Genomic DNA, 67,467 nt, shown 5'->3' on the forward strand with positions numbered 1-67,467 from the left:
CAGGTGAATGGTGGTACCCTGTACAAGTCCTTTGACCTTTTCTTTATGTTTAAAATTCTTACCAAGAAATGTGTGTGAAGTAATTGACCAGAAACAATAATAATAATTAAAAAAAAAAGAGTGAAAACAAATAAATACAAAATGGTCATCAGGGTCAATGCAACAAAGAGACTTCAAGGAATTTAGAAATTAGGAAGAGAACTTGCAAAGCCAACTCAGTGCACAGAATTCATGCTGCCAGTGAGGACTGGGCAGGGGAGAAGTTGGAGATACTGAGCTAGGCTGCTGGACTTGGCCTAGAGCCTTGCTAGTATCTTAACTGTGTTTTATCCCTGCAAATGTCACATATTTTAATTATTTGTATATGTGTCTTTCACTCCTAAAAGACTGAGATCCTCAAGGGCTGCTGTCATTTCCACTGTGCATTTGCCCCTCCAGGTCTAGTCTTGCTTCTCCCACTTTGTTGGTACTAAAAATAATCAGTGTTTGAGGATAAAGCTAAGAGGAGCCATTCAACTGTGTAACAACAGTGAATCAAAATTAATTTAAAGTGCAGAATCGGGGGCACCGGGGTGGCTCAATGGGTTAAGCCTCTGCCTTTGGTTCAGGTCATGATCTCAGGGTCTTGAGCCCCGCATCGGGCTCTCTGCTCAGCAGGGAGCCTGCTTCCCCCTCTCTCTCTGCCTGCCTCTCTGTCTACTTGTGATCTCTCTCTCTCTCTGACAAATAAATAAATAAAATCTTTTTAAAAGATAATAAAATGCAGAATTGGGAAAATTATAAAATGTACTTTTAAAAATGGCAGTAATAATATGGCCAACAATAACATTAATAACATTTTTGTTGAAATACAAACTGTCTAGAGACAAGTGGAAAAAATAATTTATTGCAGATTCTCTTACACATGAACATGGAACATTTATACATATATAGATGTGCTGATATGAAATGCTAAATTTCAAGACAAACATTTTTACACAAAAGTAGTTGCACTATATTTTATAAAGGTAGATATTAATAAATTATCAGAGATACTTAAGAACAATAGGCCAATTATCCCAACAGGAATGCATTTGATGCCAAAATTAAAGTAAATTTTCTGAACATGATGGCTTGGATATAATCACATTCTTCCAAGCTAAGAAAAGGAAGCTCATTTCTGGAAATAAAAGGCCAGAAATGGCTCTTTCAGGAGTATTCCAGTGGTGTCTCCAATTTTATTCTTGGATGTGTTTAGAGAGCCTAACATTTATCCCAAGCTAAGGTAATTGTTCAGTGTGAAACAGTACAGCTTTTTGTAACAGCTGAAAGTGGTTAACGAGATTTAATATAAGGGATATACTACAAACATAGAATTTTAGAGTAATTATAATGCCACATTATATATGATTTGAGTGAGCAACCAAATATTTTGGAATAGGAATGTGTGCCCTCTATTTTTGAAGAAAAATGAGCACAATTCAAAATAATCACTATTTTCTTAGTATGGTATAATACTTCTTATTTTGGGAATCTGAAAATAAGTGGCATTTTTTTCCTAAAACTTAGAACTCACTCCTTTAGAAAATGATTTCTATAATGATGTACACTGGCACAATATAAACTTTGTTTTATGTTATTATAGTCATTAAAACATACATAGACATATACATGGAACACTAAACAGATTTGGTAAGCCATGATATGATATATACACATGACCAAATACTGTTCAGTGTCATTTAATTAAATTCAACAAATATTTATTGGGTGCCTACCACTTGCAAATTACCATGTTCAGTGGTAGATCTTAAGACACAGGAAGCTCACATCATTCACATCTAAAGCCAAACTTCAGGTAATACACTAAACCTTGAAAATAATCAAAAGCAGAGCTAAGGTTGAGTAGTGAATCATGAAAGCTATACCAAGGAGAAAGGCTTGGGATAACTGCAAAGGACAAAGCGAAATCTGTATCCACAGGAATAATGGCTCCTAGGCGAGGCATGTGACTGGGGACCATGGGAGCCCATTCTGCGGTCCTCTTCATCCCATGGTCCAACATTCAGTCGTCATCCCGAGTTGTTTCCTTTCAAGAGTGGAATAAACAGGGATTCATTTTCGGTGATAATAAAGCTGGTAGTATCCCCCCCAATTTTTTTTTCGTCATACAAAAATGTGATCTGCATTCAGATCTGTTTTGCTGCCTCCTATCCTCATTCTGGGGGAAACAGGGCCACCCACCTCAAATGAGCAACACTTGAGGTAGAATTTAATTTATCAGAAGAACATCCGTAAACATGCCAACACCACAAGTAAACTATTTAAGGTAAAAAGACCAGAAAGAAGATGAAGATAAATATTTTAAAATTTGGCATTCCATTCCTTTTAGGACTTACACTCTACCAGCACTTTTCGGGGATGCACGCCTACGGAAAAAAGAAATATACTCAGTGAGTCTCCCCCTCCCCCTCTAAAGAACCAGTACATCAACAGGGGAACCAAGTATCCAACTCGCTTCTGAGGCAGCACTCTGTGCTTGGCAACAGAGTGGGCATGACCTTGTTGTGCGCAGGCCTGGTGGGAGCCGGGGCGGAGGGCCAGTGTCTGAGGACGGCTTAGGGGGCCTTCCAGCTGGAGTGCAACCCTAGCACGAGCACCAACCTGAGGCTGCCCTACACAGTCATTCAGGTTCGAGAAGGTTACAAATCGCTCTTCTTTCTAGGAAAAACGCCAGGGGACTAGGACGTCTAAAGATCGCCAGACCTTCCACAGGGAGACAGCTTGGCCCTCAGAAGGATCCGAAGCTTCGTGATGAAGGAACCACCTACAAATTGCGGTCCTGACTCTGCCCAGACGGTGATCTCAGAATGGTTTAGGAAGCTAAGGGAAGAGGACGGGGACCTCCCCACAGCCCTCTCACCTCAGCCGTGTTTAAACCAGATTGTGGCGAAGAACAAAAACAAACAAACAAAGAAACAAAAACAGGTCTTCCCCTTCTGGTGCTTTTGGTTTTCATTTCATTAGAGGACAAAAGCTGGCAACGTTGCATAAAGTATCCCCTAAGTTTTTATTGTTCTAACTGGCTCATTAATGTTTCTGTATTTCCGCTGCTTCACTGGAGAGTTCATTTCTGTAAGCAAGAGTTCTTTTCAAATGAAACCTATTCCCAGTGATTATAATCTAGCTCTCTCTCTATTTTATTTATTTATTTACTTATTCACTTATTTTTAGCGCTCTGTATTTATATTCTGTCTTTAAAAAAAGGAATTGCATGCTGATTAGTCATACCTCTGTTCCTGTATTTTTTCTGGAAAGAAACCAAACTTGCATTGGCTCTTTTTTGCCCTTCATAGACACGGGGCCTCGGTGCTCCAAATGGAACTGTGGATCTGAGTTTTCCGGTGTCATAAGACATCTAAAAGACAGGGGACAGGGAAGAGAGAGAGTCGTGTGGAATATGGTTGTATAGAGAAAGTGGTATGAACCGAAATTAAAAATCGAGACAATAATGACCCACGCTACAGTTGTATTTAAAGGCAACACAAGGTTTTAGTGACAATGATCATACAGGGAATTCCTAAGGTGGTGTGGAACCATTAAAAGTGGGAGTAATGACCCAATTTTCTCAAATAAGAAAAAGAAATCCTAAGAACATAAGCAATGACTGTTTAAAAATAATAAAACCACTGAGAGTTAAGCCACATGTTAAGAGACTTTTTTCTTGCAAATCAGTCAATACTAAGACATGTTTTCTTACCTGTAGGTATATTCAGACACATTTATTTTTCCTTTTTCGCCAGTGGTTTCTGTTCTGCTTGTGAGGTTAACGGTGTTTCCAAAAAGGCAGTACCGCGGCATCCTCTGTCCTATCACACCGGTAACAACCTCTCCAGTGTGTATCCCTATTGTTATCTGCAGAAATCCAAACTTTGTTTCCATAAGTTCAATCATCAAAACACTAATTTTTTATTACTTTACATTACAGAATGTAGAATCATCATATAAAAATCTTAAGAATTCTCTAGAAGAACACCAAGTGTACTGTAGCATATTTATAAAATAAAAGAATTCCAAGTGTATTTATAAAAACAAAAAACCCTCACAGAAATCTGTCTTCCAAGAAGATCATTCATTTTCTAAAGTCTGAAGATTTCAAAGATATGACTCTGGCAACTCAGATGAGACACAAGAAAGAGGTATTTAAAAATAAGCCAGAAAAGACAGGAAGTTTTATCTCACCCTCATGATTTTACTACATGGAATAGACTAGGTAATTTAAAATAGGTGGACAGATTTCCCATCTTTATGGGAAAATAAAATGGGATATAAGAAAAGATTATAATCTATACATAATTAATAACTGCCTGGTAAAGAATGGGTCAGTTGTCCACAAAGGTCTCCTACTACTATTATATGCGTTTTATTCACTAACCTGAACAGATTCGCCGTCCACTTGAACCTGACCAGCAATTTCCATCATGTCCAAGGCCAGATGGCAAATGGACCGTGCATGGTGGATGCATGGCTCTGGTAAACCACTCACTGTCATATACTTGTCACCAACTGTTTCCACCTAACACAGCACATATAATTCACATGTTCCTTGGTTAGAATAAACATTACCATTTCATTTGCTACCCTTATATATAAACAATGTTTTTTCAAGGCTACCGGTAACTTTAAACTCCCTTCTCTGAATTTTTTTAAAATTCTAATGCATTCAACTCCAACAAGATGAAACCTTGTAATTATTTCAGATTTACACACATGGCACTTTGATTACAGGCAGGTCCAGACACAGCATTATTCTCTCCCTAGTAATTCCAGGTTTCTCACCCCAGATACCCTTACAATTCAATGGACAACGAATTACCATTAACTCCCTAAAATAATGATGGTTTATGGCACCAGGGCCACTACCCAAAGCCCAGTGATTTATCATGTTCATTAACTATTTATATTTTGATGTGCTCACAAAGTGCTACATTGTACCTCAGAAAACCACTATAAAATCACTATAAAATCAATAGTCTTTGTGGCACTCCTATTACTCCAGATGCCTGGAGAGGGTTTAGCTAACATTTTTACTTTTATGAAGCAATAATCTCCTGATTATAACAAATTATATTTGTTTCAATTGAAACAAAGAGCAGAAATATCTTATAAATGTTTATCTTCAAGTCAGTGTTATCTAAAAGCAGATCTGCATCCCCAGTACCCTTCTCCTGGTCTCCAACTTCTTTCCCATGCTAAGCATTTACATATTTCAGTAAAAATGTCTCCTGCAGAGCATACAACAAATGTTATATTTATATTATGTGTCATAAACAACCTGCACAGATTCATTAACGTAAGTGCCAATGAGCTGCTGAACATTTCATTTTCACTAGGGGATCATCAGCACTATTCCTTTTGTTTGCTAGGAAGAGAAAGTTTTGTAACAAGAGGGAATTATTTAAGAAAATGGTAAACAGTAAATACACGGAGGCTGGCTGCTGCATGGCTATACGGCTAGCGTCAGAGAAGGTGCTTGTGATGCCTCTGAGCATAGGGCCTCGGAATTCAGACTCCGAAGAGTCCCACATTAGGATATGACCTGGACTTGCCTTATAAACAAATGGATTTTTCCGAGAGTCAGTCAATGTGTCAAATCTGGTGTAGAGGTCATTAAGGAGGTTAACAATCTTCATGGCCCCTTCTCCAGATGCGTGCTTGCTACAGAAAGCATTGAAGCCCACTATGCCGCTGAAGAGGATGGTCACGTTGTCGTATCTTTTGGCAGGCACCGGACGCTTGTGTCTCAGCTCATTGGCAACAGACGGAGGGAGGACAGAATATAGCAACCTGTTCAGTTCAGTGGGGTGGGGGAAAAGCCACAGTAAGAAATGATGGGAAGAGCTTTAGTGCTTCTACCGTCTACCTCCTAGAGCTTTGATGTCGTGTGTACTGTAAAATTCTGGACTGGTAATAGGACACCCATTACTGGCCATATATGTAAGGGAGGTATCAAAGATACCGTAATTTATTTGTTTTTATCACATACAACATCTGCAAATCCAAATCAGTTCACATCAAATGAAAATAAGCCAAACAAATAAACAGGCAAAGTGGAAGACTGGTAATAGGACAAAGTTTTCATCTGTGGTACTGAATTCTGACCTGCCATTATGGTTCACAGTTTGAAAGCTGTCATCACTAGCACTTAAAACACTGTCTGAGTAGCAAAATACAGGGCCACATTTATCTCTTAGGAATAAGAAATCTACCTGAATTTGTGTAAATAATATTAAAAGAAGTAGATTTCTGGGCACGTGGGTGGCTCAGTCTGTTAAGCACCTGCCTTCCACTCAGGTCATGATCCCAGGGTCCTGGGATCGAGTTCCACATTGGGATCCCTGCTCAGCGGGGAGTCTGCTTCTCCCTCTCCCTCTGCCCCTACCCCTGCTTGTGCTCTCACTCTCTCTCTGTCTCCTTTACTCTCTCTCTCTGTGTCAAATAAATAAATAAAAATCTTAAAAAAAAAAAAAAAACAGTAGATTTCTCCCCAGTGTCTAATGGAAGAGTGATAAAACAGATGAAGACTGAACTAGGCAAGAAAGGATTGTATTTCTACAGGCAATGTGGAGATTACTTTGATGACTTCAGGGATTATGCTGAGGGGCAAGTGTGGTAAACACACAGGAAGGGGATGAGGGCCGAGGGATGACAGGAGAGAAGCAGAAACTAGGGCGATCAATGTCTCTTGGCATGAGGACCCAGCAGAACAAATGAGGCTTCTCTGCCTTTTTCTTCCCTAGAGCCAGAGGGCATACCATGTTACGTTTAACCGTATAGGCTTCATAAAATATGTTATTTTCAGGGATGAAGTTGTACCACTCACCAGTAAAAGATGCAGTTTGAATTGGTTTGCAAGCAGCAGGAGGAATTTGAGCTGCCTGCCCTAGGGACTTCCTGAAATTTGCAAAATACCTGGTAGACTAAGGAGTTCACTTAGGGTCACAAGGAAAGTGAAGAGGTCTCAAAGAAACTACACATAGCTTTCAGTTTCCTCATACAAGGGTCAAGACAAGTGAATTAAGCAGCTAAGGATAAAGATGGAGTTTGAATGGCATTCTCTATGTCATCCATGCTATCAATAAATAGTTAACTGGTGTGTTTATATATGGGCACAGCATTCATCCAAGGACAGCTACACATGTATCAATGGAAAGAAAAGTACAGAAAATGATGCTGTTATCTATATATATGGGTGTTCGAGAATGAAATAGCTCTTATGGGAAGTAAGACAGATCAGTTCAACTTTCCAACAAGACAGTTGCCAATTATATCGCATTAAAAATGAACACACAAGACCCTGGGTAAAATCGATTATGAAACTCCAGTGATTTAGTGCCTTTAACTAAAATATGCAAATGAGACCAAGTAGTATGCACACTGCATATTCAAATGAATTTCTTGAAAATGAAGTATTACCTTTTTTTTTTTTTAAGGTTTTTCTTTTCCCCCATGACAGGGAAAACTATTGGCATGAAATGATCAGATCACAAAATTTGTGGGTTTTTATATATTCATTTTGAGTCTAAAAGTTCCTATAAAGATGCCAATATAGCATTTTATTTTATTTTTATTTCTTTTAAAGATTTTATTTATTTATTTGACAGACAGAGATCACAAGTAGGCAGAGAGGCAGGCAGAGAGAGAGGAGGAAGCAGGCTCCCCGCGGAGCAGAGATCCTGATGTGGGGCTCGATCCCAGGACCCTGAGATCATGACCTGAGCCTAAGACAGAGGCTTTAACCCACTGAGCCACCCAGGCACCCCCAATATATCATTTTAATTTATTAAAATTCTATTTATTTTATTCAGAAGCACACACAAAAGGCACAATTTTATTCCTTAAGTTTTAATTATATCATATATTTTTTGAAGTTATTGACACTTAAGGAAGTATTACCTTTAATACTATTTGTCCAATATTTCACAGTTTAATACACCATTCATAGAAAAATAGGAGTTTTAGATTTTGTCTTTTTTTTAAAAGATTTATTTATTTGAGAGAGAGAGAGAGAACATGTGGCGGGTGAGGAGCAAAAGGAAAGAGAATCTTACAAGCAGACTCCCCACTGACCACAAAGCCCGAAACGGGACTCAATCTCACAACCCTGAGATCATGGCCTGAGCCAAAACCAAGAGTCTGACGCTAAACTGACTGAATCATCCAGGCACCCCAGATTTTGTTATTTTTGTTAACATATCTCATTACAGAAGTAATTGTTGTGATTACAGATGACATCACAATCTGTCAAATTCCTATCTGCCAAGCCCTAAAATAACCTAGACTCCGAGAACCTTTAAAAGACAAAGGCCTATTCTAAGTAGTGTTCCTTGTAACCCTCAGAACCCAGCCAGCCTCTGGCACACAGAGGTTGCTCAGCACATAGCTCTCACATGAAGGAATGAATGAGTAGAGAGTTCTACTTTAAAGACGCATTTGAATTGTTGTACTGATTTTCCAAGAGAGATATTTTGGCATCTGTTCTTTCAATGTAAAAACTGAAGACATATTCCCACTACCATTAAGACTGACTTATTTCTGTAGGTATAATTTCTTTTTAAGTGACACAGAAGATTTTATTTACTACTCGGGAGCTACAGCAGGTTCCATGCCTCTTTGGTGTGCTCATCAGACTTAACTGTAGTGGAGTCACACTATACAAAGCCCTTCCTTCACCCCGAGGCTCCGTTCTTACGTGTCTGTTTTTTTCTTTTCATCTTCCAAGGCTCTTAATGTGAGCTGCAGCCGGTCTGTGAGGATTTCCAGTTCCTGGGTCAGTTTGTATTCCTCCCTGAATTGTTCTCCCAAAAGAACGAGGTCGCGTGTGGCGTCATGCAAAGGGATGTCACTCAGATACAGACCTCTCCGTGTCAGATCGTCCAGATTCATCACACTGTTATACAGGGAAATGAGGCAAAATCAGTGCCAACTTGTCTACATGATAATCCTGAGCCTGGTAACTGTCAAGGAGTATAATCCTGTAACCTCCGACCATTCAATTCCTCCTACCCATTCAACAGAACAGGCTACAGACAAGAAAATTTGGGGAGTCACATGAAGGTTATGACTTCATTCTTTTATATACTAAAAATCTATCAAAAAGCAGTGATGAACTTGACATACATTTTCCCAAATCACACTTTTGGTGCCATCGGCTTAAACGGCAAGATAAGGTAGAAATCCGTCCCGTGCGACCTGATCAGGTATTTAACACAAGACTGTTACTCACTGCTATTGCATTTCCCCCTCATGATAAAGAGATGAAGAAAAATGTCCTTTTACCCTCTGGAACAGGGATAATAGTGCCTCTCTTGAGAAACCAGTTCATTTTGGCCTTATGTAACTGGTTACTTTTCCCTCTTAGACGCAATGATTAAAAGTTTATAATCAAATTTATGACCTATCTTCTGCATGTATTTTATGTATTTATAACTTTTTGATATGTATTTTATGTGCTACTCTCCCTTCTGGTTCTAATTTCTTCTATTACTCTTGTTTCCTTTGAAAATTTTTCTCATTTTTGAAACATTATTTAATCCTGCTAGATTTTATGGATCTCTCTAACCTAAGTTTTTTTTTTACCTAAGTTATTTTTAGAATAGCATACTAATATTTACTGATTCATCTATGATCTGGTAAGCGACTGCTTTTTAAAACCTTATTTTTTGGTTAAAATGTCTTAAGGTTACGTTATTGGTTTGAATTCTTTAAATATAAAGTAATTACTTCTGGGCATTCCCAATAATAATTTCTCTAAAATGATATAACAACTTATGACTTCACTGAAGAATTTTTGGACTGATAAAATGTCTCCTTCTTACATATTCTCAGCAGAAATGTCCACAAATGAAAGCAAAAATTAGCATGTCAATATAGAGAAATAAAATGATCAAAAAGTTTACTAATGATCTCTTTAGATTGTGTTAAAATGCATATGTATTTTAAAGCTCACTTTCAGAATAGACCCATCTGAAAAGAGGCCAGATCATCTGACAAATGGTAGACAAGACCATGAGCAGAGAAAAAAAAAAGATTTTAAGCTTAAAATGAAAATGGCTGAAAATGTACATATTGAGTTAGAAAACAATCAAATTATGTCTCACTTTTCTACAAATTTACTTATTATTTTAATGAACTATTAACATATTTTTTCTAAAGTTAAACTAATTCTCATGAAATTACTTACTTTACAAGTAAAACTGCTTTTAGGTGATCTCACTTAATGTGAAAACAAACCTTTCTATACACATGGACAGGTACCACATGACAAACCATGAATGTGTCACTATGCGTATTTCTGCATATGGCAATTAACAAAAAGACTCCAAATTGTCTGCTTCTGTTTCCCAAGAGAACTTTATCTCCATGAATAGAAACTGTCCCTACTGAAAAGCTGTCATTCTACTAAAGCTCAACTGGAAAAGAGGCAGAAGAAACAAACTTAGGGACAGCCAATGAAATATAGTAGATCAATGTGGGTGACTAAAAAATCTAAAGAATTTATGTTCTCTAATTTTGCCTCTTTTATTTTCATGATACATATTCTCAGGAAAAAAAGTCACTAGTCTTATGTAGTCTTTAATAGCTTATCGAAGTTGTACAAAGTTCCTTATGTTTTTCAGAGATTTTAAGGCAGTATATTTAAATGAAAAGTGACCAAGGTGGACTTTAAATCTTTAGCCAATAGCTCACTAAAACATACTTAACTGAATTTATTAACTAAATAACGTGCATAGCTTTCAGTTATGCAAAGCTACAAATACACAAACTATCACCTAACAAGTCTGTTACCTTTTTCTATTTTTCTAAGTAAATGTAGATATAGTTTTCTTATTGTGAGTTCCCATGCATCTTTTAGTAAAATGGTTTGTCAAATTGGAAACACAGCATCCTATACTTTTACTTTCCTCAGATGGTTATTATAAATGACATAATTTACATAAGTTTCAGTGTAATAATATATTTTGAATAGTGAATCCTGATTAAAGTTGCTATATATTTTTGATATAAAATTGTTCAAATCCAGAAATATTTTTAAAAAGTAATTTCTCGGTGCCAAACATATCCATGTATTCACACCATCATATCAGATGCTCTACAGAATTGTTTTTCTATGTGACACTCCTTTGGAAGGTATAAAGCTATAGAATTAGCTACCTGCAGATTAGATTTTTCCATGATCCAATGGCATAAACGCTCAGCAAGCTGATTAAGACAGGGCAAATAAAAAAGAATACATGATTTCTTCTGAGCTTATTACAAGTGTTAAATGAAATTATCCTTGTTATAGAGAGGTATATAAACAAGGGTTGTAAAATCTAATTACACTTCGATCACATATACATGATTAGATAAAATATTACCAAATTCCTGTTAGCTAAAGATAGGTACTTATATCCATTATAACTAATAAAAAAAAATGATTACCTTGGTGAACACAGAAAAAGTATGCTATCTGCTTCAGGTAAGTAGATCATTTGACCCTTAAGACGTAAGCAGCTGATCTCAGTCCCAGTCAGCTCATCCTCACATTCTAATTTCTCGACATCCAACAATCCTTCCTTGAAAAGGCAAGACATAACCATTAACTAGTACCTTTTTCCTAACAATTCAGGAAGAAAAGGACAGGCATGCTTCACTTTCCACCAAACCATAAGGGAGAATAAATGCACCATGTAGATGAGGAAGGACATTTCACCAAAATGGTACCAGGTCTTAAGCAAAGTTGGCTACCGGGCAAACAGGGCAGAAAAGCGAGCTGACTGGCTCCTTTGAACCCAAAAAGACAACAGCTATACTACTGTTGGCATACTTGTTTAAAGCTTCCATGAGCCATACTTCTGATTCTCCAGGATGGCTACAACATATAACACTAAGTTCTAGCAAAGAACGACCCAAGAGCCTCCATTCCCTATGCCTTCCTTCACAGAGTAACAAAGACTAGTTCCAAATACGTCAAGCATGTGTGGGTAAGGCCTTTGCGAGGGCCACAGGAAGGACAGGATGTTTACTCCAAGACACTTTGGCCGCACTAGTCTGAAGAACAGAAACTATGAAATCTGGGTGCTACCGAAATAATGAACTGGATGAATATGTTATCACTTTTATTTTCCCACAAAAGGGGCATGAAGAATAGTAGACAATTTAAGGAAGAATTAAATCAGGGCTTTGATTGAAGTTTAAAAGAACGTTCTTTATCAGTTTTGATTTCTAAAATAGCACATGGTAGTTTAAGGAAGATGTTTGTTTTATTACGTGAAACTGAATTGTCCCAATGAGACAGTCTCAAAACTTATTTTTGTTAATTCTGATCCATTGGTAAGAGTTCCACTGCCCCTCGGGCAAACCAAGAATCAGTAACGTTGCCTTTGAAATAGTACTCCCTTTGACATTTTGTTTGGGATCTGTCTATAGTTCCTCCATACCACAGAATGGTAGAGTCGCTAACTTTCCCTCGGGGCCACTTCTAATTTGAAACATCCCTTACTCACTCACATTGAAAGAAATATGTTGATTACCTTACTTCTCAGCACGAAAACCGTATTGATGTGTGAAAGGATCCCATGGAAACTAATGTCAATATGAGGACGAACGAGAGAGAAAACAGACAACAGGCTGCAGTTCCCAGGCTGGAGCTAAGATGTAGATGAAAGGGAAAGAACGTGTGATTAGCTGAAATAATTCTTATGATTTGAGATTAGATTAAGCCAGGTCAATAAGACTTAAAAATAAAAAACCATAATCATTTGGTAGGGGAATTGCCTCAATCATGGGCTCCTGTCTTGACCTATGTCACTCAGCAATCAAACAGGCATCATATCGTTGCGTGAACGCAAAACCGAATATGGCTTCAGAGTACTCATATCTCAATATAGGCTTATATAAGTAAGGGAAGCATTTTGGAAGAAGAAAGAATAGAAACGTGACTTTTAAAAAGGTAGTGTGAGGTATCAAATGCCTGTGGCTTAAGATGAAATTTAAGTAGAAAAACCACCAGGAAACACTCATGGTTTATTAAGAGACGGCTGATAATAGTAATGGGTAACAGTGAATAATTGCTTAGACACTGGACCAAATGTTTATGCACTCTGCCTCCTCACACCATAACGAAGGGGAAATAGGCAGAGAAAGGTGAGGTAATGGGCTCACATTCATACAGTGAAAGGGAGGCCGGCCCAGCACAGGAGCCCACGCCGCGTACTACCCTGCTTCTGGATGGATAGGTCTACAACAGAGCCCATCTGGGCTAATCTGCCATTAGTAAGGCTCTTTAACTACAAGTGGGAAGTATCTCCAACGTGTTGGATACAACTTCAAAGTTAGTTAGGTGAGAGAGAAAAATAGAAAGGGTTTTTCAAACGGTCTGAATAACCCAAGTTAAATGCAGACTCTTATCATCACCCCAACTGTTTTCCTTTGAGGCTCTGTCTGCTCAACCCCAGGAGAATCTATCACTTTCCTCTTTAGTGTTTGTACAATTTCTTTCTCTTCCCTGGAAATGTCAGTGATTGACTTTGAAAGGTATTTTCAGTCACTCAATGAATAAATAAGTGAAAGATGCTTGTTACCAGAAAATCACCCATTTTCTCATTAAAAAAACAAACAAAAAAAAGCATTCCCATGTAATTTTCCCACTGTCCCTGTAAGTGACTGAAACAGAAAAATAAGTAAGTAGTTCTCCTAGGGAAAGTTGCATATGCTGAAATATACTTAACTCACATTTGACAAATTTATGATGTATGATGTGCTGCACATTACATGTAATACACTCAGTGTGTTGAATGAATAAATGGCCGTGTGGAACAACGGCGCCTTCATGGCCTTTTGTCTCAGGCCTCAGGGCAGTGTGGGGTCCTTTTACCTGGGGAAGCACTCTGTAGATGGCATTGCCACACTGAGTAACCACTAGGTCCCGGTCAAATATTATGTGAAAAGGAAAAGCTTTGCAGAAGGTATAGGGGCTGATGCGTGATTCCTGGGTACCATTTTCTTCAAATCTATCAAGATCTTCGTAGAAATCTTCTTCTTTTGACTCTTTTTCTTCAATTAAAAACTGAGTATGATCACATTCTTCATTTCTTTGCTGAATAACCTGGATTCCAAAGGGGGGAGATGGTATTGACTATCTGCATTACAGTTTGGCGAAAATATCTAAACACTTAAGACACTGGTTATAAGAATTGCGTTTAGAGGGTTAATTAGAAAATATGAATATACGGAAATACTATGTATGTCTTAAATAGGAAACTATTTATGGACATTGTTTTGTGCAATGTGAATTGAAGACTGAATAATTATTTATAATAAAACTGCAAATCTGGTATAGGTCCTTTAAGTAGCCCAGACAGCCTCCTGGATAGAATTAGCAGAAAAGCACCACCTTTGTCTTGTAGGCTCAGCCCACTCAGCCAGGTACACTTGGTTCAGTTCGGGCGCCTGGGTGGCTCAGTGGGTTAAAGCCTCTGCCTTTGGCTCAGGTCATGATCTCAGGGTCCTGGGATCGAGTCCCACATTGGACTCTCTGCTCAGCAGGGGGCCCATTTCCCCCTCTCTCTCTCTGCCTCTCTGCCTACTTGTGATCTCTGTCTGTCAAATAAATAAATAAAATCTTTTAAAAAAAATTAAAAAAAAAAAAACCAAAGTGGCTCTATCTACTATGATAAAAAATTATATTCACAGAGAGAAATGAAACAATGGAGATACATAGTTTAAAATACATGCAATGTCTGGGCGCCTGGGTGGATCAGTTGGTTAAGCACCTGACTTGCTTTCGGCTCAGGTCATGATCTCTGGATCATGAAATCGAGCCCCATGTTGGGCTCTGAACTCAGCGAGGAGTCTGCTTGAGATTCTCTCTCCCTCTGCCCCTCCCCCTGCTCCCACTAAATAAATAAATAAATAAAATCTTAAAAAAAATACATGCAATGTCATTTTCATCCATCAGTTGGCAATTATACAAAATACTAAATTGGGTAAGACAAGAAGAAGAGTCATCTCAAATACCACTAGTGGGAGGGGATCTTGATTAAACTTTCTGAAGGGTAGATTGATAATATATAAATAATCCCCAAAAAGTTATATATTCTCTGATATAATTACAAACCTAGGAACTCATTCTAAGGAACTAATCATAACAGTGAGTAAAGCTCTATAATTTAAAGAAATAACTACATTTCTACAATATTTGGATGTCTGGCTGGCTCAGTCGGTTAAATGTCTGCCTTCAGCTCAGGTCATGATCCCATATTGGGCTCCCTGCTCAGCAGGGAGCCTGCTTCTCCTTATTCTGTGCCCTCTCCCTCTCTCTCCCTCTCTCTCTCTGACAAATGGATAAGTAAAATCATATAAATAGATAAATAAATAAGATATTGTTCATAGGCAAATACATTATTAAGGTATAGAGGGTTTTTTGATTTTGTCTTGTTTTGCATCCCCTTAGAAAGGGAAATACTATATCTCAACTGTGGCCAGATCCAAATGGGAAGTAGCTGGGGCAACAGTTTTTCATTTATAGCTAAATGAAGGCAGAATCTTGCCCCTTTTCACTTTTTGTTCAGGAGTTCACCGCAGCACACTCTGAGACTACAGAACCAATCACAGTTAACATGGACGCCATTGTATATATTCTCTCAAATACAGTTTCCTGCTGGAATCAGAACATTCCTACTATCAGTGTCATACTAATCTACTACACTGGCTAAATATTAGTCTTATTTATGATTTCAACATTCTGCCCCACTAAGGTTGATTTCTCTAAAGTTCCATAAACAAAATAAGAGTCAGTCTTAAAATTCAAGCCTAACTTTGATGTTCTGCTCTGATTCCATTTTAGCTACAGGAACTGAAGTATATACAACTTAAATTTACTAATTAATTCCTCAATTCTGCTCTTTTGCTTTGATTAAATTGCCAAAACGAGTTGCTCTCTGATCATGTTTTTAACATGTCCTTGGTATATTACTTCTCGACATGGTATAATATTCCTTAAGTAGTTAAATTGTCTGGTAGCTCCAGACCTGTTAAGCTTACAGATTTGACATGAGAATACTTCGGGAAATTAAAACAGTGCCTTTGACAAAAATTAAATATACAAAACATAACTAAAAATGAAAATATTTCAGAGTTCTGTGATGGAGTACTTGAATCAATAAAGGCCATAAGGCTACCTAAATAATGTATAAAGCTATGTAATTAAACCATGTAACTAAGCAAAAACTTGAATTTTATATAGAGTATGCTAATGGCTGTCCACCTTCCATAACAGACTTGCTAATAACCATAGCAACTGTAGTATCCAAGTATGTTTTGTATTTATTTCCTGAAGTTTCTATGTGCTTGTCTCCTGTTCACCTTGCCTAAATAAAAAAAAAAACAAAACCAAGAGCAGTTAGACACAGTGGGAGTAAAGCCCCTGATGAAGGCTCACTTAGTACAGAGGCAATGTTAGGTTGGTGCCAGGATTAGAAATGAAGGGCATAATCTAATATTTTGACTAAATTCCAGTGAGACTCCTAATCATGGATAAATTTTGATTCTTTGCCCAAGGTTTTAATTTCACTTTTAAATGTCTCTGGATTTGATAGTGTCACATTACACTGAGTCCCCCTCTCTGGTTATAGAAAAACTAAGACTGCACCTGGGAGTCACCAACAAGTGCCCCATGAAGCATCGACACCAACTTCTAAAGAAAGAAAAACACAAAGCCTAACATGACATCACTAAATGAACTACATGGGACACCTTTCCAATATCATCAATTTAAATGCTACAATTTTTATTTGGCCTAATACACTACTTAAAGTTTGAGCTTCACATCTGTGCTAGAACATAACTCTGGCATCTAGGAAATATCCATAAAGAAAAAGAGCAGAAATAGGATATCCCCCTCCCGAATTTTCTCAAACTTGGGGCAACTGAAAGATGGCGCTCAAGGCTGAAGGTGCTGAGCGCACAAAAAACAGCCGACTAAGAGAGACTGTGTGGGTTACAAAGAGCCAAACAATGGTTCTCTTTATTGCATGGCGCTAAGAGCATGTATTATCCAGAGCAATACAATTTCCAAAGTAGAAGACCTGGTTTCTTTCACCCTATAATCTAATTTAAAAAAAAAAAAAAAGGCAAATTTTTTAGATTACAAAATGAGAAGTTCCAACTCTGTTTGGGGAACAGACCCCCCCAAAAATACAAAGAAATATTAAACAGCAAAACAGTATCTAATTTTATATTCTTTTAGAATCTGACTATCCACATTATGGGTTTTGTGGGGTTTTTTGTATGCCAAAGGCTACAGCTTAGCCAGTCGCATAGCCTTCTGCTGCCCAGCTGGTACGCGCTCACAAGAGATGCAAACTAGGTTTCATATTGCCTTAAGCAATGTATAATTGGGAAGAGCTATCTGCCACCACAAGGAAAAAATATCCTGTAGAATGATTTCTAAGACCAAATATAGAATATTGCTGGTGCGGCACTGGTAGGGCTCAAAGATACCCTGATGAGGTCCATCAGCAGTGATAACTAAAGGTAAATTCATGGACTATCATGTTTAATATCCCATATGTCATGTGTGTTCAGAAGAGTCTCCCTCACTGACCATTACCTTCATGTCTATTTCGGTTCCATGTATCTGCTGAGCTACTGTTTTGATGATTCCAATGACAATATCCTGAAGACCTTCTCTCTCTGAGTAGTAGTGCAGAATGAGTCCTTTGCCCTTTTCTGCATCGGTGCACCTAAAGGAAGGGGCACGCATACCTGGGTAGATAGTAGCGAGGTGGTCATGCAGAGCATCAAGGTTCTGCAATAAAGAGGAAATACAATGAATAAATGATGCCTCCACAATGGCAGCTGACATTGAGAAAACAAGATAAGGAAACAGGGCTTGAGTCTGAGGTTGGTTGGCAGAATGACTGTTTGAACATTCACATAGCACAACCTTCCCCTGTGCACCGAAAAAACTGTCAAGTAAGAGCCATAGAGAACTTAAAGCTAAAGTGGTATGATTAAGACAAATATCTATGGCTATTAACAGTTAATACACTTCAAAGAAGGATAAATAAGTGGTATGTAAAAAGAATGCCTGAAGCAAGAAAAACATAATTATGGGCTAAAACAAAGATATGCAAATTTATAGGAGCTTGGGAACGTTGTATATTCATGTTATGATAAACAATATGGATGCCCAAAGTGATCACATATTACCCTCTGTTTACACCACAATCCTAAAAAGTATTAATGCAAAAACCTGTATCAGTGATAAGCATATGAAACAAGCATATTATTTTGTGAAGTAATATTTTAGAATTAAAAGCATTTTATAAATTAAAATAGCAGGATTGTTTCATATTCATTAGTAGCCTCCAATCAAGATAGAGTGTCACAGCTGACCTGTAGAATAATTATCTTTTGGAACGGAATCTTGGAAAACAATACACTTACCAATAAATATTTTCTGTACTTAGAGCTTTGCCATTAGCATAGAACCTAACAAATTTTCCAGCATCCTGTATTACTCACTAATACACAAAAGTTATTTATATAAAGATCACCAGGGGAAATGGTGCAAACTGTATGTTTCATTTGGTCCAACATGGTTTTTCAAATAAACAGTTCATAATGTGTTACCGTGTGTGTGTTACATATATGTAGTAGGATATGCACAGCACAGCAGGTTATAAGAATTAAGAGTGAGGTAGTTTTAGAATTAAGCAGACTTTGATTTAAAACATGACATTGCCCTCAGCCCAATAACAGCAGGGAATTGAACTGTCAACACCTGAATGAACAAGGAAACAATTACGCCCTAGAGACTACATAGAGGAACATGGTCCTGCTGGCACCTTCATTATAGTCTAGTGAGACCTGAATGGACTTTGACTTAAAAAAAAAAAGCCATATGCCTGACAATTCACAGACTTGTACCCCTGGGGCAAATAATACATTATATGTTAGTAAAAATAATTAATAAATTTAAAAAATAGAATACATTTGTTTTGTTTGGGGCACTTATATTTGTGGTAATTTGGTATGGCAGCAATAAAAACTAATACACCAAGCAAATAGTAATCTATCAATAACTGGTCATTATCCCTAAAAACAAATGGGTAAAATAAATTAGTTTCAGAATCCCATGAGCATAAAAGAATGCATCAAAAAAGAAGGTGCTGGAGATAGGCCAAAATTGAACTATGGTTCAGGTTCCAAATGTCTCAAAGAAGCCAATTTAGGGAAACAGAAGAATCCAGTAAGATATAGGATGTGAGTACAAGATGGCTCCACGGGTGCTCAAATCTGAGAAATACTCCACCAGGGCACCGATGGCACTGTGGTTTATAGTGTTCTGTCCCTTCCATTCAAAGATTCAGTCATTCCATAGCTATTCCATATGCATTATATATTATTAACTGTATGAGAGACAAGCTGGGGCCAGGGTAGAGGGTCAGATATAAACCTGCATGACATGGACCTTGATGTTAAGCCCCTCATGGTTCATATCACAAACCAAAGTGCAGAGTGGCTTTTGAGGCACAAATATCGGAGGCAATAGCTCAGACTGGGGCCCAAAGACTTCAACGTGAAGAGAAGCCCTGAGCTAGGTCATGAAAGGCTGACATTCTGACTCAGAGAAATGTTTCAACAGTCTGGTTTCTTTTTCAATTGCCTTCATGCCTAGCGATTTTTGTTTTCTTCCTGAAAATGACACCTGTTATAATTAAATCAGGTCTGTGCTTAAAAATTTCAGTTCATCCTGGTTGCCTCTAGAGGTTGCTACTACCATATAAAAACAGTCCAATATGGAGGACACTCAGTATTGGCTCGTTCCTAGAAACTGCAAACCACTGAAGGCCTAAAACTATTTTACTTGGTTGAGTCATAGGAAGTTAGTTCTTCCTGTAAGCTTTCCTCGTGAAAATTCTTCCCTGGAAAGGGAAGAAGTGAAGACTGTTCCTTTATAACTCTTTCAGATCCCTTCTACCACTACCAGGATTGCAGGAAAATGTGAGAGAAAATCTGGTGAGAAGAAACATCACGAAAAAAGTGTGATACTAATTTCCATTTCTCACAAAGTAAAAACTGAGCTTATTGTGGCATTTAGGAAACGTCCCAATGTAGTCAGTCCCGAGTACTATGCTGTGGCTGATTTCAAAGAAAAAAAGGAGTCTAAGGAGAACTTGACATATGTATCTTAATTTCTTTACATTTTTCCTCTGCAAAATGTTCAAATATATCATAAATCAATATGCCAACCTCACTTCCATACTCACATATTTTCCTCTCATGTCATATTGTATCATTAGCATATTGCTATAGGCAACTACACAGATGGCATGAGACAGTAACAACTGGCACCATTTACATTAGCAGCACCACTGATGCCCACGAAGGCCAGAGATTGGCCAGGATAGCCCAAGACCACTTTCCACGAGTCACACTAGTCACACAAAGGTAAATTTAAAGGTAAAGGTCCCTTAAATGTGGACCCATTTTAATTTAAATAAAAATACTGATAATACTAAGGCATTGAAATTGATAATTAAATATTGTTTATATTTATCACTTTAAAGCAGTGGAATACAAAACACACCAGGTCAGAAGGCACATCTTTTAAGTTTTTGCAGTAACCAACTCTCCAGAGCTTTACATAAACCTCTTTGTTGAATTTGCTATTAATTAAATGGACAAGTAAAGTGCTTTCCTGGAGCCTAAAAGATTTAACACCACTTAATCTAAGATTGATTTTCTTTAGATAGTATCTAACATACAAAATTCTCTCGGGATTTCTTTAGTTACAGCTTTCCTTACTTGGCTTTATTCTTTCAAAATTCAAGTGATGACCACAGCTTGTCTACTATTAAAAATGGACTTCATGACTAAAAATTAAGTTGATTTCATTTGAGTACATTTCTGTTGCTAAAAATGAGCCTTCTTCATGGTTAGGTTGCATGTGTTTACAGTAACCAGAAAGACCACAAAAAAGATTCTCAAAAAAGCCAAGGGACAACTCTGTCCACCTTTTATAATATGATCTCTATACAGTTAATTCTTCATCTACATGACGGTAACAATGTATTCTGGAGAACAAGAATTTCATTTTAAAACTGGGATTCTGTCTTATTTCTAAATATACCATGGGAATAGGTATTCAAAAAAAGACATGAATGACCAGTTACAAAGAAGTATACGTACATAAGAGAGACATAAAAAAATGTAAACACATGTATTTCAGCACAGTAGATTTCCAGCAAACAATAAAGCAAAGCTTAAGTCTGCTCTGACTTCATTCTTCTGCGCTTTATAAAGTCAGAGAACAAGAAAGGGATAGAGAGCAGGTCCATTTATCTATTTTCTCTCAAGATGCCAAAAAGAGTAGTCAGATTTTCATGTCACCTCTTGTGTTCTGGTATCATTTTACTGCATTTTCTACAAGCAAAACAAATATACTTTTTCTCCTCGAGAATTCTGCTAATCCATAAGTCCAATTCATCTTGTGACCTAGCATTTATTAGTTACAGAAGAAAAATGAGTGCTGGCATCCTGGGAAACTGTGCTGGGATTCTGGATTTAGCACAATCCACAGATTTAGGAAACAAACGAGAATTTATTATTCCTCTGAGAAATACTTTGAAGTTCCATATTTTCTAAGATCTTGGAATGGTTCGAAATAAATGCAAGTTGTCTCTGTAATATGCACAGTAAAAATAAATTCATACATAATTACAGAGGCAGAGTTTCCAGGAATTAACTACCTCATTTCCCTGCTTCCTCGGCACCTAATGAAAAATCTCTAAATGATCCACATGTTAAGTGGGTGGAGTAAGTCCTCATCTTGAACATTTTAAGAGAGATTTTTCAGTTGCCAAGTAGCCTTATCCTAGAGAACAAGGAGAAGGGAGTTGCCTGTGTTACTGGAGAACATAACCAAGGTTTCGAATGGAAAGAAATCCTTAAAAACCAGTCATTTCCAACCTCTCTTTTTGTTTTTTTGTTTGTTTGTTTTTTTAAGATTTTATTTATTTATTTGACAGAGATCACAAGTTGGCAGAGAGGCAGGCAGAGAGAGTGAGGGGGAAGCAGGCTCCCTGCTGAGCAGAGAGCCAGATGTGGGACTCGATCCCAGGACCCTGGGATCATGACGTGAGCTGAAGGCAGAGGCTTAACCCACTGAGCCACCCAGGCGCCCCTCCAACCTCTCTTTTTTAAGGAGGGAAGATGAGATGAAGCATTTCTTATCTTTTTACTTCTTATACTTGTGGAAAAACATGACGAACACCAACATTTGTGTATAAGCAGCATGATATTCGAAACATATTTTGTCAAGTTTTATAAGAAATAAGTCATTTTAGAATTTGAACGTCAAAAATGAAACAATCAGGACCTAAATAAAGATGGAAAACCCAACCCATGTAACAGGAAGTGTTGGAGTGTGAATAGCATGAGATCAGAACAAGTAAGAAGTTAGAAGTAAGTAGTGGAAGATCAGAACAAAAAAGAAGAAGCTTTCATGACACTCCTCCTGCCTTTTCCTCTTGAAACTACCATGGGAAATAGCCTTCCAACTGAAAAGATACAGAGAATCTTTTTAAGAAGAAATAATGCAAGGCTCTATTTAAAAAGAAACTGTATCAGAATCACTAAAATTATTTCACTGGTAATACTATTAAAACTACATATAGTTATTGTTACCATCCTCTCAAGAAAAATATGTTAATTAAAGAAAAAAAAGGCAAATAGTCGTAGAATTACCTGTGTAAAATATTTTACTTATTATATTGCTTTTAAATTCATGTTTAAAAAATAATCCCATTGGCATACTGCAATCAGCAATATTTTGTAAAACTATGAAAATATATGTCAGTTATTCCAAGAGAAAAAACAGTCTTACAATTCTAAAATACTCATCTTCCCTCATAAGGCCATACTTGTCCATTTTAAAACTGCAGGTTATAGAAACTGCCATTTTGGATGTTGAGAGAAACAGGTCCCTTTGAAATTCAAAAGTTAAAAATAAAATGAATAGTGCATTTTTGCCCAAGAAATATTATAAATAATTTAGGGAAGTATTAGAAATTCACAGCTGTTCAGGAAAATCCTCATATTTCCCAAAATAACACTTCACACAAACATTTAAGAATTTTAGATCCATCATCAATCCCAGACTGCTCCTGATGGACTGGCCAAATCACCACCATGTGTTAAAAGCCAAAACCTTGAGTCAACCTGAATTTGAAGGAAATTTCACTGCAGGCTGCACAGAGGAGCTGGTAGAGGAACATCATGAATGAATGAGTGAAGTTGCCACCACACCAAAATTAGTGCAAGGAACCAGTGTTTCCAACAAATGGTAACAGAATATTTGCTTGCTATTCAACTGAGATTCCAATGCGTATATAAGCAGACTCATAATTTAAATCCTTACTAATCTCTAAGATTGCTCAGTGCTCATCTAGTTTTCATTAGGCAACCTGGCAGCTTTCCATGCTCATTTGAATTTCATTTTACCTCTGTAAAAGTATTGGGACGTAAAGAATATACAATGTAACAGTAATATAACACCAGTGAGAATGAATGGGTGGTCCTGTTGTGGATTGACTTGGGTTTCATTCCCTGAGGCTGTATATCATTCTAATCTGATCAAACATGGTAGCTCAAAACTCTTGACTCATCCGTACATGTGTGTATAAGTGTACAAGTTCATACTAACACAGACATAAAAAATGAAGAAGACAACAATACTCAGGCTACTGTTCCAATTATGCATTACTGTGTGTCAAAGCACCCCAAATTTATTGGCTTAAAACAGTAAGATATTATTATCCCTAGTGATTCTGTGAATTTTCTGGACTCGGGAAATTCCTGGGTTGCTGTACATGAAGCCGGGGATGGTGTCATCATAATGTTCTACCAGGCTGTTTCCCCAGAACAGGTCACCCAAAGGGCTGGTGGTAGTTGTCAGCCCTTTGCTGGGAGTTCAGCAAGCACCATTGTCTGAGAGCCCACATGTGACCTCCGCATGTGGCTTGGGCTTCTCACTTCGAGACCCTGGGTTCCTGGAGTGAGCATCCCAAGAGTAACTATTCTAAGATACTCAGATGGAAACTTTAAGACTTCTTATTATCAAGCCTAGGTAGTATCAAAATGTTACTTCTGCCATGTTCTATTGGTCAAATAATCACTAAAGTCAACCAAGATTCAAGGGAAGGCAAATTCTGCTTTGTGATGGGAGGGGCAAAATCATATTTCAGGGGAGCATGTGAAATGGGACATATTAATGCAGTAATTTTTGGAAAACTCAATAAGCAATAATGCAAATAGGACACTGGAAGTAAGATGAGTGTGGATTAAGATGGAAATACTGTCAAATCGGACATTCCTTTCTCTCTTTTTTTCTTTCTTATTTTTTTTAAAGATTTTATTTATTTTTCTTTTTTTAAATGAAGGTTTCAAACCCTACACAGTTTTGCACTATTTTAATCAATACACTAGAACCTTCAAATAGAAATCTACTACAATAGCAGCATGAGGGGCGCCTGGGTGGCTCAGTGGGTTAAACCTCTGCCTTCAGTTCAGGTCATGATCCCAGGGTGCTGGAATCGAGCCCCACATCAGGCTCTCTGCTCAGCAGGAAGCCTGCTTCTCCCTCTCTCTCTCTGCCTGCCTCTCTGCCTACTTGTGATCTCTCTCTGTCAAATAAATAAATAAAATCTTAAAAAAAAATAGCAGCATGAAACTGCACATTTTATTCCTATTTACAATTAAGAAAATGGCAGAATAGAAGAAAAATTCTTGCTGAAACATGGTCTTATCTGTAAGACAATATATCCAAGTACAATGTATGAAATTTAAAAATCAGAATGTCCTCCTGTTTTTCTTTATCTCTTTGATAAATCATATTTCCATTTGCTAAATCAATTAAAGGATAGTAATAAATTTGAAGGTTTATCTACTTTTTTTTTTAAGAGAGCAAGAGAAAGGGGAGTGGGAAGGGACAGAGGGAGAGGGAGAGAATCTTAAGCAGTCCCTACATCCAGAGCCGAGCTGACATAGGGCTTGATCTCAGGACGGTGAGATCATGACCTGAGCCAAAATCAAGAGTTGGATGCTTAACCTACTGAGCCACCCGCATGCCCTAAGAACCATTCTTAATAACATATCCAACTGAGAAGCTGAGGAAAGACAACTTCCAAGGAATTCCTCCTTGGAATTATGATGAGTGGTCATAGCTGTCCAACCTAAAGCATAGTCAAATGGTTCTCCATGTTGTAATTCCAGTAACTATTTTATTGTTGCCTGGGAACACCAAGTGGAGATATTAGAATGATTATTTTAAAAGTTTCTAGATACAAATAATGTAACTTATAAATTAATTAATAAATAGCAATTTGCCACATCCACACGAGGTGGAAATTGGTCTACTGTGTGTCTATTATTATACATTTCAAACTCTAATTCATTTCTAAAAAAGCTATATAGTCTCATTAACAGAATAATAATAATAAAATAAAAATAAGTTGTCATCTCTAGTAAAAGAATTAATCTTGAGCTGTTGATGTATTTTCTTCCTCTTTTTATACAAACCGCAAATCTTCATTCCTCAATCTTCAAAAATGATATTTATTCATTCCCAGATACAGATCTTATCTGTGGAGATACCATCATTAGGAGATTATACATGGTCTCCGGCTCCATGAAGTTTACATTCCAGCCCAAGAAACAGGAAATGATAATAGAGTGTGAGAAATACGAGGGCTGGGGAAATATGTGTACTGTGAAAACACGGGAAGTGCCAATTACCCTGACTCAGAAAGGGCAGCGATTGGAGAGGAGTGGTGTCCTCCTGGAAGAAGTAATTTGACCAATGGGATAAACAGGATTTACTTAGGTGAAAGTATCAGTAACAGTGTATCAGACAAAGGGAAGAACAAAATAAAAACAAAGATTCTAAAAGTTCTGTTTGGCCAGGCTGGAGGAGAGGAAGAGGAAGGATGGATAGGGGATGTAAGTAGTTTCAATCATTTTAATTACTTTCTACATTTTCTAGTGAATAATTGGGAATCATTGAAGGATTTAAGCAAGAAAATGATATAATGAAATAGATTTGCATTTCAGGAAAAACAGTAGAGTTATAGAATGGAGAAGAGATTAGAAGAGGCGCAAAGAGAGGCTGGGAAACCATCCAATCTCTAAAGAATAATTGCTCACGCAAAAGTGTAGAGGAAACAAAAAAAAGTGATAGAATTCTCAAAATACAGTATTTAGGAAATAGATTTTAAGGCTTTGATGATTTTTTAAAATCAGGGGGTGAAAAAGAAAGGTTTTTAAACTCTTTAAAATGAGACCCAGTTTATCTTACTCTTTAGTGAAGGATTAAAGTCTATGAAAAAGAATATTTTATTAATTTATATAATGAAAAATGTAAATTTGTATATGGAAATGAGGATCTTAAGACAATTTATGAAAATCAGTTGCTTTATTCTGTCATCACTTATACAGAAAAAATATTCATTTAATTTCTATGTAAATAGACTAATCATAAGATAAATACCTAAGTATTTTAATTCATTCAATTTGTCGGTAAGATATGCAATTTGAAAAACAGGGGAAAAAAGAGATTAAAAATATCCACTATTGGCAAAAACTTCACAGTATTCTAACTTTCTGGTTTCTTCATCATTCGCACTCACAGCGAAAGAAACCCAAAATCATATGTCATTTAAAGATATATTAACTTGGAGGAAAAAGGACTTAGGGCTACTTAGAGTAATGCCATCCAGTGGAAACAGAAGGTGATAAAAGTCACCAGAGCAAAGCACAGATATTAGCCACGTAAGTAATGTAATAAGTAATGTTTAAGTTTCTAGCATGGTTAAAAAAGAAAAAAAGAAATAGGTGAAATTAATGTTCATGATATATTTTTATAAAACTCAGCATATCCAAAATATTATCATCTCAACACAGAATTTATATGAAATATTTATCAGCAATTTCGTATCCTTTTTGTACTTCCTTTGAAGTCTGTTCTGTATTTTACCCAGAGCCTATCACCTTTCAAATACTTAGTAGCCATATACTTAGTGGCTAGTGGCTATCCTACAGGACGGTGCAGCTTTACAATCTAGGGAAACCCACCAAGAAGGCTGCTTACTCTCCTATTGTGCCCTTACAAATTGAGCGGGATGATCACAATGAGTAGAACTTAAAACAAATCTTTGTAAACTCCTTTGGATAGCTGTTCTGCCATGGAGATGTGGCCACTGAGAACAAACGTCAAAGTTAAGACAGAGGAACTGCAAATTGCAACTTTGCCAATAAAGTGACAGCAGCCAACCAAAGTATTAAAGAACAGAATATGTATTTAAAAATCCAAAATCCCAATAAACTTTAAATATCAAACTTTGATCCATTTAAAATAACTCATTTAAATACAGCCTGTTAAAGCTTAATTTAATAATCTCCTGGCAGCGACTTCTCTTGGAATTGGCAGCTTTTTTTTTTTTTTTTCTTTTGACACCAGTAGTTCTATAAATCCATGGCAGGGCATTGCAAACCAGTTTGCATCTTGATTTAATGCTGTCTTAAGTTTATAAGAAAAATGTCACTATGTAAACAACAGATATTTTGATTAAACACTACAGTTCTTATTTTGGCTGTTAAATCAATAATGCAGCTGGACTGAAAGTAGTTTACATTCCCTCAAAACTGGGCTTGGGTTCAGCTAGTATTGCACTGACATCATTTTCCAGCAAGATCTGGCCGCTTTCAGCGGCTGGTTTAGAAATAATCCTTTACAAACAACCACATAATTTTCAACCTTAGCAGATTTCAAGAAGAGGGGCTTACAAATGCCTGTGCTTAAAATAGGGCAGGCAATCCAAAAATAGTCTCTCATCTAATGGGTAATTTACTAGTACCAACTTTTAAGGTAACTTAAACAAGCGCAGGAGACAAAGGCAGTTGGGTACATTATTTCTTTCACTTCACCTGAAACTGACTTTGAGAGTGTTCTCCTATTCTTGTTGCTACAGTAGCTTAATTAATATGTAACTGGAAGCAATCCTTCTCAAACTTGTTTTGGTGGCCAAGCACCTGAAAGACATGTTGCTTTCTCCTAAACTTTGAGCCCAACAGAGAACATCATGGACACTGTCATAGTATTTAATTATACTATACAAACTAAGAATACCTTCAAAGAGAAAATAAAACCAGATTATATATCTAAAACATAAAACCACAACTACTAGCACATATAAGCCATGGAAAGGGGGACAGTTAAACAGATTACAATAGGCCATGTTGAGATTTTCAAAGAACGTTAATTTACAACCTGAATATTCAAGGTCAGCAACTAAAAGTTCAAGAAAAAAATATGAAACAAAAATGCTAAAATGTATTCAATACCACCCAATTACTTGATGGGATTCACTGTGATTCCATTTCAGCAGCAAGACACTGTCATCCAGCTGACAGAGGAAAAAGTATTAAAGAGCCTCTGTTTGAGAATCACTAACTCAGAGCTTTTAACTATGGGATTTCAAATTGCTTACCTGTAGAAATTCTCTGACATTAGATCCCAGGACACGCAAGATTGTATCATAACCAGACTCTTGACAAAAGACAAAAAACATCTTCCCGAACATTTGGAGGATTTCCCCAGCATTGAGATCTGTTTATAGGTTTGGGAGAACAACAACAATAAAATATATTACAGCTAGAATATTGTTAATGGGAAGAATGAAAACAGGTGCAAAATTAAAAAATTAAACTATCCTCAATTTTTGTGCAAGTAGTCATTGATCACAAGAAAAACTTCTGGCCTAAACAATACAATGAAACCTGCGAAGAGAAAATATTGACATGTCAAGAGCACAGATGTGTACCTACATGCAAAACAATCAGTTTCTTGGCTATCACAACAAATTCTGAACTTTTTAAAACAGATTTAATGTAATTAACTTATTTTTTCTGAAAAACACAGAAAAAAATAATCAAGAATGCACCTGACAGCATTTTGGTGAAAAATGGTTTTCTTCACATCAATATGCATATTTAGTAAGTTCGTTATATATAACATGTACCCCAATATCCTGCTTTGTTTCTTAATGTTCAATCATTAATATTTCCTAAAATCTTTATATTTTTTCTGTAACATCGATTTTAATTGCCATCTCATTAACACAACAATTTATTTAACAATCCACTTGTATCAAAAATATAGACTTTTCTAGTTTTTGATAATGTAAGTTATCCCAAAATGAAAACATACATCAATCTTAATGCAAATAGATCTAACAATTCTTTGAGGAAAAATTCCTAAAGTGTTTGTACAGGTTTGTACATTTTTTTAAGAGACTTGACTAATGATGCAAAATTATTCTTTACAATGTTGTCTTAATTTACCATTAGATTAACAATGTGTGTGACTTCCTCTTTGACTCTACTTTTGAATACACTAGATGCTTAATTTTAAAAATTACCAAATCTGTGAATAAAATTTCATATTTGTTTCAGTTTTGATTACTAATGAGACAAGATATTTTTATTATTAGCAATTTTCCATTCTTTCTTTGTAATTCTTGTGTCCTGTAATAGATATTTGCTCTTCTAGTTATTAGTGGCAAAGCTAAAAACTTCTTTCTATTCTACCCAAATAGGAGCCTAATTGTAAATTAAGCACGTGAGAATAACTCTGAAACAACTTTTTTTTTTTTTTTTTCCCCACAAAGCTGTTTTTAAACTTTGCCTACTTTGCAGGAACTTTCATGTAGACCTCAGTTTCTTGTTTCTTTTACCAATAGTAAATGGAATGCAAGATTACAAGAGAGATTCAGGGACAGTATTTTCTGCATACTACACTTTTGTAATTACTGTGTTGTTGATACCATAACTGAAGTTATTATTACATGAAGCGTCAATAATTTTTTTTTCCACCCCAACACATGGTTTTCCGTGAGGGGCTACAGGGAGCTTCTCCACTCTTTAAAGAGCTTATGAAGGAAAACTAGGACTCAGGAAAGCCTGAGCCTTCCCTCCACCATTGTGCAGTGTACAACCTACCTAACAATATAATGGGATCTCAGTTCATGTATTCCTTTGGGCTTCTATGTGTAACTTAGCCAAAGAAGGAAAGACACATTCAACTTACTGAGGACTTTGCTTGCAGCAGCAACCAAATCATAAGTTTTAGAATCATCATATATTATCCTGACAAGAAATTGTCCTTCTTCATCTAACTGTGCCTCTTTTCTGGAAAACAAAAACAAGAGACAGCTTAATTTATATGCTGAAATAAATAATAAACTTATTTATATACTCATATGTTTATAAATAATAAATTTAATTTATATGCTGAAATAAAAGAATAGCTATTATAGATAAAAGTACTGTATACATTGTGTATAAACTGTATAAACACTGGTTTTATGCCTAAAATGGGACATTTCTGGCAAATTTGTTTTAATCAATGCCACGTGCCTAAAAAGCTAATGATTAAGAAGAAATCATTTCACATTCCCAATTAAAATTCCCCTAATTAAAATGATATATTTAAGCACAGTTTAGCAAGACTAACATTTATATAGTACTCTAATGCTCAATACAATGCCTGGTATTAACTATAACCAAAAAATAACTTTTAGTTAAACAAATAGTCAGCAAATATTTGTTGAGTTCCTATATGTGCCAGGCACAGTTCCAGGCATTAGGGATCGAGCCTTTAGCAAAATAAACAAAAATACCTGACTTCTTGCAACATACACTTCCTAGGAGGGGAGACAGACCAGGCATAAAACTAATAAGTAACATATAATGGTGAGTAGTTTGAAGAAAAATAAAGACAGGTATTCAGGTAGGGAGCTTGAGTACAAAAGCCAAGACGTCTCACTGGGATACTGGCAATTGAGTAGAACCTGAAGGAAGCTCTAGAAGTGAGCCTTGAGCCATCTGGGGAAAAGGGCTGGGCAGGAGCGGCCCAGGGCACTGGAGGAGCAGCAGAGGCCAGCGTGGCTGGAACAGGGTTGGGGCCAGAGTAGCTGTAAGGGAAAGGGTCAGAGTGGTAACAAGGCCTGGGAGGACATTAGAATGACTATGGCATTTACTTGAATGTGATGGATGGTTTGAGCCTTTGTGACATGAGAGTGAGAGGAACTGACCTAGGTTAAAGGCATCAATCCTGCTGTTGCACTGAGACTGCCCCAGAAGGGGTTAGGACAGAGCAAGGAGACCAGTGAGGAGGCTACCGCCAACGCTCAGGTGAGACGGGCTGGTAACTTGATTTAGAGTGGAAGCAACCCAAGGAGGGAGAAGTGGTCCAAACCGAATATGTTCTGAAGGCGAATTCAACAAGATTTGCCGATGGATTGGATACAGGTTGTGAAGAGAGGATTGGACACACAGTTGACACTGAGGTTTTAGCCTGAGCAACTGGAAGGATATTGTCACCAAAGACTGAACTGGGAAAGGCTGTTAGAAGTGGACTGGAGCAGGGGTGGGTTAGATCAAGGCTTATGGTTTAGGGGTGCCTGGGTGACTCAATTGGGTAAGCGTCCAACTCATGATTTCAGCTCAGGTCTTGATCTCAGGGTCTAAGTTCAAACCCCACATTGGGTTCCACACCCAGCATGGAGCCTAGTTTAAAAAAAAAAAACAAAACAAAACAAAACTATAGACATATCAGGTTTGAGGTGCCAAATAGACTGATAACATCTCTTAACATATCTTAGCTTATTAAACACAGTAGCTCAAAATATATACAGTATTCATGAAAGGAAATGATACTTAGCATTTTAATAGCTGTCATGATCATAAAAATATTTTTATTTTGATAAGATTTGGATTATTTTTCTCAAACAAATGTCCAAAGGAAAAATCTATTATTCAAAATATTGCCAGCCGTAGAAGAGAACTGACAAGTTGGCAGATATCTTTTCCAATGTTAAATTCACAAAAACAGGTCCAGCTTGGAAATCAATCTGACTCTCAATCCGATTCATCTAAATCCCTGTGGGCTGCCAGGAGAATGCAAGACAAATGAGCCACTATCATCAGGTGAACTTGCAACATAGTAGCAGCTCAAACAGCTACTGATGAAATGCTGCAGGCCACAATCCCTTTCTTTCTCTCTCTCTGTCTGTAGCAGAAGCTGTGTTTCACAGCTACTGTCTGTAGCTGGAATACTGGCATCTGCTCAAGGAGAAAATTCCAAATGATGGCATGTATTAGGTCCAGGGGGGATGGAGATATTCTTAAAAAGTACCCTGTGTTCTTAAGAGCATACCATTTAGTTGCTTGCAGTTGTGCATATCATTGCATGTAAAAAATTTTTTAAAAAGCCTGATTTTGGTAGGCACAGGGATCTGAATTTCAGAGGCCAGAATTTACCAGCTGAATGAACTTGGACAATTCATACAAAGCACATGAGCTTTAAACCCCCACTTTTTAAAAACAAGAGCCATAATATAACCTTTAAATATAAATTAATTATAATTTAATTTATATTTATAAATGTAAATTGATATGTTTATTAATTTATCAATCATTACTAATATTCAATAATATAATTATTAAATGTATTTTATTATATCATAAATTAAATTGATAATTATTTTAAGTTTTTGAATTATGTTTATTTATATATTGATTATATACTTATATATTTATTATTTATATATGTATCAATTGCTATAGTTAAATTATTTATTATATTTATTAATTATATATTTTACCAATGATATATTATTATATTTATTAATTATCTATTAATTAGTATTTGTATTTATAATTTATAAGTTGTGGATTTACAATTATAGTTTAATTTATATTAAATATAAAAATGTTTAAATAGAACTTTTTAAAAACAAGAGCCATAATATAACCCAGCTTCCTCGCTGTAAGAGACACAGTGTGCGAAAGTATGTTCTAAGCTGTTGAGGAGTGAATGTGTGTGTGTGTGTGTGTGTGTGTTTAGTACTAATGATCATAGTGCTTCCCATGTGCAGGTATTCAAAAAATTAAAGAGTTGTATATAAGATGTGGAAGTCTTCCATTTGCTGAACATACACAGCTATTAAATTGAAGAGAACACATCTTCCAAACCTCAAGTCTTTTTAACACCAGATGTCAGTGAAATACCCCCAAATTATGAAGGTACAGTACAAACACTGATTTACTTTTTGATAAATGCTATTATGTATCTTGTACATTCCAATTTCTAATTGTATAAAAATATGAATATGAAATATAAAATACAGGCGGGGAAACCTTTTAAAGAACCCACCACTATCACAATAACCACTGCTATTATATTTGAGTTGTTCATACTTGAATATACTTGTATGTATGACACACACCACAATTATACTGCCTTAAAATCTCCTTTTTTGACTTAGTACTTGATGGATATCTCATTTTATTAAATTCATTTCTGTACTTTGCATAAAATTGCATTGTATAGACATTGAAGTTTCAGTAGCTATTTAGATTGCTTTTATTTTTTTAGCAAGTATAAACAATGTTGTGATGAGTAACTTTGTAGTTAATAATCGCATTTCTATATAAAAATGTAATTAATTCTTAGGGGACTGATGATTTGAGGGATATGGATAGCCTAATTCTTCTCATTTTGCCACTAACATTTTATTACAAAATAGCACTGGTCAACAGATCAGCATTTTGAAGCCTCTAATTTAGGGCATTCTAATAAAATATAGATACATTTTAATTAAATATATAATAAAGTATATATAAATTAATTTATATTCTCACTCTGTGGTATTCTCTCTCTTCCAATTGGGACAAATCAGCTAACATAAATTTCTATAATAAACTTAACTGCTCAGAAACACTCACCAATCCATAACAATAGGTAAATAAATGAGGTACAAATAGAATACGCCATCCCTCTGCATAAAATAGAAGAATGGCTGTTTCCCTAGAAATCCCCTAACCATGAGTCAATGCATTCCCTCTTTCCTCTCTCTTGTTTTAGTAAAATAAGCTCCCTTATCTTTTAAGCTTTACTTCCTGAAATGATCAGCCCAACATGCTCCCTGGAGGAAGGCTGAAATATAAATTAAACAGCAGTACATGAAAAGAAATAACCGTCTTCTTTGAAAAATGCCAAAAATAATTCTAATGAATTATTTAAAATACTTAGGATTCCTTATTTACATTTATCTTAGAAATCTTTCAAAATTTTGGGTGGCTCTTTAATTACTCTCTCCCCATCACCCGGAAAAAAGGGTATTTGCCACAAATATTTGAGCACCTATTATGCCCCCGGGCACTTTACTAAGTACTTTCAATATATCAATGAAGGAAATAAAGATCCCTGCCTTCAAAGAGCTTACATTTTAACTGGTAGAAACAATGAGCAATGAATATCTGCTCAAATTTTATAACCTACCATTAGGTGCTGAATGCTATAAAACAAAGTAGATGAGGATAAAGGGATGAGAGTAGGGATGTAGGAAGAAGAGGAAGGATGCAATATTAAAGATAGGGATTATGAGAGGCTTCCTTGAGAAGTTAATTTCCCAGCCAAGATTTTAGGAGGTAAATTGATCTCCATGACCTAATCTTTCTGTACCCATTTTCCTTTCTTCTGTAAATCATTCATCTTTTTCCATCTTCAGGGGAAAGGAGAATTTACAGTGTAAAGGAGTAGCATGCAAAAGACTTAATTTCAGACAATATGGTCAATGAAGCTATTAGAAAGGCTTTCTCAATGTGTCTCAATTCTCAATACTACTGTTCTTCTAGCTTCTGGACAAATTTATATTTGCTCAGGCTTTATGCTATCAAATGGTTTAGCCTCTGGAAGGTGCAGAGATTATGGTAATAGCCATCTCTCAGATACATCTTGAAAATATATATTTTTCGAGGGAAGCTTCCACAGGCACCCTTCTGACATCACACTCTTCCTTCACTCCTCTTGGAGGTGTTTGTTTTGTTTTGTTTTGTTATGTTTTGTTTTTCACTAGCTACTTAAAACCACAGAGGGTGACCAGCAAAGAAAAGCTGGGAAGCAAGCTAATATTCAGATTACATAAACGATTTCTATAATTCAGGTAACATTAGCTCACCTCATTCTCCATAAGTTTCTAGCTTTTTTTCTTAAAAGCAAAAGTAAAGGATGTGTCAAATATAGAGATAGAACATTTCCAACAATATTTAAGGTTTATCTTCTTGATAGTTTCTTTTGTGCTTAAATTATCCGAATTCAGCCAAGTACATTAACCAAATTTTCTAGATTTTCAGAATATATTTTCTGAGAACTAACTTTGTTAAAATTGTTGCATACACAAAGCAAGTATGTAATTTCCTGTTATTTAAATTATACTTAGTTTACATGTGAAAAAAACCCACAGGTTGCTCTGAGAAACAATTTTAAATTTTCTCAAAAATGAAAGATTTTGGACATGCCTTTTTTTCCCAGTAACTTTCAGATGACAGCAAATATCATATGAAACCAAAAGTAAACTGGATTGGAATATATTCAGTAGTTCTCATGTATCAAATGGCAACCAAGAGAACTATTATCATATTATATCCGAGTTTGTATTATATCCTGCTGCTTCCTACTATGTTAAGTATCTCTTGGATTACCCCAAAAGAATACAGCTTTTCCTTCTTTCCAAAGAGTATCGCTTGCAGTAGTTTGTGTTACCTTTACCTATATACTCAAGAACTGTATTTGGGCTAAGCATTACATCTTTCCACTTGGTGCATTATTCCATGAAAGAAGTCAGCAGAAGGGAGGCCATATTGAGAGATTTATTTTTAAACTGGCTTAAGTGAGGTTGGATGAAGTGGGAAAAAGAAAAAGGCACTTTCTTGGGTTAACAAGTAAACCTTCATGGAGCCAAACCCATCTGGTTTCATCTGCACCATAAGTCATAGTGTTTTCTCACACAGCACGCAAAAGCGGCAGCTAAGCTATTTCCATAGGCGGCTGCGCTAAGCCTGGGCCAGTTCACCTCTCAATGTTTCCGTTTCTTCATCTGCAAAATAGAGGAACAGCAGTACTTACCTGGAGTCCTGTTGGTTGGCAGATTTAGTCTACCTAACGGGCTTAGAATAGTGTTTCCCACCCACTAAATGTCCAATACAGCCAACGGGCAATAGTCTAGTTGTTGAAGAAGAGGAAGGAGGAGGGGCACGAGGAGGAAGAGCAAATGGCAAGTGGAGGAAGAGAAGGAAAGAAATGACCATCAAACATGGGGAATTTGGACTCAGCATCAAAAGAGTCAAACTAAAGGTGCACTTAATTTGTTCATTTGATGGTAAATTCTGTTAATTCAAGTAGCCAAGAACAAACAAATCCTGTCTCCCCTAAGGACTTTTTTTTTTTTAATTTTATTTATTTAAGAGAGAGAGAGAGAGTATGAGAGGGGAGAAGGTCAGAGGGAGAAGTAGACTCCCCATGGAGCAGGGAGCCCAATGCCGGACTCAGTCCTGGGACTCCGGGATCATGACCTAAGCCGAAGCAGCCGTTTAACCAACTGAACCACCCAGGTGCCCTTCCCTAAGGACTTTTAAAAAATAAAGACCAAGCTCTCACCTGAAGATGGAATAAGAAACCATCATATTCCATGTATTTGTGGCCACAATAAGTGTTTAAAAATTAAGTAGGAGTGCATGAACAATTTTCCTAGTAGCAATTTCCTACTTACTTTTAATGATGGCTATTTGTTGGGATTTAAATTCATCATTTATTTACGCTAATTACCATTCCCCAAAAGAGCAATAGGTATTTTTACGGTGATGTTCTGTGGTTTTGGCTTTTGAATTTTGCTTTTTTAATCATTGATGCCAAACCCAAGTGCTGGAATAGAAGACATGCTCAATTAATGTGTGAATGTTTTAAAAGATGGGAATGCATTAATTAAACCCATTTCCCTCACATGTTTCTAAACTGCCTACTAAAAATCAAACAATCAAACATTACTGGAAAAAGTGAGCAGTTTGTTTTCAAACTACTATTTAATTTTTATTTTTTATTTATTTTAAAGTTGTTATTTATTTATTTAACACAGAGAGTGATCACAAACAGAGGGAGCGGCAGGCAGAGGGAGCAGGACAAGCAAGCTCCCCACCGAACAGGGACCCCAATGCGGGGCTCAGTCCCAGGACGGTGGGATCATGATCTGAACCGAAGGCCAAGGCTTAACAGACTGAGCTACCCAGGCACCCACTATTTAATTTTTAAAGACTAGGTACACAATTCGTCATAAATATCCATTTAGCATTTCTCGTAACTCCATACTTGAGATAATGCTTAACTGTGAAATGTGAATGTACAAAAAACGGAATTCATATTCTGACACTGAATTCCTGCTGTTATATACTTTTCAGAAAAGTTCGGTATACTAGAAGGTTCTGACTTTTCAGTAAAGAGGTTTCCCGTAGAAGTATGAAAGCAGGTGTTCTGTGTTAGTAGACCCTGAATACAGGCATCTTAAAAATAAAGTCCCAAAACAGGGTCTGATCTCAGAAGAAAAAGGTCAGCACACATCAAACAATCAACCTGACCAATTATCTTTAAAAACCATTATCACAGAACAAGTTTAATTCAAAGACAACGTAGATGTCTTTGAATAGATGGTCTATTTCAGTGTACTGGAGGGACATCATAAACACTGAGTTGTGTCCAACCAGTACTAAAATTAAAAGCCCCCACATAAAACAGAGATAACTATATATAATACCTAAAAAGTTAAAAATTCACATTTTTTTCTGAGTGCTTGTAAAGTATTAATGACCCCTCAATTTTCAGTAATGGGTTCCCACTAAGTCTGAATCTGCAAAGGAGAAACTGGATTGAAGCAGCTGCAGGGAAGAGAAGCAAGGGGGAGAGACCGGCCCTTTATTTTTTTTTTTTTTTAATTTTATTTATTTGACAGAGAGAGATCACAAGTAGGCAGAGAGGCAGGCAGAGAGAGAGGGGCAAGCAGGCTCCCTGCCGAGCAGAGAGCCCCATGTGGGGCTCGATCCCAGGACCCCGGGATCATGACCTGAGCCGAAGGCAGAGGCCTAACCCACTGAGCCACTCAGGCGCCCCGAGACCGGCCCTTTAAATGCAGCGACACTGGCTTCCTGCTTGGAGTCTCTTTCAGTTAATAAAAGTCCCTCCTTAAGCCAATGTGTCCACTCATCCAAGTACTGTAAACAGTAACAATAAATGCTGTCAAGAACAATGAATACTGTTACGCTGAAAATAAATAAAAAATTTAATTAAAAAAATCTTTAAAAAAAAATCTAGGTGTTAAAAAAATAAAAAATAAATAAAAAATAAAATTAAAAAAAAAAAAAGAGTGACACAGACTGAAGCAAAGTGACATCACTCTAGATACATAATGCATTTTTTTCTTGATACAGGTGGCCAGCCACAAGGGTCTCATCAGTAACTGCCTGAGTTCTGAAGACACATCCATAAACATCTCCTGCGAACCATTTTCAGTAGCTTCATCAGACAAATGCATGCACTTAGTTCTGTGTGTGTGCACTTCATCGTGACCTCACCTTGTGTGCCCGCTGAGTCACAGCTCTTCTAAAAATAAATAGGTTGCTCAAAATTTCTGAGGCTCTGGTTTTCTTTAGCAGATGTGCTAGTTGGTGGTGGATAAAAACCACCTCTAAAAATGTCACAGTCAAAATCACCTGTCTGTGTGCTTGAAAAGCCCAGGGAAACAAAAACAAAAAGAGTAGTGCTAATACACATGCAATTGCCCAGGCCCATGGTAAACTGGCTGCCTTGGGAAGGGTCAGAGGTCCTTCTCTTAAGAGGAAAGCACATAATAAGATCATTGCAAGCCTACCTTGGTTCATGTTCCTGCTGTGATCATTAGATTAACAGCTGAGTGATTTGAAACAGGGTTTTAAAGTCGTGAAGCTTCAGTTCCCTTAGTTACAAAATAAGGACAATGAAACAACTCTATTTTCTCTGGTGTTTGTGAGGATTAGGTAAAACAATGAAGATAAAGCACTTTTCAATCCTGGGGACTGTGACTGAGGAACCCTATGGTAAGTGTGTGGTCTGTAAGAGCTGTTACGTTCAAAACTGAATGACATGATGATCATTCTCATCAGGTTTTTAGATTTAATTTCAGTATTACATATTACAAACACTTATCTACAGTTTATAACACTGACTTCAAACAGCATCATTATCTACACAGCTTTTAGACACCTGCTAAAGGATTCAGTCTTGTCCTGAATCCAGCCCAATAGCTGGTTTCTGGTATATGAAATTGGTCATTCAACAATAGTGTTTTCTTTTTTTTTTTTTTTTAAGATTTTTTATTTATTTATTTGAGAGCGAGAGAGAGAGAGAGAGAGAGAGAGAGAGCGAGAGAGAGCGCGAGAGAGAATGAGAGAGAGCAAGCAAGCATGAGAGGGGAGAAGTCAGAAGGAGAAGCAGACTCCCCGCCAAGCAGGGAGCCTGATGTGGGACTTGATCCTGAGACTCCAGGATCATGACCTGAGCTGAAGGCAGTTGCTTAACCAACTGAGCCACCCAGGTGTCCCTCAACAATAGTGTTTTCAATCTTTTATTTTATCCATACACATAGGGAGATGACACAAAAGAACTCTGACTCTTCCAGAGGAGATCCCATTATATACTGCTCTATCTTCTGTTTTTGCTATTTAAAAAAAAAAAAAAAAAGAGTCCATTTCAACAGAGTTTATATTGTGTTAAATAGTGGTTATAAATGTCATCACTCTGACATAATAAATCCCGGTTACAGAAAAAAAAATCTGTGAATGTGCATGTGTTCTACTCCCTGCAAATTAAAAATATGAAGGATTTATATATATATGTATAATATTTCATATAGTATATTAAATATATATTTTATATATAGACACACACACACATAATACATAAACATATACACACACACACACGGGGGAAAAAGAGAGTAAATGAGAAGAAGAAAAAGACAACAATATACCAGGCTCTTTTCTAGGTAACTGCTACAAAGGCTAGAATCTACTAAGACAAAACAAACATTAATGAATAATAGAAATACGTAATTATAAACCCTGGTAGGTATTATGAAGAAAAAACACAGTTTCGGAGGTGAGAGAAACCTTCCCTTAGGAAGTCACATTTGTTTTGCCATCTCAAAGCTGAGACACATTTCCATTTCTGGGTGGAGGATGGGGAGGGTGAAGAGAAGGAGAATCTGCTAAGCACAGGTGTTCTCCTGATACATAAAATTCAAAGTCTTCAGGACTGAAAACTGGCCCACGAGGCTGGAGTGCTGAGAGAAAGCAGGGTACGTGGACTGAAAGGTCCCCATGTTTGAGTGATCTGAAAATTGATCAGAAAGCATTTCGATAAAGCAACAATTTAGTATTTCTTGATCTGACAAAAAATGGCAAGGAGATCAGAATACACAATGGATCTAAAACCACAGTAACAAAGAGGTATAAAAAATACTTCCAAATATTTGCCTTTTACCTGGAATAGAGACTTCTCTAACTTCAGTATTTTTTTAAAGAAACATAAAAAAAAAAAAAAGGTGCTCCACTTTACTGGACCAAAAAAACACCATTTTCCCACTGTTTCCTCTTTAATGAACAATGAGGCAAAGAAGCAGATGGAAAAGCTGCAAGTACTCATGTCTTCTGAGTTGTCACTCTCCGAACTGGGCCAGTTCTACTGATTTCTTAAGGCGTGTTTTCCTGTTAATGTCTACATGCTATCAACTCATAACTATTGCTTTCCAACACACTGAGGAGAAACATGTGTTCAAGTCCCTTATCCTGCAGAGAGGCAAGAGAGTGGAAAGGATGTTGTTCTTTGTGAACAGTAGCAATGTCTCGTTAACATCACCCACAGCTATGTCCAAACAGATCAAAAGGGAGAATACAGATTTTCTAATTTTTCCTCTGGCTCTGATGTTAATGAGCAAAGCTCCTTCTCTGAAATACCTAATTAAATAATGTTTCTATGATTTTTTTTTTCAATTCTCAAAACAAAGACCTAGCTTGATTTCAGAGGGATACTTCGAATCATCAGAGAAAAACCCTGAGATCAGACTATGACCTATCCTATCACCTATGTATCATGTTGCTCACCAGGCATGGTCCAGGTTCCGGGAGAGTCCTATGTGAAGAGCTCACTGGCAGATACGTGAAGGGGTTTACATATGGACATCTACTTCCTCCTGTAAGAATAACTTCAAACGCTAGTGAGCTTATCAACCAGCAGACTGTGCCTACCTCCTTCAGGCTAACTAGCAGGACTTCCTACAGAAAAAGGTCTCGATCCTAACAATTATCGAATTTACCTATTTTTATCTGTATATTATTTCTTTTTTATTTGGACTGAGGACGTTTCTGGGTATGACCGTTAATATGGTTTCATTTTTGTATGTGTATTACAATAGCTCCTATTTCTATCTTAAAAGAAGCATTTCTAACCTTTGGCACCAGAAGACCAGGGTTGGAGTCCCTCCCTACCTTTTAGCTTCCTGTATATAATCCCTAGGACAGTCCTTTAACCTCTTGGAAACTCAGCTTTATCACCAAAAACAAACAAACAAGAAACAATATTGCACTCCCTTATATGTGGAATCTACAAAGGACAAACTCAGAGAAACGGAAGTGGTAGCTACCTGGGGGTGGGGGTAGGCGAAATAGGGAGCTGTTGTGCAAAGGCTAAGATACCCAGTTATAAGATTAATGAGTTCATTATAACTAATAACATTGTATCATACACTTAAATGTTGCAAGAGAGTAGTTCTTAAATGTTCTTACCACAAAAAGGAAATGGTAACTGCATGATGGAAGTGGTAGCTAATACTATGGTAGCAATCATTTCACACTTAATAAATGTATCTAATCAACACATCTTACACCTTAAACCTACACAATGTTATGTGTCAATTATATCTCAATAAAGCAGGAAAAAATTGACCTGGAAAAGTCTTTCAGAGTCCTGGGATCTAGCCCATCAGACTCCTTGCTCAGCGGGAGCCTGCTCTCCCTCTGCCTGCTGTTCTCCCTGCTTGTGTGTCTGCTCTCTCTTGCTCCCTCTCTCTCTCTCTCTCTCTCTCGATATCTCTCTCTCCCTGTAAAACAAGAAAATAAACTCTTTAAAAAATAAATAAAATAAGGCAAAGCACAGTGCCTTACTTTGCTTGTTTTAATTTTTTTTTAAATAAAATATATAGGAGGAGCATTTGCTACATTTTCAAACAATAAATAAGGATTAGGGGAGGGGTGACTAGAAAAATATAGTGTCAGATTGATTCCAAAGGGGAACCAGCATCACGAAAGTAACAATCTTCCCATAATCTGCAGAATGGAGAGGGTGGGTGGCACGAGTCAGACACAGAAAACCCAGTCATGAGGCTGTTGGAGAAGCACAAAAGAAAGTGCTAGGAGCCAGAATGAAAGAAGAGGAGAGTCTACGGGGCACTTCAAATTCAAAGAACTGGTACCAGTTGTACAGAATGGACAAAAGAGAAAAATCAGTGAAAATGACCAGGAAGTTACTACTTATCCTAGAGTGATGAGGGAACATTTAGTCTCTGTACACCTCAATGAGCTACTATTGCTTAAAGGAGAACTTCCCATCTTTCAAAGGAGCTGGGGAAGAAAAAAGTCAAAAAAAGTTTGGTTCTAGAGTGAAATTAATAGCTACCATTTATTAAGTAGTTACTTTTCAAAAACTGTGTTAAGCATTTGTGAACATTTTTCAACATGCTACAACAACTCTATACAACAGGAATTATGTTTTCCTTACTCCCAGAGGCTCAGAAAATTTAGGCAATTTGGAAAAGTCACATTACTAGCTTATAGCAAAACACTTGCCTATATGAACCATAACAATTTGTGATTAGCATATTCAATAGATACATTAATTTCAAAACTGAAGATCAGCATGTTTCTATGCTTGAGTTACGAGCAGAAATCTTTCCATGTCTGAGTTATAGGCAGAACAAAGCAAGAAAAAATAAGACAAAAATATCCTAACAACTCTTAAAAGAGTTAGTAGTATAGTAAGATTTTATTTAGAGGCAGGGAGTATATCTTACTTTTCTACTCTCAGTGTCTAAAACTACACTATGCTCATTCAAAGTAAGTTTAACTAGAGGGACGCCAGGGTAGCTCAGTCGGTTAAGCTGCTGCCTTTAGCTCAGGTCATGATCCCAGGGTCCTGGGATCGAGTCCCACATCGGGCTCCATGCTCAGCAGGGAGCCTGCTTCTCTCTGCCTCTGCCTGCCACTCTGCCTGCTTGTGCTCTCTCTATCTCTCTGACAAATAAATAAATAACATCTTTTAAAAAATTTAAAAAATAAAAATAAGCTTAGCTAGAGAATGAAAAAAGGACTAAATCAATGAAGGAAAAGGTACGCTGCCCTGCTGTTGGTAAATCAGAAAAAACCATACTAAACATATATGAATTCTTTATTCAAGAAGGATGATTGACTAGAGGAATTTGCTCCGACACACACAGTTTGGAGCACACACAGTTGTGTGCTCCAAACACAACTAACAGTGTGATTACATCACTTTCAAATCTCATACTAAAATTTTGATCCAAATATTTATATCGTACTTTTTAGTAAGACAAAGAAGGGCTAAGCTATGTACTGTACAGCACTATGGAGTTTCAAATCTGTTTTTAATTTGTTCCTTGGCCTGCTCAACTCAAGGCAAAATAATTCGTTTTTAGGAAGCTATTGTGGTTTTTTTTTTTTAATAAACTTTATTCATGTTAGATTTTTTTCAATTTTTTGAATCCATTTTTATGTTTCAGGGAAGTTAAACCAATCTAAAATTGAATCCATTAATTTGATACAATGATTAGTTTCACCAGGGATAGTGGAAGAATGACAGATATGATTAAATCAAGTAGTTAGGTGCTTTTCTAATACCAATAAACTGACTTCATGCCTTCTCTGAAATTACTGATTTTTTTCATCACCTTTCGATCATGGCTTCTAAAAGGACCATCTGAAAACTGAAAAGAAACTAACAAAACAAGGTTTAAAGTAGATTCAGAGGTATCTTTTTCTTTTTCATATGTATTGGTGGTCTAGATCAGAGGTAGTAAACTACAGCCCATGGATTAAATCCAGCCCACTGCCCAGATTGTCTGGTCTGAGAGCAAAGAATCATTTTTACATTTTAGATGGTCACATTTTAACAGTTATGTCCATACCTACATAATATCCTCCATGTTGACTTTTGACCGGCAGCACCTGGATTATTTACTATCTGGCCTTTTAAGAGAATGTTTGCTGACCCTTAGTCTAGACATTTTTTTTTTCTTAAAAGGAAGAATTTAAAGCCTCTGTGAAATGGTTATATTATTGGTAAGAGTAAAAGTGGATACAGAGCTTACGATGAAGCATTTTTGGCTCCTACCACTTAGCATTTGCTGCCTGGAATCTGTTACTTAGGGTTTTATTTGTCATTAAATGTTTGGCATCCTTTCTCATGAAGAATGGATGGCCATTTCCTACTAAACAAACAAACAAAAAGTCTTATATTAAGTTTTATAAATATCAATTTATATAGTTTCTCACAGACCAAAAAAGGAAGATAGAGACATTTGGTGCTTACCGAGACCAAAAAGAAAAGAAAAATGTTACACATTTAGTTTTTCATAAAAGGTTAAAACAGAAAGTATATTGCATATTGAACCATTGGTCATGAAGGTCTTAATCCTCCCTTCCTGGAGCAGAGGAGGAAATTGAAAGGAGGCATCAGAATCTTCTCAGGAGCATTTTCAAACTAAGCTCCTCTAAATTCTCCTCTGCTGCCCCTATGCAATGAACATCTCTTTGCTGTGCTAAGGGAATGCTTTTCCAAGGAGTGCAAAGTAACCCCTCAGGGGTACTGACTGGGTTGGGAACCAATGAGCTACTTTAATCCCTCTCAACACAGAAAAATGAGCAATGTTCTCTATCCTAGATCGTCCATGGTACCCAAGAAAATAAGGGCTCCAACAGAAGGGACGCTCAGGCAAAAAAGGATCAAAGTTAACACCTGCATTCCAACACTAGTTTAACTAAAATAGTATTCCCCTTGCTGGGGTACATAATTGTTGCAGGGGTACATATAAAAAAGACTCATATGATTTGTTTCATTTTACCAGAAAAAAAGATTTTGAATGATTTATTAAGACTTGAACAGATTAAGACTACTATTCAAAAATACTTAGAGATAAATTAATGAGTTAAACCAGATTGATGTTTAATTAAAAATTAATATGCTTTTTAAAAGTAGAATGTAACAATATTCTTAGCCTACTCTGACAGAGTTAAGTTCTCACACCAGTGGAATTTGAGTATTTTTTGGTATTTTGACCTCTGGGAAAAATCTAGCCAATACAAACAAACCACTTGATAATTTAATTTTTGAAAATTTCTGATACATTTCTCTATAAAGTATAATTTTTCATCTTAGTATTTAACCATGATTTAAGTTGATAATGGGTGGCACATACACTCTAAATTTGGTTAAAATACATAATAATTATTTAGCCATAATAGCTACCTTTTATTGTGCTCTCAAAATTTCAGATATATTGAGATATATTCAGATATATTCAAAATACAGCATATTCATCCAGAAATTTGGAGATTTCTACATTATGGATGAGAAAACATGTGGGAGATACGCAGGATGTTTTCATAAATTCACAAAGTGGCGTAAAGATAATCCCATACTTAAATTACACTACCCAAAGTCTTGCTTTTGACATCTGCCTTCTCTTTAACTCTAACAAGCAAAATAAAAATTATGAAGGTATTAATAAAGCAGACAGATTCAAATCCCAAAGTAAGGTTTAGTGCCTGAATGCTCATTTGATTCAATCCATAATTTCCAAATCCCCACTTCTCTTTATTATATGTAGATATGTCCTGTGGGTAACATAAATGGCTCACGGAACATGAAACCAGGCTCAACGGTACAGACCCAAGGAAGGGAAAGTCGCATTCTAGTGCTTAATATTTAAGTCTGGCCATCTCCATGGAAACAGACATTTAAAAGAAAACATTGTCATGTAACTGCATAATAAGACTTGTTAGAATTGATTGCCAACAATTGCAATCTATTTAGAAAAAAAATTGCATGAAACACCACCTACTTGATAAAACAAATGAAATTAGTGAGGTCAGGAAATGAAAGTGAAGAATAACAACGCGCTTTCCTCAGTCCACCCAGGTAATCACTCCCTCTCCCTCCATTTCAATGTGACAGATTGTCGTTCCCCTATGAAAACCCACATATATGGTTTTGGTGTAACTACTTGGTTGTGCTATATATACAAGTTCAGTGCAAATTTCACCAGAGTAAGAGAAGAAAAAGAGAGAGAATTTCCTTAGACCGAAATGTTCAACCTGCCCACGAAGAGGACCCATCATTCCAATCGGCTTTAAGTCTCAGGTGTCTTGTATTTCCGTCCACGTCCAAAGTCCTGCCAGTGCTAGACTAAAACTAAGATGCTCTCCTACAAAGCAGCCTTGTAGAAGCCAAAAAAAGGGGAGGGGTAGATTTTGAGAAAATGAAAGAAAAAAATTCCAATTTTACTTTATTTCAAATGAGTAAATGCACTTGATTCAGTTGCTCTGGAAATTATCTCAAGAGAAGGGACGTTTAGCACACTAAAAAGGCTTAACTATTTTATGTGTCTGCGAGGTGTGTAAATTCTAAACGACCCAAGGTTTCCTGTTTGTTTCTAAGGCCTCAGGCTCTTTGCACGTCGCGGAGGCCTTAGTGGTCCCCGGGGCCCCTTTCCGCGTGGGAGTCTCCCGGCTTGCAGAGGCTCAGAGCCGCCGCCCGGGCGCTGGCAGAGCGTTCCCACGCTCAGGCCGGGTCGGGAGGCCTTGGTGACCCAGGGGCTCCTTCCCCTGGTTCGCCCTCAGGGCCCCGCCCCGGCCGCCCCTCCTCCCGGGGTCCCCGCTCCGGAGCGTGGGAGCGCAGCTGCAGCCAGGAGCGGCTGGCGGAGGCATCTCCAAGGATGCGCGCCCGAGACCCAGGCAGGAAGCGGAGGATGCAGTGAGGCGCTGGGGACATCGCGGGGGCTGCCCCGGGATGCCCCCCACCCCACCCCACCTCGCGCGCGCACACGCGCGCGCGCGCACACACACACACGCACGCACACGCAGAGCGCGTCCCCAGAGCGGGGCCCAAGCTGGAGGGGCCCGTCACTTACTTGATGTCTTCCCACACCTCCGGCCCGTAATTGCGGATCACCAGCAGCTCCAGCGCGTGATTCACAAATCCGTACTGCAGGGACAGGGGAAACCTGAGCGTCAGGGACCAGCGGTAGGTGGGAAGGGGCTCGGGGGCGAGGCAGCAGCATCAGCCGCCACAGCTCTGGTTTAACCTTGTCCCCTGCCCCCTGGCTCCGCTTTGTTCGGGGTACTCGGTGCTAAAGAGAGGCATCAGAGGCGCCACACCTCCACCCCAATAAAAGGCAGATCCTCTCCGCCACCGTCCGCCCCATCGCCGTGCCACCTTCTTAACCCTCCGCTCACCTGTCACCGCTCCGAGGCGGGGGGTGGGGGGGTGGGGGGGGCGTAATCCGGGTAAGTGTGGCAAAGGGGACGCGAACCCGGCACTTCCCCCGCCATTGGCCCTCAGGCACCCACACCGGTGGGGTCCGCCTGAGCCGAAAATCCCCCGCGCCTCAGCCGCAAGTCCCCTTCCCGAGCCCGGGAAGTCGCGGCGCGATGCCGAGCGGTGGACCCTCCGCTGAGGAGCAAAGGCAATGACCGCCCCCGTCGCGACCCCCAGCGTTCCCATCACCCCTGCCCAGGTCACAGGCAAGACGGCGAGACTGCTCCCGCGACCCGCGGTGCGATCCTCCTGCCCCCTCGCCATGCTCGGGTGGCGCGGCCGGTTCCCTAGGGCAACCAGGCCTGGCACAGCGTGAGGTTTCCAGCCTAACCCGACTGGAGACACTCACCATGGTGTCTGCGACCCGAGCCGAGGAGGCAGCCCCCACGCAGACGCACGGCCGAAGGGACCCGGGTGGCGGCTGCAGCAGCGACAGCGCAACAGGACCGCGGCGGCAGCATAGAGCTGGAAGCCGCTCAGCAGCCTCGGCCCGCCCTGATTGCCACCTCTTCGCCGCCAATGGGGAGTCGAGCCGCTGGAGGCAGGTCGTTGCCTCCCAGTTTTCAACCAGTCAGCGACAGAGGAGGGAATTCGGATGCTCTCCGCGCTACTGCGCTCCAGTGCCTTCCAGCCCCCGCCCCAGTGCCAAGGCTTTCATTTGAGGCCATTACATGACGACGGAGAAGCCCCAGTCTTGCTTCTTGCATGAATTCTGGGGGAGGAAGAATGCAGCTGTTGGTGTCTCACCAAATGCATTCTTACCCAAAGATCTGCCTCCATGGGTAGCAAAAACTAAGGATGAGAGAGAAAGAGAGAGTGTGTGTCTGTGTGTGTGTGTGTGTGTGTGTGTGTGTGTGTGTGTGTGTGTGTTGCAAGGATGAGTGTGTGTCTGTGTATTGCAACAGACAAGCCCTAAAAAGGAATAGGCCCTCCTGGTCAGCATCCTCATGTTCATCATCCTCTTGCAGATAAACATTTCCTTTGTGGCTTGATTCCTCAACAGCTTTTGGCAAACTGAAAGCTAATAGTACTGAGCTTAACACATATTAGTTGTAGTTAATGAGACTAGTCGAGTGAGCCAGCTAAAGTATTCAGCTTGATAAGTGTAATAATACAGTTTGGTGAGCAGCCTGTCAAACCCAACTTTGCCCTTCCCTACAAGATTCAGTGTTCTGTGCTCGATCCTGGTGAGACATCTGACCCCGTACCATAGAGAAGAGCCATGGGAGTTTTTAACTGCCCAGAACTGACTTCCTTCCCCCCTTCCCAGAGGTTAACAGATGAACTGGAAAACAAAACAAAACAAAGTGAGCAATAATCTTTTCATTAATCTATCTCCCAGTCTACATTCTACCAGGCACTTAGGTTCCTTACTGCTCTGAGCCCCACCACAGGAAAAAGATGAGAGGAAAAGGAGCTTTCTGTTGATTAAAACTCTGCCTGAGATGCATGGATATGGTTAAATAGTATTAGGTCCAAAGTGAGGAAGAGAAAGAAGCATTGCTACTAGGTTTCCAGCCTCAAGTGGACCTGAGAAGCCAGGTTAGTATTCTGTAATGTGAAGAGTTTACTGTGATAACAATTTCAATATGGTAGAGAAAATGTCAAAGCAAGAAAACTGTGCTAGCATTGGTACCCAGAGACCTATGCTGAAGTGTGACTGATAAAGAAATAATATATAAAAAATAAAACACCACCACCACACCCAGTGCTCCATGCAATACATGCCCTCCCCAATACCCACCACCTGGTTCCCCCAACCTCCCACCCCTGCCCCTTCAAAACCCTCAGGTTGTTTTTCAGTGTCCATAGTCTCTCATGGTTCACCTCGCCTTCCAATTTCCCTCAACTCCCTTCTACTCTCCATCTCCCCATGTCCTCCATGTTATTTGTTATGCTCCACAAATAAGTGAAATCATATGATAATTGACTCTCTCTGCTTGACTTATTTCACTCAGCATAATCTCTTCCAGTCCCGTCCATGTTGCCACAAAAGTTGGATGTTCATCCTTTGTGATGGAGGCATAATACTCCATAGCGTACTGTTACGCTGAAAAGAAATAAAAAACAAACAAACAAAAAAACCAAATTAAGACTCAACACATTAACCCCAGAGAGGGAACAAGTCAAGGATGCCAATTTCCATCATTCCTACTCAACAAAACACTGCATGTTCTAGCAATAAAACAACTAAAATAAATAAAAGGATACAGTGCATAAAAGAAAAAAAAAGTACATATTTATCAATCATTTTGATAATAGGTAATAGAAATAATGTAGCTTTTGTAAGAACTAAGTAACATTTAATTCTTCCTATAAAGGGGTAAACTAAAGACATTTGTGAAAGCAAAAAAATAAATAAATAAATAAATAAAACAACAAATAACTTGTTAAAAAAACTAACTTTATCAATGATGATCAAATAAGTTAGATTTAGACAATGGGATACTTTACACAATAAATAAAATACTAAACCATTATTTATTATTAACTATTAATTTTTAACCATTAAAATGGCCTATTATTCTCTACAACTCTGAAAAAGATAGATACATAACAATACAGAAAAAACATATTATTAAATAAACAAATGACACATGAATGTAATGACCCTAGATTTTTTTTCATGGTTATATAGGATAAAATGTTATTTGGGTAGTAAGACCACACACACACACATTGCCTTGAGCATAAACTTGGGAAATGCATAAGAAAACTTCCATATGCCTATTGTCTCTAATTCAAACTAGTGGTTGGACAGACCAAGGCTTTTACATTTTGTATTATGACCATCTGTACCTTTTGATATTTCTCTATGAAGATGTAATAATTTTTTACCTTGTTGAAAAGAATTTTTATCTTATCTTGACCTATCTTCTTTCAACCAGCAGTAGACCCCTGTTGCATCTCAGTCTGGAGTGTGCTTTGGTGTCCTCTACTTCAGACTTTTCCTAGGCAAAAGATAGAAAGGAAACTGCTCTCTAATTATGAAAAATAAGAAAAGTGCACCTGGAGAAAGATATGAGAAGAAATGAAGAATGAGCATCCCTGTCAACTTTTGTTCTCTCTCCCTGAAGTTCAAACATTATTCTATCATTGCTCTTCTGTCCGGTAACATTTTGTACTAATTGCCCTTCTGTCCAACACCTATTTGCATTTGTAAATATATTTTACAGTTTTGTTTTCTAATTGTCTCACATTCACTCTGAATCCAAAAGAAATTCTGTTCACCAAATCTTTGCCTGCTTTTGTTTGGCTCAGAAGAGACTACAAAGGATATGATGCTCTAGGAAATGGGGGTGCCCATCAGCTGTGGGTGATCCTAAAGAAGGTCACTCTGTTTCTACAACACCTACCGATTGTTGCCACCATCATTCCCATGACAAAGGAGCATAGGGATACAGTCACAAGTAGTCTATGTTGTATTCTCAGAAACAATGAATTACCTTTGAAGGCACCAAGGGCAGGCTACTCCAAGATGGGCCACTCGGTATACAGACTATTTTTTTAAAGGTTGTTTCTTTTTAAATAATTTTAATTTTATTTATTTTTAAAGTGAACTCTACCCTTACGTGGAGCTTGATCTCACCACTCTGAGATTAACAGTCAAATGCTTTACTGAGCCAGCAGGTGCCCCTGGTAAGGAGACTGTTTTGAGCCAAAAGCAGTCTAAGATCCTCTAAGCTCAAGAGAAATTTTACCCCTCCCTTAACTGCTTAGAAGGATCTAAATTGAGGGTTTTTTGTTTTTGTTTTTGTTTTTTCCAGAATAAAAGTGACCAGTAGAGACAAATTTTATCTGAGTGACACAGCTGTATGGAACGACAAACATCTAGTTATGAAATGTCTGCTCTTCTTATTGCTCTGTAAATTGCTTTTCTTCTGTTAAAAAACAAAATTAAGGGGCACCTGCGTGGCTCAGTGGGTTAAAGCCTCTGCCATAGGCTCAGGTCATGATCCCAGGGTCCTGGGATTGAGCCCCCACTCAGGCTATCTGCTCAGAGGGGAGCCTGCTTCCTCCTCTCTCTCTCTCTCTCTCTGCCTGCCTCTCTGCCTACTTGTGATCTCTGTCTGTCAAATAAATAAATAAATAATCTTAAAAAAAATTTAAACCAAGTAAGTGTGAAGATCTAATTGTCTTTATTAAAGAAATCATGAATCAGGCAGCACCCTCTCCAGTAAGTAGAGAAGGACTCCAAGAGTTGTTCAAAATGGAAGGTTTTTATAGAAGAATGGTAGGGTGCAAGCTTATTAGTAAAAGAACAGGATTGTGCCAGGTGAGGGTGGTTTCTAGGGGAGAAAGCAAGATGCCTCATGCAGATTACCTCATTTTTCTTTGGGGGATGGAGAGGACCCAGGTGGCAGACTCAGTGGCACAGATGGAAAAATTCTACTTTTCTGAGGGGGTATTGAATTGCAATAAGATTAGGTATTAGGCACTGACCTGAGAACTCTGATGAAGTGACACAATGTGGGGCCCGTGTTTGTTTATTAATACTTTCTTCTAAAGTCCCAGACCCCTACCCCCTCCTCCTTAGTTCAGATGATATATGTACTTCATTTTGCCTTACCGTCTTTGTGATTCCCATGCTGTGTGGATTGCCGGTTCATACACAATTACATTTTATCGTCTCCTGTGAATCTCTCCATTAATCCAAGTAGAAAAACGCTTGAAGACAACAGGAATTCTTGCTCCAGGACAGTTGGCATAGTGGGCAGTATCCTTTCACTTGCCGGACACTGCATGCCCTGGGGACACCATGCCAGCCCCCCGGAATCCATCTGCAGAGTCCGGTGGAGCAAGAGTGGAGAGAGTTGTTTTTCTCTCTTCCTAAATTTAGATTAGCTGGAGAAAATATCTGTGGAAACAGTTCCTCAGGCTTAGCTACTCTTTGGTTACTGATCCCTTTCCTCCCAGAGATGGTCTTTGTTTTCTTTTTTCTGTGTCTTTCACGTGGTTTGTCAAAAGGACTTGGAATGTGTGAGCATGAAGTAAAGGCTGTTGCCCATGGACAACCATGGAAGCCAAAGCTACAAAACTGGTGGGCAGGAATCAAGCCTTTAGCTGTTAGAGCGCTTGCCACCAAACTCAAAAAAGACTCCCGTGATAGGGTAAGTTGGTCAGAGATGGGTTGACACTAGGCCATTCACCACCTTCTAGAAAACTTCCATGCGACCAGGTACACTATAAAACATCACGTGGTCCCCAAGCCCATGATACATCCCTCCTAGGTATAATGTGGCTCCAAGAGACCCAAGGCTTAGATAAAGCTGTTAAGGTACATATTGCACATTGGAGTTTTTCTTTCATCTTGTTTTGTGTCCTCAAAGCTTGGTTTTGTGACCAGTGAGAATATTCTCTTTGGTCTCCACCATTCTGGGAGTGCACTTCCTAGGGGTGTGCTTTGATGGTCCAGTACACTGGGGTTTTGAGTCTCTCTGTCCTGCTGTGCCAGCTCTTAGGGGAGTTTTTCGTGAGAGGTATGAGCCCATAGTGATGTGGAAAACAGAGGCAGAAGAAAAGTTATTAAATTTCCTTACTATCTAGAGCCCACTGACAAGTCCTTGTAACAGGCAGAGTGACATTCCTCTAGGGACTCAACTACCTCCACCTTAATCCTTTGCAAAGGGCAAAAGGCAATCCTAGCCTGACTGCTTCCCCCACCCCAACCAGGATCCTGTGGGTCTACTTTAACATATAAAAATTCCTTTGGAAACTTCCTTTATCTCTGAATCCCCCCAAGATATGTTTTGACAATCATCCCCAAGCATATGGCCCACCGATATAAATCTGAAGGGTCTCATAACTAAGGTTTTATTAGATGGTAATAAATGACCTTTTCCCAACAATAACTAGCCCCTCAAGGTCCTGGAAACCTTGCTTCCAAAATTCCTTATTGACAAGCTATTCCTGACCCCCTCCCAACTTGCAAGTATATAATAGACGACTCCTCACAACCCTGGAGCAGCGACTCTTCCTGCCCACAGGTCCTGTACCCGTGCTTTAATAAGATCACCTTTTTGCACCAGAGATGTCTGAGAATTCTTTCTTTGCTGTCAGCTCTAGACTTCACCGATATCCAAAACTTCGTCAATAGAAACCTTCGTCGTCTCAACCTTCCCTGTTTGTTGGTGCTGGAAAGTTTCATCTCACTAGCACCCACCTGGTGTCACAGATTAGTGGGCCTGGGACTGGAGACATCTGTTTTCATGGGAGACCAGAGATAAACCATCCTTGTTGTCTTATTAGTATAATGATTGGCCTTAGGGACTCCCTTGACAAGATAAAAGAACAGAAATTAGACTTAGGACAAAGATAAATGTCCTCATCCAATGTAAAGTCCCCTTCTTAAAATCCAGCCTCATTTCCCTAGAAGATTTACAGAGACCACTCTGGCCTAATCTCTAGGTGGAAAGTATACAGGTTGTTCATGTAAATGCTGAAAGCCAGTAATGAATTTAACAAAAGCACCCAGACTGGCCATAGGGCTTGCTTTGTGTCTACCTTCCAGGGCTCTTGTAATCAGGCTCTGCCAATTTCAGACCTTATTACTATGCAATATCCTTTCTAGGGGTATCTTAGACCCACACTGCAAAAGAATTTGTGTTCCCTGGACAGCAGTAGATCTTTCAAATTTCAAAGGCCTTTTACCTCTACTTTCAAAAGATTAGATTTTTTGGCTCTATTCACAACCATCCTTTCAAAGAGGAAACAAGATGACCAAATTTTTTGATAGTCCTCCTATAAATGGACAGTGGAAGGCCAATATTAAGGAGCTGATATTGCATATTGAATTGAATCGAATTGAATTGAATTGAACTGCACTGAATTGCATTTTATTACGTTCTTTTTCTGTCCCTTCAAATTATTATTGAGTTGAGTTGATCTAGGAAAAAAGGCTTTTGTTAAAATGCATTGCACAGACTTTACAAAGGCATAGATCTTTTGGTTCCTATTTTATTTAAAAATTCTCTCTGATATAAAGAAGCAAATTTAGTTAAAGACTAGCTTGTCCCTTGATAACAAGAAGTGACTGTGATCCGGTTCTTTGCGGAATTAGAAACAACTGTTTTTGTCTTACAAATTTCTGCAAAACAGAAATGTAACTCTAGAAGCAAGTCAAAAACCCACCTATCTTTACCAATCACTAAAGTACACCTACTGGGGCGCCAGGGTGGCTCAGTCCTTGAGTGTCCTGGAATAGAGCCCTGCATAGGCCTCCCTGCTCCGCAGGAGGCCTGCTTCTCCCTCTGCCACTCTCCCTGCTTATGTTCCCTCTCTGTGTCTCTCTCTGTCAAATAAATAAAATAAAATAAAATAAAATAAAATAAAATAAAATAAAGCTCACCTATTCCTATCAAAATGCTTGTGCATATTACAAAAGATCAGGATATTGGTACAAATCTTTTTGTACTTTAAAAAAAAGGTAAATTTTAAATAGCAATTACCCTGAAACTCTAGAGATTATTTTATTACGTTCTTTTTCTGTCCCTTCAAAATAAAATTATTATATCTTTGAAATGTAAACACAGCTCACAGTTGCCTGAGACTGAAGAAAGAAAAAAAAAAAAAAAGAGGGGAGAGGCCTTTTTATTTTTTTTCTAAATATTTTATTTACTTATTTGACAGAGAGAAATCACAAGGAGACAGAGAGGCAGCAGAGAGAGGGAGAAGCAGGATCCCTACTGAGCAGAGATCCCAAGACAGGGTTCCATCCCAGGACCTGAAAACATGACCTAAGCCTAAGGCAGAGGCTTAACCCACTGAGCTGCCCAGGAGCCCCAAGACAGAGGCTTTTTTAAAATACAAAGTCTAGCTCCTCTGACGGGCAAGTATGTTCCAAATATCCTTGGAAAAATCTCAGATAATCTCTTTGTGCTTTTGTGATGTAACTTTTCTCTCTTTTGTTTTAAAGATTTTATTTATTTATTTATTTATTTGAGAAAGAACAACACAAGAGCAGGGGGGAGGGGCTGAGGGAGAGGGAGAACTGGGCTCCTGGCTGAGCAGGGAGCCTGATGTGGGGCTCACTTGATCCCAGGATCCGGGGTTCATGACCTGAGCCAAAGGCAGTTTTGTTCACAACTGTGTAACCTTCTGTATTTGCCTTTGATATCTTTTATTGTTACTTTGATTAAATGTATAATTCAATATTGTTTCATGATGATTTCTGCTTGTATTTAATCAAATATTCAAACCTTTTAATATTTATCCAGATACTTCCCAAAATCAAACTCTAAAATGAGGCCTTTGGACCCCAATCTAACTGAAATTTTCAAGTGGGCCCCTGAAACCTATCCAAACGATAACATTGTGAGAAATTAAACTAATTAGGCTAATTTTGTATGTCAAATTACATGGGAAGAGTAAGTGATAGTAAACCCTCTTAGATTCTATTTCTAGAGATATGTTATTAAAATAAGTTTTCTAAACATTGTACAAAACTAGAAAGCTGATGATAATAACCAGGTATATTATTATCTTGAAGTATTGTGTGTTCAAAATAACCAGATTTTCTTACCAATTGCATTATAATGAACTCGAATCAGCTCTTTAAGCATGGCCATTTTTACGTCTTTTCTCATTTATAGAGAGTTACACTGTTACTCAGACACTCTTGTAAAATCTTCCTGCAGATGTGTTTCAACTTTAATGAGATTCATGGAAAGAACTCTGAGTGCAGGTTCCTGATAGCCTTAAGATCATAAAACTGAACTAGGTAAAAAATTCTGGTTTGACTAGAAAAACTGAATTCAAGCAGGACAAGAAATAATATCATGAGACTTGAATAAACTAAGGAAATAATTATAAATTTTTTTTTTTTAAGATTTTATTTATTTGACAGAGAGAGATCACAAGTAGACAGAGAGGCAGGCAGAGAGAGAGAGAGAGACAGAGGGAAGCAGGCTCCCTGCTGAGCAGAGAGCCCAATGCGGGGCTCGATCCCAGGACCCTGAGACCATGACCTGAGCTGAAGGCAGCGGCTTAACCCGCTGAGCCACCCAGGCGCCCCATAATTATAAATTTTATATAACTTTTTGTTTGTAACACTGCTGACTTTTTAAAAATGCTTTGTTTTTCTCAATTTAAGAAAAATTTTTCTTTTAGGCAAACTGATAGTGATTTGATAAAATATACCTTTGTGAATAAATTGAAACATTTATCTTGCTCCCTACCTGAACCCTCCAGAACTCAAAAACTCTCAGGTAGTATTCTTAAATTTTTACGGCAAAATATTTATTTGCAAAAGTTCAATAAGAATCTGCATTGCTCATGATAGGACACAACTAAACACATTGGTTATATTACCAAAGCTTTGACTGGAATGTGATATTTGAGAGATACATGCATACTCAGATATGACCAGCTTTGAGGACCTCGGGTTGGCTTTATAGAGCCAGTAAAGCCTCTTGGAAATAAGAGCCTGGTACCTTGCTTACAGAATTCCCAGAGCCTTGCCAGGTGAGTAAAGAAGGTCATTCCTGGCAGGTACAGGAAATAATACTTTGAGGACCTCGAGAAGATAGGCATTCACCCAGATCTAAAGGTCCTGCAGGCATAGTCTGATGACAAGTATTTGGCTTGGGTTCTGGCCTTCAGAGTCTATTAAAAGTTCAGTCTAGAGATTCCTAATGAAAATTTCCAGTAAAGTCATTTTTAAAGAGTCTACATAGTTCTTGCAGAACTTACGGAGATAATCAGGCCAAGTTTTGTTTTTGTTTTTTGAAACTAGACTTATTTTGCAGGTTAGTGTTAATTTGGCTATCTTTAATAGAAATGAGAATGATTTTAGAGAGAAAATTTGTTTTAATAGAGCATTTTTGTAGATATTCGATTTGAATACTATTCATTATAAACTGGACTAAATCCTGATTTATTCTAGTGTCCTCCAATGCCTGGCTACAATTCTTTAAATTCTGATTTCCCCTCCCCCCCCCATTTTTTTGACTTGGAATCCTTTGAGGGTTAACACTAGCCTTTTTCCCAGAGCCCTGCAAACTGAATATAAACAACTTGATGTAAAACTTCAGAGAAATTGTCACAGTAGTTGAGGTATCGACAATCTTTGTGTCTATTGCTCTGCAGGCCACTCAAAAAGATCCCCAGACATTTAAACTACACACTAGGACAATCAGTCAGATTGCCACTGCCTGCCCTCTCTCTCTCTTTCTGCAGATGCTTGGAGCCTGACATCTAGAAATCTTGACTGGCTACCTTTGAGAACTCAGAAACCGGTTTATAATTTGATCCAGTCATTAACTGTTGTTTTTCTTTTGTTTCCATAGAAATACCTTTCATTTAATACCTGACTACTGGAACCATAGGCCTAAGTTTGAGAACACGACTGCATCACTGCCTCCTGAAATGAACCCAACAGAACTGACCTATTGTCAACAGTAATAGGTCAGTTCAAGGACATGGAACAGTGTATCAGCTCACCTTCTGGGAAGTTTCAGAGGAGGGAGCTTTAGGGGCCAAAGGCAGGCTGCCCCCATATGAGCCACTTGGCATGCAGACTACTGGAGCTGAGGGCAATTGAGACCCTGCAGTTTCCTGAGAAATTTTTGCCCTTCCCTTAACTACATAGAGAAATCTAAGTTGGGGATTTTTCCAGATTAAGGGTTAATAGCAGACATAAATGTTATCTGAGTGACCCATCTGTATGGCAGGGCAAACACCTAATTATGAAACATCTACTCTTCTTATTACCCTGTGAATTACATTCCTTTCAGGTTCTAGACCAATGCCCCCCTCTCCTTAGTTCAGGATGACAAATATGCCTCACTTTCCTGACTGTCATTGGAATTCCTATGTCTGTGTGGGTTCCCTGTATGTAAGTTATTAAATTTTATTATCTACTGTTAATCTCATGTCAATTTGACTCTTGGTCCAGCTAGAAGGATCCTTGAAAGGGAAAGGAATTCTTACTCCCTAATACTCTCTTCTCTGTGTACCCCATGCTGAGAAGAATTAATTATGTAGGAATAGGAAGAGCTTAAGGAATTGCTTAGCCAGCCCTAAAGATAACACTATTTGAAGATTGGTTCAATTCATGAAAAATAAATAAATAAAAAGGCAGTATGTAGCCTTCAGAAATATCACCTGAAATGACTCACAATAAGTTAGTTGAGTAAGTTAAATATTAAATGTATTGTAACTACTGTTTTCAAGGTTTTTCCAGAAATGTGAAAATAATAAGCCTTAGGTTGGTAATAAAAAGGAACACATTTATGGGAGGGTTTTCTCAGGTCTGTGTCTGCGTTTTTCAAGGTTTGGCTGTTTTGCCAGTTTTTTCTACCACGGAATCAGGGCTTTTAGTTTTGGATCATTTCATGGAGCAGCATGTCCTTTAATTTCAACAATTCTGATTTTATTTATATTTGTATGCTTCTTAGTCTGCATGGTTCTGAGCCCAATTACCATTTCTCCATGGAGCCTCCATTACTTGGGCTACCTGTATCTATTCCAAAACAGTTCACAATTCATAAAAGTCTCTAGATATTTCTAGTCTACGTCCTGTTACGTGACTGAGTATTACTGATACAAAAGGAAATAGAAGAGAACGAGCCACTAATTCATTTGTTTGAATACTTCTTTTTATCTTCTCTGTATTGAAAAAAAAAAAAAAAGAATCGACAACAAACAAAGTCAGTTCTGAAAACAATATGGTAAAGTAATTAATTGCATAGATTCTTCAGTCAGACTGGTTTTCTCCACCCCCCCCTCCATGATTTGGTAGTGGTGTAAACATTGAACAAGCCACTTGAGTTCTTGAATACAGTTTCATCATTTATATAATGACAAAAATAGTAGGTCAATACATTCCTGTCTTGAGAAGATTAAAAATACTATCTACCTCACAGGTTTATTGTGAATAGAAATTGGTAATACAAATGTGATGCTTAAAATAAGAGTGGCACCCATAGGCACTGAGAAACTATCAGCTAATATTATTTTTTAATATTTTTTCTATTATTGTTGTTTTTATAATCAATCATTAATGTGACTAAACCCATTGGGTCCCCCTACAGAAATGTAGGCTTAGCCAGCCCTAAAGTTAACTGGCATCCACTGGCAATGAACACATAGTGAAAAGAACCAAAACATGGCAATTAGAAGATCTAGATCAGCTTTGTCAGTTACTGCTTGGCAAGTTAACCTGAGTCCCAAATTCCCCATTTTATAATGATGATAACATTGTTTGGCCCACTTTCCTAAAGTAAAGTACTAGGAGAATCAAATAAGACATGTTTGAAGGCTTCTCACAAACCTTGAAGAGCTACCCTACCCTGTTGCTGATTGTAGGAAATTAGCAATTGAATAAATCAAAGACTCACATAAGAAGCACTGAGTGACAAGTGACAACTAGACAGTCTCTTGGCTGTGTAGGGGTCAAGGGCAGGCTGTCCCAAGATGGGCCACTTTGGTGTAAACATTGTTTTGAGTTAAAATAAAACAAAACCCAGCAGATTCAGAAAAAGCTTTTTAAGTTCCCACTCAACTGCCTGCAGGTACCAGGAGGAGACCTATTAACAGAGATTCCTCTTTAAGATACTTATTTGTATAATAGTATGCAAACTCTTTGTTTTGTCTTCCAAACATCTTCTTTCACCTTCCTTTTTTTTTTTTTTTTAAGATTTTTTATTTAATTATTTGACAGAGAGATCACAAGTAGACAGAGAGACAGGCAGAGAGAGAGGGAGAAGCAGGTTCCCCGCTGAGCAGAGAGCCTGATGTGGGGCTCTATCCCAAGACCCTGAGATCATGACCTGAGCTGAAGGCACTGGCTTAACCCACTGAGCCACCCAGGTGCCCCTTTCACCTTCCTCTTAATGGTCTTTTTCCTCTATATTCTCAGAGTCTTACTGCTCTCCTTAGCTCATATAAACCTCATGTTGCCGCACTGTCCTTAGAATTTCATGTCTATGTGACTTCCCTGTGTGTATGAAACTCAACTTGATTTCTTCCGGTTAATGTGATCTCTCATGTTGATTTGATTCTTGATCCAGCTAGAAGGATATTGAGGGCATAGGAAATTTCTTTCTTCCCAACAGCTGCATCTACCTCTGACATTCATATTGTTTTCTTTTTTGTTGAAAATGAAATCCAAACCTAACTAAATGGTACTGTTATAGAACTTGGACTGGATCCTGGCAGAAGAATCAAGCGGCAATAGGGAGACTTTGGAGGATCAGAGTTTTATTTAACACCAGTGGGCTCAGGAGAGGTTGTTCTCTAAAGGTCTGAGCCCCGAGCACAAGCAGGGAGGGGAATTTATATCCTCCTACTTCCGCATACTTGGTACTTTCAGCATGCACAGGAAATGGGGTAGGAAAGAAGAACCTGGAAGGGCTTTGAGACAGGCACTGGAATTCCCTTGCTGGTTTGGTCAGCCATCTTAGAGTACAGTTTTTCTCTATCAGTACAACAACTTTATGCATTCTCCAACAAATGCAACCTGAGTAAAAATGATGTAAAGGAAGTAATTGTCCATTGATCCATTTACATAGAGCATGAGCTTTTTTTTCTGAATTAAAACTTTATTAGCAACATAAAAAGTTAAAATTAACCCATGCCAATATGACAATATTCATTTCCATTGACATTTGCAACAAAACAATTTCATTAAATGTAATCATGAGTATGTTTACAAAACAGAAGTGTTTAATAAAATGTCATTTAGAATACATTTTGAAGAATCTTTATGATTTCTGGTGTTTCTGTATGATAGCTCCTTATATAGCAAAGAATGTCAAACTGGAATGCAGACACAAAAATTCCTGAAGTGTTTTAACCAGATTCAAAAGCTGGCAATGAGGTTTCACTTGAGATACATCGAAACCTTATTGAAAAATTAGAGTGTGAAACAACACTTGCTCTACTAAAATGATTTTAAAGCTGTTTAGTTAAAAAAAAATTCTTGCCTTAAGTAACCTTTGCAGTTTACCAAGTACTTTCATACACATTATCCTCTTAGCTATGAGGGAAATGGTTTTGCTCATTTTAGATCTGGGGACCCAAGGCCCAGAGTCATACAATGATAAGGTCTCTGGCTCTACTCATTGATCCCCAGGGCAGATCATTAGATTCCAAACCTAGAGCTCTTTCCTTATGACATCATTCTTCTCCTTTATGTGTCTAGGGAAATCAACAGTTGGTGTTTATTATAATGGATGATAGAATAAAAAGAAATCATAGGAGGAGTTATCTGCAATGAGCTATGTAGCTTGGAAAGAACTGACATAAACCTCACCTTTCTTGTCTTTAAAACAAAGACATTATAGGCAGTAATTTTTATACCTTCTGTAGGGTTTTGGTAAGGATCAAATGAGTAGATACATATGAATGCATTTTATGTACAGTACAACTTAATGCACATTGGATTTGCTATTTTTATTATATGATTTTCTGTCTGAATTGCATGAATTGTGAACATTCTTGTGAGAAAATACCACAAAGGAGATATGAGAACGGGCTCAATAAGACTCCTGGCCTTTGACCCTACCATGACAAGCTGCTGAATTGCCTAAACCTGTGAAAGTGAGGCAATTGTGAAGAAGAAATATGATAGTGTATGTAAATGACATATTACAGTGTTTGGCGCACAGTAAATACTCATCACATGTGAATTTACAATCCATTTAAGAAATGTATTCATAAAAACATAAATAGTCCATTTTAACAGGAGGTAAGGTAACACTTGAATCTAAAATGACATTATAGAGAATAGAAGCCATGGTTTCCTGATCCCTTCCTCCATCACTCCAGCCCAACCAATAGGAGCTGAAGTCAGCAAAATGAAACTGCTCTACATTCTATTACCCTAAGGGAAGGGAAATCAAACCGCCCGTGGCTATTATCAGTGAAAATAATGTGCATTCATTTTATTGCACTGATCTTTTCTCTTTCTTTTTTTCCCCCTTCTTTTACCCTCTCTTCCCCTTTCCTTTTACTTTCCTCTCATCTCTGCCAAGAGTCCCATTAAAAAAGGCCACAAATAAATGGCTATAATTTTCAAGACCACTCAGACCTACTTTCTTGACCTGCTATGGAAATCTGTGGTTTCTCCAGTGTGTCTTAGGTATAGATGATGTTAATGAAGCCAAAAGTTAACCCATGTGAAAAAAAAAAAAAAGTGGTACAGTAGAGAGAATTGTGAACTGAATAGGGAGTCCTGAGCTGTGACGTGGCTCTTCCCACATATGTAACATTTGCTATGCTGTGGTGGGCAGAATCACACCCTCCCCTCCCCATCCTCTTCCTCACCTTAAGATATTCATGTCCTTATCCCCAGAGCCTGTGAATAGGTTACTTATATGGCAAAACGGACTTTGATTAAGATGAGGATATTGGTATGGGGAGAGTATCTTGGATTTTCTGAATGGGCTTAATATAATCACAAAGATTCTTATAAGAGAGAGACAAGAATATCAAAGTCAGAGAAGATGTGATGATAGAGGCAGAGGTGGGAGTGATTCAAGGAAGGAGCCATGAGCCATTGAATGCATGTGGCTTTTAGATACTGGAATAGACAAGAAAATGGATTGTTCTCTAGAACCACTAGAAGGAAGGCAGCCCTGTGGACTCCTAGATTGTAGGACTTCTGACCTTCAAAATTATAATGTAATAACCTTTTGTTTTAAGCCACTAACTTTTTGATAATTTGTTAGAACAGCAATAAGACACTAATACAGTTTTCTCAGTATCTTCTGAGTCAAATTTTGAGATCTCTTGAAGACCTGATTAAAGACTGAATATTTATGTCCCCTAAAATCCATATGTTGAAACTTTTTCCAGTTCCCAATGTGGCGGTATTAGGGCCCTTGATAGGTGATTAGGCTTAGATGAAGTCATATGGGTGGAGTCCCTAAGAGGGAATTAGTGTCCTTATAAGAAGAGGAAAAGGCCAGCCATGTGAAGACACAACAAGAAGACATTTATAAACAAAGAAGGGCCTTTTCAGGAAATTAATTTGTCAGCAGCTTAATCTTAGACTTCCTAGCCTCCAGAACTGTGAGAACTCAATGTCTGATATTTAAGCCACCAGTCTATGGTATTTTATTATAACAGCCCAAGCTGACTTAGATAGAATTAGAAGCTGTATTTCTTTTATTTTTTTTCTTTAAATTTTTATTTAAATTCTAGCTAGTTAGCATAGAGTGCAATATTGGTTGCAGGGGTAGAATTAAGTGATTCATCACTTACATACAATAATCAGTGCTCAGCATAACAAATCCCCTCCTTAATACTCATCACCCATCTATCTCATCCCTCACTCACCTCCATCAACCCTCAGGTTGCTCTCTATTGCTAAGAGTCTCTTATGATTTTGTTCCCCCCTTTTTATAAGTTATATTTCCATACTAATCTTTCAGAGATATTAGTAATAGTAACAAATCTCCCATTCTATATCCACGTTTATCCTATTACTATGTATATTGGTCTCTTCTTCACCTGTTGGCTATGTTGTGTTTCACTGAGAAAAGGATCATACTGATATAGTTCATATATAATATAGGATCATGTGCAACCCCCCCCTCCATGGTTAGCCACAGCCTTCTTCTAAAGAATTATCTCCCCCAGAATTAACTGATACAGAAATTGCTGGTCTGCTCCTCAAAGTTCTACAGTGCAAGCAAAAGAAACTAGCTGTGGCCGGCGTAAACACAAAAAGAAACATGAATACTGAGTAATTCACAGAATCACAAAGACTGGAAAAATAGTGGGAAAAAACATCAATTACATGTAATTCTATTCATTTCCTGCATGAAAAGTGATCCAAAAGATATTGATTTGAGTCAACTGTATATATTACACAAGTATGTAGATATGGAGAGGTTTCCTTTTTACAAAATAGATAGCATTATTTAATAGTTTTTAATTTGGGGAACTAAAAAATTATCTTTGCTCATTGTGCTGGTAGGTGCCTTACAGGGTCTGCAGGTTTTTTTCTGCCAGTCTTCTTAGAGCTAGAAGCCTTCCTTCTACCATTACCAAAATATTTGGTCTGTTTCCCAACACTAATTAATTTTTCTATTTTTTAAATTGCATTTGAACATTAGGAATATGCAGAGGAAGATACTTCATTCTGAGAGTTGAGAATGAGGTTTGAGAAAAAGCCAGCAGTGAAACTAGAAGGCTGGGAAAGGAAAAAAGGAGCAGCATATGAAACTAATCATCTTGGGGGTAGGAAAAAATTTTGGAGGAGATGAGTCACATTTCAGTGATGAGTGTGTGAATAAAAATCAAAATAAAATAATATAAATAATTTTATAATCAAATAAAATCAAAATAAAATAACAAAAATAAAAATAAAAATTATTTATCATGGGATACACTAAAGATACTGATTATACATTTGAGAATAAATGCAGTGAAACCACTGAAAACCAATTGATAGGTTTTTCCAAGTCTCAGTTCTACCATTTTATCTTCTGGTTCATGGCTTCCCTATCATTCCTTGGCACAGATTCTTAGTAACTGTCATTTAGTCTTGGTCCCAGATGTAATCCAATGGTGTATGGTCTGGCATTTTAGGGCCTCTTTTACTCCACACTCATTGTACCTTCCAAGCCTGTTATGGAACCTAGACTGGATCCTGACAGAAGAACAAAGCAGCACTCAAAGAGTTTGGAGGATCGGGGTTTTATTTGACACCGGTAGGCTCAGAGGAGGCTGTTCTTCAAAGGTCTGAGCCCTGAGAACAAGCAGGGTGGAGAATTTATATCCTTCTATTTTCCACATACTTGGTACTTTTGGTGCATGCAGGAAACAGGGTAGGAAAGAAGAACCCGAAAGGGCTTTGAGACAGGGACTGGAATTCCACTGCTGGTTTGGTCGGCCATCTTGGAGTACAGTTTTCCCCTTATCATTCACCCCTTAGATGCCCCTTTAAACACCTAGTTTAGAGGGCATCATTATCTATTATGATGGACCTGTGCAGCAGCTTACCTGGCAACAGTGTTTTCTTTTCTTTTCTTTTCTTTTTTTTTTTGAATTTTATTTATTTATTTATTTTTTCAGTGTTCCAAAATTCATTACAACAAAGTTTTCTATGGACTTAGCAATCCATCTTAAGGTTCCTAAGGCTGCCCAATAAATAATAACAATAACAAGTTTTTGGGAGAAAGTCCAGTCAGAAGGGGCAGCAGCATGAAGTCCAACTCCTGAGGTGAGGGATATCACACCAACAATAGCCAGGTATCACAGTGAACAGATGTCCATCAGTAGTTGGGGTCTTATCAAAGGTGGAGCTGGAGCAGGTCTGTAGGATCTGGTTGGGCTTTCCACTGGTGTGATTCATCCAAAGAAGGTGTGAGACCCTTCCTTACTCTAAAATGGTGGACCCATTGTATGACACCTATGGCCTTGAGGGCAGTAGGGGTGGTTAGAACAATAATGTGGGGCCCTGTCCACCATGGTTTGAGGGGGTCCTTTCTAAAGTTTCTCAGGAGATGTGCCTTGGAGTTTTTCCCAAGGTTTGGAGGTGTTGGGACACTTCTAAGTTTCCAATCTGTTTGAGGTCTCCTTTAAGCCTACTTATTATAGGGGGTGGCCCACCATAGGACCTTTGAGATGAATTATAGCTGCAGCAATCCTTTAAGTCCAGTTGACTAGAATAAACAATATCAATGACCTCCAACAGTTATCCTCTATGGTAGTATGACGTTCAGGTCCAGGCATAAGGGTAGCTGGATTTAAAGTTTGACAGGTTTGAGGTATTATTTCAGGTATATCTATCAGTGTACCTGGTATTTAATAAGTCTACCTCCATCATCCATTGGTGGCCTTTGGTTTCTAAGACACTCTGGACCCGATGTGAAATCATTACAGTCAGTGACTGTCCCATAGTGAGCTTTGAGGCTCCTTTTTCCAGGACGGCTGTTGTATGCTTAGCTAAAGCCTTTGTTTGCAATTGTACCTCAATAATGGTGGCTTCTAGGATAAATATGACTGAAAAATACCATTAAGACCACCTCTTTGTTTGAGGTAAATAGTTAACATTCTAATTACAAAGGATCACTGGCAAGTGGGAGAAAACTTGTCTCACGAAGTAAGGCTATCCCCAAGTGCATTACCCAATCCAATCATAAATAAAGTGGGGTCATCCATTATCTCTACAAGTCCATAGTTAACCCTATGGAGTGGGGTATGCTCTGGCTTTTAGGGAATGATTTCATTATCCCAGCCACATAGAACTGGTCAAGGTGATAAGTTATACAATTGTTGGGGAATCAATCCCATTGTCCAGTTGTTTAATCATGTGCCATGGGGTCCTGTTATTATTAGCCCCATAGAATAAAAACAAGAAGATTGTCTAAATGAGCTATTGTGCAACTTCTCTGAAGTTTACCTGAAGTTGTCTAGCTTAGGTAAACAACAAACATTTAAAGACAATCAAATCTAGAATTTACATCTACAAAGGTGGGTTATTTAAATGTCATTTTTTCTCTCTAAAATAACCCTCATTTCCAGAGATAGCCAAGTCAGGACTAATTTATCTGAGAAACAAGTCCAGTTCTAACAAACCTGGCCTAATTATTTACATAAGCTCAGCAAGAACAGTGAGTAATCATACGGATCTTTAAGAATCTGCTTTCCTGGAACTTTGTAAGGAATCTCTAGGTTGAACTTTTAGTAGCCTCTCCTGGCCAGAAGCCAAACCATGTACTTGCCATCAGACATGCCTGCAATACCTCTAAGATTTGGGCAGATTCCTCTTCATGAGATCCCCAAAGTATCCTGAGGTTCCTGCACCTGCCAGGAAGTGACATTCTTTACTCACCTGGTGAGGTTCCTGGGACCTCTGTAAGGTATCAGGCTTTATGGCTCCAGGTTTCATAAAGTCA

General features: G+C 38.0%; 1 protein-coding gene across 1 annotated transcript; it reads right to left on the reverse strand.

Moving 5' to 3' along the window:
• Window positions 1-857: 857 nt before the first annotated feature.
• GUCY1B1 (guanylate cyclase 1 soluble subunit beta 1) lies at window positions 858-48,108 on the reverse strand. Its single transcript, XM_080797114.1, has 14 exons — window positions 47,967-48,108; window positions 47,211-47,284; window positions 30,173-30,273; window positions 28,575-28,693; window positions 17,633-17,830; window positions 13,898-14,128; window positions 12,555-12,671; window positions 11,464-11,597; window positions 8,732-8,929; window positions 5,589-5,826; window positions 4,415-4,555; window positions 3,740-3,894; window positions 3,271-3,397; window positions 858-2,068 (listed from the first exon to the last, which is right to left on the reverse strand). Exons 1-14 carry the CDS (start codon window positions 47,967-47,969, stop codon window positions 2,045-2,047), a joined length of 1,860 nt encoding a protein of 619 aa, XP_080653240.1. The 5' UTR covers window positions 47,970-48,108; the 3' UTR covers window positions 858-2,044.
• Between the last annotated feature and the right edge of the window lie 19,359 nt (window positions 48,109-67,467).

The sequence above is a fragment of the Martes martes genome (genome assembly GCF_963455335.1).
Source record: "Martes martes genome assembly, chromosome: 2".
Classification (NCBI taxonomy): Eukaryota; Metazoa; Chordata; class Mammalia; order Carnivora; family Mustelidae; genus Martes; species Martes martes.

Coding starts and splice junctions, on each gene's coding strand:
- GUCY1B1 (XM_080797114.1), bottom strand. Junction 28,694..30,172: donor TGCTGCAAGCAAAGTCCTCA/GTAAGTTGAATG, acceptor ACCTATAAACAG/ATCTCAATGCTGGGGAAATC. Junction 3,398..3,739: donor GTGTCTGAATATACCTACAG/GTAAGAAAACAT, acceptor CCTGTCTTTTAG/ATGTCTTATGACACCGGAAA.